Raw genomic sequence first — 72,089 nt, 5'->3', positions numbered from 1 at the left:
TTATGACGTTCGACTTATGACGAACTAAACTTATGACGTTTCTGAAATGACACCCTGATGTGACTTATGACTATTGGTTTCGACTTTACGATGCTTCATCCTGCAATGGAGTAGATGGAGGTTCCAAGTTACAATGTTTTGACTTACGACACAATTAGTTCCTGAAAATTGCATTGTAAGTCCATAACCAGAAGAAAGCTGTGCCAAGCCTGGGGGCTTTTGTTTATGGTGTAGACGGGAAGGAACTGGATGTTCTAATTTATCGGAAATTCTGCCATTTAGAATTTTGCATCTCAAAACAAAACATTTGTTTTTTAAATTTCCCATGAAACAAAATTACAAAGTTATTTTGGGTCATTGAAACACTTTGTTTCAATAACATTTAAATGTTTCATTCTGATTTTCACTTTTTAAAATTTTAATTAGCTATATATCTAAAACAGAATCAAAAGATTGAAACAGAATGTTTCATTTCAAACTTTCCAAAAAGGTTGTAAAAGATTACTCCATTCTTTTTCAAATTAAAGTTTATGAAGATCTGCACTGTTCCATGAAATGCTGGCTTTTGACAAATCGGCACTTTCTGACAGAAAAATGTTTTGTCTGAAAATATATACGACCAAGTCTAGTTTACAGGGGTTTGAGCAAACTTTCTCTTCAGGTGAGTTGGCAGATTATGAGTTAGTGGTTTGACTGAACTCATGGTGGACTTGAACTACAGTGCTGGAACTGAAAGCCCTTGATCGCTGGTCTCCCTGGATCTCTCGGATCCAGATTTGGTGAATGAAGCCTATTTTTATAATGGATCAGATCAACCCTTCAGAGCTGAATATCTGGACTGAAGAGGTTTGTATCTCATCCCCCAAATCTAGATTGGCCTGAAACTCAATGCAAACCTTATTTGAAACCACCATTTTTGGTCCAAAAGAACTGAGCTTTTCCTAGTTTCCAATCAAAACAATAAAATTGGCTCCATTTGATTTGGATTCCAGCTTTGTTTAAGGTCTCTAAAAATGGGACTGAATTTCTCCTGGTTTGGGGTTCTGATGCCAAAGTTTAACACAACTAAACAGGCTGTGATTGCACAGTGTTGTGCTCCTTCCACTTCCATCAAAGGATGGCATTGAAGGCATTTGATACCTCTTGGGAGATGCTCTGCTCAGCACCTTGCAGGATTGAACCCATAGTGACTTCATATCAGCATCTTACCATTGAGGCATTGTAAATAGTTACAAAGAAACCCAATGCTCTTAGGGAGAAAGATGTTTTCACTTAGAAAAGATGGGATTTTGCAAATAAGCTATTTTAATTAGTTTGAGATATTTTTGTTTGTGGAAAGTAAAGATTCCAGGATCATTTCTTCGCTATTTACATGGAGCGGGGCGAGGGGATGGAAACCTGCATTCACAAAGTGGGTGGTTACAAGGAGGGAGGACTTGTCAACAAGAGCATTGCTTCGGGGAATGAAAGGAAGGAAGTGGAAAAAGGTGTAACTAAAATGTGACCTGGCTGGAGGACTGAGGCACAAGGAGAAACCACTGCAGGGCTGGGGCAGCCATCAGCTGAGGGGGCAAGAGAGGAAAGAGCCTGCTATCCCCAAGCCCAGCTGTGAGGGGAGCACTCCAGCAGAAAGTCAACCCTTCTACACCTCCATTTCCTACTGTTGTCCTTCCATGAGCTGTAGTGGGAATCACAGTCACTGGTTGGAGGTTCTCGAAAGGATTGGAAGTATATCTGAACTAAATAGAACCTCTTTGTTCTGGTAAATATCATTAGAGCACTTTTTCTTGAGATTTTTCTACTTGTTTTAGGTGGTGGGGCTGGAAACAGCATGAAAAAGGCTGTTATGTGGCATTTTAGTTTTCCCATCCTCAGAATGAGCATAAAATACTTAAACATTTTCAGCCCCCTGGAAAAGGATTAATTTTGGTTTCAGTTCCAGTTTGAGGTGAAGTAAGATCCAGCCTAAGCCTTTGCCTCAACCAGCTCATCTATCTGTAGTGACTCTGGGCCACATTCTGGCCTCAGTGGCTCTCAGTGCTACTAAAGTCCAAGGAGAATGTGGAGAAGTTGCTATAATGGTACTTATGTGGAATAACTGCAGTGATAGTGTCACAGAACTACCTGCACTGCTAATTGTGAGGGATGCTATAAGCCTAGTATAAAAAGGCAAGCCCCCTATTTAAAATCTAGAGACCAAGTTCTCATCTGACTTGACGTTTAAATCCGAGCAGAACTTGAATCTAGATTTTTACTAAAAAAGCTGATATTGCTGAACATAAAAACCTAGGTAGGTGGTGGTGGGGAGTAGGGGGGACAAGCTGAATCTGAAGGAGAGATAGCAAAACGATTAGGGTGCACTTCCATAGCTTAGATGAAACCCAACGAAACTTAAAGGATATGCAATATTGCCCCTCATACCGTCAGTAGTCAAGGGTATAGTATGGTTCTCCCATAACTGATATTGATGTGGTTTTCACTTTTAATGTTCTGGAGAGTTCAAGGGAGAGGTAACTTGAGGACTCTTGGCTGGACTTGTATCTGAGCTGTGCATACAGCTACACCTGAAAAGCCATCACTAAGCATGAAATCTGGGGGTGGAAATTGGATCTGCCTTCCCACCGCCTGTACAGAGAGGTTCTCTTCCAAGGGAGGAACTATGGAATGGCCTCTACATAGTGGATATGTTCCACATCTCTTGGCATGTACACACCCTGACCCATCCCTATGTACCATATCTCCTGTAGAATACTCCCACCATTGGCAAGCATGACCTATGTGAGGAGCCTTTCATGGGAGACTGATAAATTTTGGACGTGCATCAAATCTGTTTCTTCAGCTCTCATGTGGGCAGTGTTGGCATGGAGCTGACTAAATGAATTTAATGCCCAGATCTAGAATTTGCACCTGTGTATGTAATGAACAATGTGGGACCTTGTGCTCTGATTCACAAATGGGTTTGATGTACGTCTGAGTCCTGAGCTTTCACCGTTCCATTAAATTGAATTAATATCTTGTAAAGCAGATAAACCCTTTTGTTTTGGGGCATCGCTGGGGTGAGGTAGAAATGTCTAAGGGTGGGAAGGTTATTCCATTACTGAACACAGTACTTTTTTATGCAATGTCTGGTGCTGGCTGCTGCTGGAAAGAGCACCCTACACTGAAGAGACCAATGGACTGACCCCGTATGGCATTTTCTATTAAGTCTAAGTGTGCAGTGTTTGTGAAGGCTGGTGGTTAGTTCAGAATAAAGTTTATCAACTGGTCAGCAGCTTTTAATATTTTATGCAGATTGATTGACAGAATGGAGCTAGCCATTTGGCTGAATGCTGCGACATCCATCACCTGCCGATTTCTCAGACTCTGATTTTGATTGCTATTGCACTCAAAACTCAGCTCTCAGACAGTTTCCTCTCGTCCTTCTAACTGAGATCTGCCTGTGGACATTCTCAACTGGTCTTTGAGCCTCAGACTGAACCAAGGCAATGCATCAGCAGCCCTGGGAAAGTCGGATCATTTATCATTACGTCTCCTCATGATGTTGCATTAATTAGTTCTAGTCTGCGGGTGCAGGGGGGTGAAGTGAAAGACTTTTATCAGTGATAATTGGCATGGTTTACCAGTAACTTAAAACTGAAGGAAGGGCAGGAGTAATTAATTAAACAGATCAGACTTTCTTATAGAGTCCTTTCCCTGTTAAATGGAAAATGCTAATGGAAACTTAAGAATGTTTACTTTCACACGAATGCTTAAGAGTAACTTATCCACAGTGGGGCCTATAATCATTATTGCAAGTTATTCAGAAGTGCTATGGCAAAAAAACCCCAATCATCATAAAGGATGCAAAAACACTCCATGAAGCATACTGTGTTTGTTTGGCGGAATATAGCATAACTTGCTGATGCTGGAAGTGTGGCACTGTATACGTTTATGATGGAGAAGTCTTAGTGATGCAAGACTGCAGAGAATTACTATTCATATATTTGTATTACCGTACAGCCTGGAGGCTGCAGCTGAGGTCAGGGCCACCTTTGTTCTAGGCACTGTACAGACACATAGCTCACAATCTAAATAGAGAATATAGACAAAATAAGGAATATAATTCCCACATTACAGAGCCACAGAGAGATTAAATAACTTTCCTGAGGTCACAACACAGTAAAGAGTACTACGCACCGTAGGCTTGCCCCTGACGCATGTTGTTTGTGCTGCTGTGAGCGTAGAGAAGTGTACCTTATGAGAGCAGTGAGCTGGTAGTTAATGTAAGCATTTGCTACCACCCTCTGATGTTAAATCTTTGCTTAGAGGTGCAAGGAGCCTGCTGGGTTTTTTTGGGGGTGGGGTCTATCATCCAGTCTGCAGGGCAGCAAAGCGGGAATTAGTGAATTTGTGTGTTTGCACTCCACCTCAAATGAATGGTGAAAAAAGTCTTGCACCGCTGGCTCACTGAGCACGCTCATTCATGGTAGGGGACAGCGACAGGCCCTAGACCCATCATCTGTGTTTTTATTTCACTATACTTTAAATATCCCATCTATACTCCTGGGTACATTTAAAAGGAAAAAGCCATGTAATGTCAAAAGCTAAAGCCATCCCTAACCCACCCAAACTGAGGGCTCCCTCCTGTGAAGTCTTCAGCACCTCCTGCAAGATAAGGGGGCACATGTAAAATTCACCTTGAGGAAACATGTCCCACCAAAAGACTAGCTTTATCCATAGACTCTCAGAGCCCTTTTGTGTAATTCAGCAATTCTAAAGTCAGAAAGGACCCCTCTGACCTCCTGCATAACTTAGGCCATACAATTTCACTCTGATAACCACTGTTCTTTCCTCCTACACAGTGCCAAGCCCAGTAGCTTATAGCTGATCCAGACAATATTTTTTCAAGTGAGATGGGGCCCTTTCGAAAGTTTTCAAGGGATGGAGAATCAAACAAATCCAATAAGTTGTTCTAGTGGCTAACTGCCTTCATTGTTAAGAATATATCTCTTGTTTCTGCTTTGAATTTTTCTGACTTCCACTTCCAGCCACTGAATATTGTTATGCCTTTGTTTGCTGAATGAAAGAGCTCGCTAAGGTCAGATATATTTTCTGTTCCAACAGAAGTATGGTCCAGGACTACAGCTTCTTAACTTTCTTTTTGATTAAACTAAATAGATCAAGCTCCTTGAGTTGCTCACTATAAGGCTGGTTTCCAGACCTCTAATCATTCTTCTAGCTCTTTTCTGAACCTTTCCAATCTTCAGCATCTTTTTGCACACAGCATCCAGTAACGGTCTTACTAATCCCTCTATAGACACAATACCACCTCCTGACCCTTGCTCATTATTGCCTTGTGCAGACATCTAAGGACTAAATTAGATCACCTTTCTCCATCTGCAGTTCAACCCTCTCTAGGGCGGTAGATTTCAAAATTTGATTCCCCTTGAATGTTACTGGAGTGCAGGGGTGGGGCGGCGGAAAATAGCAGAAAGGGACCGGGGTAAAAAATGAACGAAGAAAAGGTGGGGAAAAGGGGAGAGTAATTCTAATTTGGTGGTGGGGGGATACAGTATATTGAATATAGTATAATAAAGGGGACAAGTTTAGACACCCTGCCCCAAGTAGAATACACAGCCCTGGCACCCAGGCTCCCTATAGGGGGTGTTGGGCACTGAGGAATTGAATTAATCAAAGCCAGCACAATGAGTGGGGATCTGCTTAAGCTAGTCAGTAGGAAATTCTGAGGAGAGGGGTGAGGTCGAAACCCCATCTCTCCAAGGGAGTTTCATACCTAAAGGGAGGCACCCCTTTTTGGTATTCATAGCTGTGAATCCTCTCCTGAAGTCAGTCACATGGGATGAAGTGGGAATTTTTAAAAAATATTTTTATGAAGTCTATGTGTGCCTCAGTTTCCTGTATACTTTTCATGGCTACCCTGTATGTGGGGGTGGAAGGGCAGGCTGAGAGACATAGGGGTGTGTGCATGCTAGCTGAGTGGACTGAACAGGTCGTTTTAAAAAGGAGCGGTCAAGGATTTTCCATATCAGTGGAAAATCCAAGAAGACAATGGAAAGCCCAGTCACCAAGACATTGCTACCTAGTGTCATCAGTTGTTGTCTGCGTGTGTGTTCTTGTTTTGTGCTGTCCGAGCTCTGTGCAGATTGCTGACACATCAGACCTTGATGGAAGAGCCCCAAAAGACCACACACTCAGTTCTGTAGCGAAGGCACTTGGCCAGGTTTATTCTCAACGAAGCGCGTAATAGCACCTGGCAGACTCTATGGGGACACTAAGACATGTATGCCCATTACAGTGGACTCAACTCAGTGAATGGTGGGACTTTCCATTGCCTCCGTGGCCAGATAAAGACACACACCCTGTTTTATACACTGATACAAAGAAGTTCCGTATTGCCCCTCTGATGCGTTTAGTTACCACCCTCTACCTTGTACCTGTTGGTTCAATCAAAACATCTCTATCCTTCACCCTGTCGTCCTGACCTTATCTTTAAGAGGGGTCAGTGTGTCCTTGTGTTATCTTAGAATATCAGGGTTGGAAGGGACCTCAGGAGGTCATCTAGTCCAACTCCCTGCTCAAAGCAGGACCAATCCCCAGCTAAATCATCCCAGCCAGGGCTTTGTCAAGCCTGACCTTAAAAACGTCTAAGGAAGGAGATTCCACCACCTCCCTAGGTAATGCATTCCAGTGTTTCACCACCCTCGTCATGAAAAAGTTTTTCCTAATATCCAACCTGAACCTCCCCCACTGCAACTTGAGACCATTACTCCTTGTCCTGTCCTCTTCCACCACTGAGAATAGTCTAGAAACATCCTCTCTGGAACTACCTCTTAGTTAGTTGAAAGCAGCTATCAAATCCCCCCTTATTCTTCTCTTCTGCAGACTAAACAATCCCAGTTCCCTCAGCCTCTCCTCATAACTCATGTGTTCCAGACCCCTAATCATTTTTGTTGCCCTTTGCTGGACTCTCTCCAATTTATCCACATCCTTCTTGTAGTGTGGGGCCCAAAACTGGACACAGTACTCCAGATGAGGCCTCACCAATGTCGAATAGAGGGGAACGATCACGTCCCTCGATCTGCTCGCTATGCCCCTACTTATACATCCCAAAATGCCATTGGCCTTCTTGGCAACAAGGGCACACTGCTGACTCATATCCAGCTTCTCGTCCACTGTCACCCCAGGTCCTTTTCCGCAGAACTGCTGCCTAGCCATTCGGTCCCTAGTCTGTAGCTGTGCATTGGGTTCTTCCGTCCTAAGTGCAGGACCCTGCACTTATCCTTATTGAACCTCATCAGATTTCTTTTGGCCCAATCCTCCAATTTGTCTAGGTCCCTCTGTATCCTATCCCTGCCCTCCAGCATATCTGCCACTCCTCCCAGTTTAGTATCATCCGCAAATTTGCTGAGAATGCAATCCACACCATCCTCCAGATCATTTATGAAGATATTGAACAAAACCGGCCCCAGGACCGACCCCTGGGGCACTCCACTTGACACCGGCTGCCAACTAGACATGGAGCCATTGATCACTACCCATTGAGCCCGACAATCTGGCCAACTTTCTACCCACCTTATAGTGCATTCATCCAGCCCATACTTCCTTAACTTGCTGACAAGAATACTGTGGGAGACCGTGTCAAAAGCTTTGCTAAAGTCAAGAAACAATACATCCACTGCTTTCCCTTCATCCACAGAACCAGTAATCTCATCATAGAAGGCGATTAGATTAGTCAGGCATGACCTTCCCTTGGTGAATCCATGCTGACTGTTCCTGATCACTTTCCTCTCATGTAAGTGCTTCAGGATTGATTCTTTGAGGACCTGCTCCATGATTTTTCCGGGGACTGAAGTGAGGCTGACTGGCCTGTAGTTCCCACGATCATCCTTCTTCCCTTTTTTAAAGATGGGCACTACATTAGCCTTTTTCCAGTCATCCGGGACTTCCCCCGTTCGCCATGAGTTTTCAAAGATAATGGCCAATGGCTCTGCAATCACAGCCGCCAGTTCCTTTAGCACTCTCGGATGCAACTCATCTGGCCCCATGGACTTGTGCACGTCCAGTTTTTCTAAATAGTCCCTAACCACCTCTTTCTCCACAGAGGGCTGGCCATCTCTTCCCCATGTTGTGATGCCCAGCACAGCAGTCTGGGAGCTGACTTTGTTTGTGAAGACAGAGGCAAAAAAAGCATTGAGTACATTAGCTTTTTCCACATCCTCTGTCACTAGGTTGCCTCCCTCATTCAGTAAGGGGCCCTAGATTAGATTAGATTTCCTTTTGTTTAATGGCTGGTAAAATAGCTGTGCTGAATGGAATGTATATTCCTGGCTGGTTTTTTTTTGTCTTTTTGTAACTTAAGGTTTTGCCTAGAGGGATTCTCTATGTTTTGAATCTGATTACCCTGTAAGGTATTTACCATCCTTATTTTACAGAGGTGATTCTTTTATCTTTTCTTTAATTAAAATTCTTCTTTTAAGAACCTGATTGCTTTTTCATTGTTCTTAAGATCCAAGGATTTGGGTCTATGTTCACCTATGCAAATTGGTGAGGATTTTTATCACGCCTTCCCCAGGAAACGGGGTGTAGGGCTTGGGGGGATATTTTGGGGGAAGACATCTCCAAGTGGGCTATTTCCCTGTTCTTTGTTTAACATGCTTGGTGGTGGCAGTATAGGGTTCAAGGACAAGGCAAAGTTTGTACCTTGAGGAAGTTTTTAACCTAAGTTGGTCAAAATAAGCTTAGGGGGGGTCTTTCATGCAGGTCCCCACATCTGTACCCTAGAGTTCAGAGTGGGGAAGGAACCTTGACAAGTCCCATGCTGGGACACCCAATAGCACAGTGCTTAGTCTGCTCTCCTGGGAGATAGCAAACATGGGTAAAAATCCCTACTCTGCCCTGGGGAGAATGGGGATGAGAACCGGGGTCTCCTGCGTCTTGGGTGAGTGCTCGAACCACTGGGTTATAGGGTATAAATAATGATGAGTTCTCCTCCTCCAGTGGCTGTGTTTTGTGCGGGGCCTGACCCAGTAGGCATGCTCTGACAACTCATGCTGGATTGGGCCCAAAGGTGAGGTAGATGGGAGGTGGTGGAGTCTCAAAGGGAACTTGCCAGGGCTTGTGTGTGAGCAAGGAGCTGGGAGCTGGCCCTGGAGAGCCTTTGCACAGGCCACTAGTGGAGACTGAGGTGCCTAAGGAAACTTAGACACTTTCAGGGGTGGGTGGCAGCTGAGCAGGGGTTATGAGGAGCTAACGTTGGATGTAGGCACCTAAAGGCTTTTAAAAAGAACCTGACTGAAAACCCCAAATGCACTGCATACTTTTGACTCCCGCAAGCGACGTGAGTTGAGGAGAAATCCATGAGCAGATTCCTAGACTTGTCAATAAAACCTATTGGTTTCTCCCTCAGAGTGGATCCTGAATCTTTGTGCCCAACATATATACACTTGCTTCTATATGGCCCCTTTTGTTTCATCTTTGCTCAGTTGAGTCGGTTACCCTCTTCCAAGAACTGCAGAAATGCTCATACCAATAGCATGGTCCAGACTCGGGACTTATTTAAATGATCTTACTGTGCAACCTACACTGTTTTCTTTCTGACACCCACGGTGTTGCTCAGTAGGTTGCTGCTTGTTGATGGACCCGTCTTCGGTAAGTATTAATCTATTTTTAATTGTGGTGTCTGAAGAGATTCAATGCCTGCCAGTGATTTTTGAGACTTAAATGTTAATGTTAAAAAAACATGATTCATATGAAACAGGAAAGGTTTCAAGGCATCTCCGCATTCCTGGCTCTCTGCCCAGTACTAATTCCTATCTATTAAAAACAAATAGGGGGAAAAAACTTTAATTCTAATTTACTCATAAAATAAAGGACTTTTCAAGTCAGGTTTGGCACAATTTTCTCATCTTGTTAATGTGATATTTTTAATGTCAACATCTTTATGATTTTACAAGAAGAGTATCCCAAAAGCTTAGAAATATTTTTTTTTTCCCATGGGTGCTGCAAGATGTTAGGGACCCAATCCTACAAAGTTCAAAGTGTTGGTAAGGTGCTATGTGCCTCTTGCCAAATCATTAGAAGCTGTGAATGCTCTGAACCACTCATGAGACGTAAAGCACCTGGCAGGAACAGACATGATAGCCCTGGGCCTGCGAACAGACACATTATAGAAATGAAGTGTGTGCATAAATCTGTGTAGGATTATTACTGCTTATATTATAGGGTCCCTTGCAAGTCACAAGATCAGAGTCCCATTGCAGTAGGCACCATGAAAATGCATAGTAAGAACCAAACCTTCCCCCAGAGAGCTTTCAGTTATAGCTGGTTGGGAAATTGTTTTTTGGTCCTTTAGAAAATTTTCAAAGAAAACATAGCCTTCGTTTTTATAGCAATTATTCTTCAAAGGGCTTTTGAGTCTGAACTTAAAGAAAAGAGAAATTTCAGCCCAAACCCCAGTTTTTCTATTTAAGAGATTAAATGTTTACTAGAAATCAGATACTTCCCACGAAAATGTCTGTTTTGATGAAAGCCACTTTTGACCAAGCAAACTCTTTCCACCAGCTCTCCTCTCAGTTTACGTAAACACACTGACAAAGGGCAGGGAAAGTAACAGAGCTGAAGTGATTTGCCCAAGTCCCCTGGTGGTACAGCTAAGAATAAAGAAGTTTTCTTCCAGTTCCCCATTTAACAATGTCTCCAATGGACCCTAATGCCTCCCAGGGGAGTGATGGGGGCCTGACAGTTTTGTGTTTCCATGGTAAGGATTTAGGCTTTTAATTCACAGAAGAATTATTTAGCAAATTAGATTGGCACGCACAAGACACTGCAGGTCATTGCTGCGGCTGATTGATGGTCCTTCGTGGTAGTTATGGAAGACGGGGCTCAGGGAGAATAGGGCTGGGCGAAAGGGAGAAGGGCTTGAAACAGCGGGGGGGGGAGAGGGGATGGAAATAACTTTCGTGGTGGCGGTTTTTCTTCAACGTCCAAACCCTGTAGAGCTGTCAGATGGTTTTGGTTTCAGCTTCAAGGTAGCTTCTGTTTAATGTGTGCTGGATTTCCCAACCCTAATTCATAAAACAGAAGTGGTGTGTGTGATACGTCGATTCATAAAGGGCATTACTAGATCCCAGCAGAATTCTCAAGTCTCACGTGGGATGATGAAGGTCCCCAGAGAGTCGGTGCCATTTACACATTCACCATTACCTCACCATATTGCTTTCTATATTTAGGATATGTAGTGCCTAAAGGTGTCTGCATTACACTGGGAAAATGTCATTATAAAGGAAACAGTCACTTTCGGTATGACTATAAGCTCATGGACCATTTTTCTCCTTTGTTTAGTTATAACATGTATTGCCATCTTCCTATGTATGACGAAAAAGTGGGTAAAAAGCTCTATAATCACAGAATATCAGGGTTGGGAGGGACCTCATTTAGTCCAACCCCCAATTTTTGCCCTAGATCCCTAAATGGCCCCCTCAAGGATTGAGCTCACAACCCTGCATTTAGCAGGGCAATGCTCAAACCACTGAGCTATCCCTGCCCCACCAATCTATTGTCATTTCCCTGTGCCATCCAGTAACCTACCAATGTGACTTCAGAATCCTGAAATGGACAGTAAACTAAGGTTCTGAAATACCAGCTGACCTTGATAACGAAGGAGGTCAGTGCTGCTTGCATATTCTGTAACTGTGGGAAACAAAACCTATCAATACATTACCATGAATCTCAGTATTGTTGTGGATACTCTGATGAGAAGAGCCATAAAATTGAGGCCTGCATACATACTCTGCTTGGGAAAAAAGCAGATTATGTATGTGCACAAGTGCCATCTTTGGGTTTTTGATGATGTTTTTAATCTCAACGGCGTGTAGAAGTCAGCCAGGTCAAGGACCCATTGGATTAGGTGTTGTACAAACAGATAGCAAATGACAGTGTGTCCCCAGTGCCTGAAAGACAAGACAATGACATAAACTAGTGGGCAGGGAGAGAGGGTTATGTGGGAGACCAGGGTAACAGCAGCCTTCTATGTCCCTCCATTAGAATTCAATTCCAAGGATAAAGGATGAAGTGAGCTGTAGCTCACGAAAGCTTATGCTCAAATAAGTTGGTTAGTCTCTAAGGTGCCACAAGTACTCCTTTTCTTTTTGCGAATACAGACTAACACGGCTGTTACTCTGAAACAATTCCAAGGATGAATTTTGCCCTGTTATGCTCTATTAAATTCAGTGGAGTAATACCTGGGATGAATTTTACCTCCAAAATGTCAACAGGTAGGTGATCTACAAATAATAAGCATTGTGGGAAGGTGGAAATATAAAACATGATGATTGGTGATGCGTGGTCCCACTCCTGACTTAATTAAATTCAGTGGGAGGAGGAACCAGCCTATTACCTCTGTATTAGTAAAGTCAGAGCATCATCAACAATTCAGTTATGGTCCTTCTCTGCTCTGGTGTGCCATTTGACTTTACAATCATCTGTGCCCCATGGAAATTCCTTGACCCTCACCAGCAGAGGACACTACATTGAGAAAACCTCATTTGATATTGGTGTAGTCATATGGCTACATTAATACTAGAGATGGCAATAAATTATCCATCAACTTTGTTTTAATGGAAAGTGTCTATTTCAACTAAATAGCTGTTGCCATGAGGAATGTCTGCCTTCAGTTAATTTTTTCCCCAGCTTTACATAAAAGACTCCCAGGGGCAAAAACTCCTGTTGTTGACATTCCAAAACTTCAAACTGTTTTAGCTTGTCAGGTACCCATTTTTTAGTTGAAACCTTTCACCTGAAAATGAAATTCTTCATTTTTCAGTTGCCAAAGGGGAGAAAATGATTTTCAGCTTTTTGGAGATATTTGAAAACTTGAAAAATGTCAATGGCAGTAAATATTTGTTTGTTCATGAAATAATTTTTGTGTGTCCAGGACCTGGAGGGGTGGGTGTGGGGAGAGAAGGCATTCGAACTGACAGAGCATCACATTCACAATGCTAGTTGTTATGGAATGTGAGCAGATCTTCTCCAATAAAAACAATGGGCCGGATCCAGCCGTGGTGTAAACTGGTGCAACATGGAGTTATGATGATTTACACCGTCTGTGGAGCTGACACCATATGTGTTCTCCTTTTTTTGTTGATAAAAGTAGCAAATATGCAACTGCCTAATAGCATGTCGAGTCTGGCGATCCACCATCGAAATCCCTTGATGGAATGACATTGTTGTATCATATACTGGCTGTTATTGACCTTGGCTCATCACTAAGTAATTTGAAACATGGCGAAACGCTCCAGGAAATGGCTCTCTGCAGCACACTTCATCATAAAAGTATGTTTTCTCTCCCACTGGTTTCACCTCTTGCCATCTTCTGGTGACAATTCTTCACTTTGTTTAATTTCCTTGAAGATTTGTGAATATCTTCTCTTTTAGAGCCAATGCTTTTATTACAAACTCATGAAGTGCAGTCAATCCTGTTTACCTCAATCGCACTGGAAGGAACTCGGAGCTTTGCAAGAGAGGAGCTCTCTCTGACAAGCCATTTTTTGGTAATCCGTTTGCACGACTCTTGCTTTCCCATGGTGCTATTTTTAATGGCATTTTAAGTACCATTCTCTTTCCTATTATAGTAGTGTGAATTGAGCACCTTTAAAGAGATTATTAGTTTCCTTTTTTATAACATTCTGCAAAGATTTAGGGGAAGGACATTTTCATTTCATAGCATCGTGAGTCTGCTTTAGAAACTATTGTCCTCAACATGCAGTGTTTTCATTAGTGTTTCATGTTTAGAAAACCTTTAAAGAGCTTATCAGAGCCGTGGGAGATGAGCCGCTGTTCTTTCTGAAAATGGCAAGTGTGTGATGGAGCTCTCCTTGCACATACTGGGCCACAGTCCTCTCTAGGGAAACTCCACAATACAGCTGTCTTGGGTGTGAAGTAAGGGCCCAATCCTGCAAACCTTACTTGTATGAGCAGTCCCATTTGGGGGCAGCCAAAGAGAGGGGACCTGTTTAGATAAAGTCATTGTCATACACAGAATTGTGCCTCCTGTGAATCTGAGGATAATGGTGATGTCTCTTCCAGTTCTGCCTGCCATAGAAGTGAGGGATGAGAATCCAAAATTAGCTTGTGTTTTGCCCTGTGCATTAGTACACGTACCGGGGCTTCCACACCTTCTCTCGGATGGCTTGTTTGTATTACAGTGGTGTCTAGAGGCCTTGGCCAGAAAGGGGACGCATGGTGCTGGGCATAAAATAAAGGTAGTCCCTGCCACAACAAACTTGCAATCTAAGGCCCTGATCCTGACAGATTTTTGCACACTGTGGGCCAGATTCTTGGCTTGCATAAACTGTGTTAATGGAATACAACTGATTTACTCCACCTGAGAATCTGACCCAGTAGTAAACCTCAAAATCAGTGGTACAGTTGAATCCAGAAGTCTTTACAGAATTGGAGCCTAAGGTCCTGAATGTGATGGGGTGGCATGTAAGGGGTTAATAGAGCCCTGGGGAGGTTGTGCAGAAAGCAGCCAATAAGAGAGGGGCTGCGAGGAAGAGCCAGTCAGGGCCCAGCAAGCCCTTATAAAAGGAGCCGCAGGGCAGAGCAGGGTCAGTTGCTGCTGGAGCCCAGGGAGTAAGGACTGCATCCTTGCAGTGCTGAGAGAACTGTAAGTACCTTGGCTGGCTGCGGGGACTGAGCAGCTGAGGCCCGGAGAGAAGGCTGAAGAAGGAGCTGGGGTCATGGGAAAGTGGAAATAGAGCAGCTTTGACTGAGGTTAGAGAGGCGCAGCAGGAGGGTCCCTGGGTTGGGTCCCGGAGTAGTGGGTGGGTCTACCCACTGGGGAAGTAGCTGAACTGTTGGACAGAGATACCTCTGATGATGATTTAATTGGGGAATGGTCCTGCTTTGAGCAGGGGGTTGGACTAGATGATCTCCTGAGGTCCCTTCGAACCCTGATATTCTATGATTCTATGGCCTCTCCCCCTAGAAGGGGGAAATGCAGATGATGACCCGGGCTGAGTCAAGAGGAGGAGGATGCAGTTCTGGGAGCTGAGAGAGGAGCTGGGGTCACGAGTAGAGGCAGAGTGCTGGTGTGCAAACCATGGACGTGGTGCTGGCCTTGAGCTAATCCCCAGTATGACCAGGAGGAGATGCCAGGCTGGTGATGAGAGCTGCACAGCGTGACACTGAGCCTACAATAAACTTCACACTGCACAGGGTGGAGCTCATTGCAGGCTCAGAGTTGGAAGGACAAGATGTAACATAAGTATGAAATTAACAAGTGGGTGGATGGAGCTAAGACAGGGTAGCCATAATATGAGCGTGTTTTAGCATAGAACTATAGAAATGCAGGGCTGGAAAGGACCTTGAGAGATCATGTAGTCCAGCCCTCTGTGCTGAGGCAAGGCCAGGAATACTTAAACCATCCTGGACAGCTGTTGGTCCAGCCTGTTCTAAAAAAATCTCCAATGATGGGTATTCCTCCTTGGAAGTCTATTCCAGTCCTTAAATATCCTTATAGTTAGGGTTTTTTTCCTATTTAACATAAATCTCCCTTGCTACAGATTGTCTATTACTTCTTGTCCTACATTCAGTGAACAAGGAGAACATTGATCTGTGTCTTTATAACAGCCCTAACATTTGAAAAGTGTTATCTGCCCAGTTTTTTAACCTTTCCTCATAGGTTAGGTTTTCTAAACCTTTTATCATTTTTTGTTCTCCTCTGGATTCTCTCCAATTTCTCCACATCTTTCTTAAAATGTGGTACCCAAAACTGGACACAGGACTCCAGCTGAGGCATCACCAGTGCTGAGTAGAGCAGATAGCTAATGCCGGTGTCTTGTATACAACACTCTGGTTAACACACGCCACCCTTTTTTTGGAACTGCATCACACAGTTGGCTCATGTGTAGTCTGTGATCAGCTAGAACTCCCAGATCCTTTTCAGCAGTACTACTGTCTAGCCTGTTATTCCCCATCTTAAGTGTAGTGCTTTGAACTTGTCTTTACTGAATTTCATCTTGTTTGAAGAATTTGTATGAAATCAATTTATCATGGTCATTTTGAATTCTAATATTGACCTCCAAAGTGTTTATGACCTGTCCCAGCTTGGTGTCCTCCACAAACTTTATAAGCATCTTCTCCATTCCATTATCCACTTAGTTAATGAAAACTGTCTAGAACTGGACTCAGGAGTGACCCCTGCAGGACACCACTGGATATCGTCTCTGGTTTGACAGCAAACCATTAATAACTACTCTGAGTGCGGCCTTTCAACCACCTTATTGTAATTTAAGTCTATCTAGATGCCTCGAGGGATCCGCAACCTTTGCACCACGTAGGCAAGTCACCATGCAGTTCTCCCGGTCATCGCAAATCCAGCCATCTATGTTTCTAATGATTGAATTGCACATTACTAATACCTGTCTCTTCCTAACAACTGGCATTCCCTCCCCCGAGAGGTATTCTCAGTGTGAGAGGATACCACAACATCATCTGGAAGGAAGGTCCCAACTATGGGATTGTTTCCCTCTGCTCCAGTTGGATGTTCTCCTTCCCTGAGACTTTCATCCTCCTCAACCGCACAGAGGCTGTCAAACCGGGGGTGGGACCATTCTACTGTGTCCCGGAAAGTCTCATCTGTGTACACCTCTGTCTCCCTCAGCTCCTCCAGTTCAGCCAGCCTGGTCTCCAAAGCCCGTACACAGTCTTTGAGGGCCAGGAGCTCCTTGCTTCGAAGGCACACATACGCCACCTGCCCATAGGGCAGGTAATCAGACATGCTGCATTGGGTGCAATAAACTGGGTAGCCCCAACTCTGTTGCTGGACTTCTGCCTGCATTCTCTTTTTACTCCCGAAGCTTGTTCCTGTGTTTTTATCAGCGGGTGTTTTTGGCTTTAAGCTTAAAGACTTTTAAGGAGTTTTAAGTGTACGCAGACCCTCCACAACTCCCTAGCAAAACTCCCCTCTTAGCAGTTCCTGTCCCTCGCTCCTCTGGTCGCTTAGAAGTTGGCTTTTTAACGCCCTGGTCTTCCTGAGTCGACCTGCCCCCGGTTAAGGGTTGCTGGGTGCTGAAGGGCTTAGGGATCAAAGCCTTGTTAAGAAGCTCTCAGCCTTGCCTAGCAGGCTGCTTGGCTCAGCACACACACTGTCAGCACACAGTCCCCCAAACAAGCAGACCACAAGAAAACACAAGAGTGGCCACACTGGGTCAGACCAATGGTCCATCTAGCCCAGTATCCTGTCTTCCGACAGTGGCCAGGGCCAGGTGCCCCAGAGGGAATGAACAGAACAGGTCATCATCAAGTGATCCATCCCCTGTCACCCATTCCCAGCTTCTGGCAAACACAGGCTAGGACCGCCATCCCTGCCCATCCTGGCTAATAGCCATTGATGGACCTATCCTCCTTTTAACTTACCTAGCTCCCTTTTTTGAATCCTGTTAGTGTCTTTGCCTTCACAACATCCTCTGGCAAGCTTCTTACTCAAGCACTTGAGCTAATGCCTGCAATTCAGGAAGCTGGATAGCATGGTGAGCCCAGGGGAGGGGGAAATCCTATTTCTAAAACTTTAAATGGTCCAGAAAAATGCCATGTAAGTGCCTGCAAACTGACTGCCAGGATGTGTCCCCAGGGGAATATATGCCCGACACAAGCAAAGACTTGCAGAGATTGTCCTCTCAAGCGGAGTGACGTCCATAACAAGTGTTCTCTCTTCACAAAACAGGGAACAATGGATATTGTTCTCCTCATCTTTGTGCGTATGCAAATGATCAGCTAACTGCACACGGGCAGCCTTGGGCATAACTCATAAGAATCGAACATAGGCACCAACTCTGTGGGTGCTTAAGGGCTGGAGCACCCATGGGAGAGAGGAATTAGCAGGTGCTTAGCATCCATGGGCATCCAAGCTCCCATCCCTCCCCTCCAGCACCTCTGGCCCACCTCAGATCAACTGTTCTACAGCATGAAGGAAGCTCGGGCTGGGGGGGGGCAGAGTGGGGGTGGGCAGGGGCTTGGGGTCAGGGCCTGGGGCTGAGCAGGGGTTGAACACTCTTGGGGAGAGTTGGAAGCTGGTGCCTGTGGAATCCAAAGTACTGGGTTGAAATTCTAGCTCCTTTGAAAGGACTAGCAAAATTCCTGTTAACTCCCGTGCAGCCAGGACGACATCACTGCCATCTATCCAGGAACCTAAAGCAGCGACGCTCTTTCAGGGCCAGGTTCTCCCAATCTAGCTCATGTTGGGTGGTGTCTTACTGCTCAAGTAATCCCACAGACAGGGGGGATCCAACTGTAGAGGTATGGTATTGCCCACAATAATAAAAATGGCAGAATCTGGGCCTGCTATAGAAAAGAGAAATGACAAACACGTGAGCAAGTTCTTGACATATCAGCTGAGGGAGCATAAGAACCAAGCCAAACTGAATTCAAACATTTCTTTTTTAAAGTTTAAAAACGTTCAAGTAACTTTTTAAAAAAAATGACTTTGGCTTCAAACTTCTTGGTTTCTTCTTCTCGTGAATAAGGCTGCTATTGCTCTTTCTGGTCTAATTAAAACCATAATGACTGCAACCCTTGGAAGAGAGGCTGCCTCTATCATGTGACTTTTTTTTTTCAGCCCAATTTGTGGGTCAAAAAGGTGGATAAACATAAACCAAAATGTTGAAGTCTTGTGGGTTGTCAGTCAGTGGCTGGGGATGGTGACACCCGTTCTCCTAAGCTAGATCTTTACATTGTGATAATAAATGCACACTTTCCAGCTTCAGACTGATACATCCCAGCTCTGCAGCTCCCATTGGCTGGGAACCATGGCCAATGGGAGTCGTGGGGGTGGCACCTGTGGGCATGGGCAGCACGCACAGCACAGAGCTGCCTGGCCACACCTCTGCCTAGGGGCTAGACATGACGGCTGCTTCTGGGAGCAGCACGGAGCCAGGGTAGGCAGGGAGCCTGCCTTAGCCCCACTGTGCCACTGACTGGGAGCTGCCTGAGGTAAGCACCACCCAGCCGGAGCCCCCACCCTGAACCCCCTACCTAGCCTGGAGCCCCCTCCTGCACCCCAAACCCCTCATCCCCCGGCCTCATCCCAGAGCTCACACCCCCAACCAGAGCCCTAACCCCCTCCCACACCGCAACCTCCTGCCCCAGCCCAGAGCCCTCTGCTGCACCCTGAACCCTTCATTTCTGGCCTCACCCTAGAGCCCGCACCCCCAGCTGGAGCCCTCACCCCTTCCTGCGTCCCAGTTCCTGGCCCAGCCCAGGGATAGTGAGTCAGGGTGGGGGAGAGTGAGCGACTGAGGGAGGGGGGCTGGAGTGAGAAGAGGCGGGGCCTTGGGGGAAGGGGTAGGGCATGGGTGTTCGGTTTTGTGCAATTAGAAAGTTGGCAATTCTACCTGTTCTTATTACGAACCCCTTGTACAATCCTTCCCTGTCTTTGCTTTTCTTTGCATATTTTGCAATTCTCTTCCCTCTTCTGCAATAATGCATCCAGTTCTTATTGTGAAGGAGCTGTAAAGCAGGGGACTACAACTCCCATCAGTCCCTCCCAATTGCACTGGCCCTTTCCCAGGCCAGGGAAGGGAGAGGGTCCTGACCCATGATGTGGCTGGGCCCTGTCTGGTTGTGGGAGCCGATTGGCAGCAGGGAGCTGGAGAGAGACCCCAGAATTGTGGGGTCTGATACATGGTTTTCTAGGCCCCACCCCTTCCCATTTTGCTTTATTTAAACCGATGTTAGACATTTGGGGGAAAGGCCCTGAGCTTGGGGCCCTGGTATATTGCCCCCATTCCCCTCCCTGTCAGCCCTGAACCCCAGGACATGTGGATACAGCCTGTCATAAATATAAAGGGAAGGGTAAACCCCTTTAAAATCCTTCCTGGCCAGAGGAAAAATCCTCTCACCTGTAAAGGGTTAAGAAACTAAAGGTAACCTCGCTGGCACCTGACCAAAATGACCAATGAGGAGACAAGATACTTTCAAAAGCTGGGAGGAGGGAGAGAAACAAAGGGTCTGTGTGTCTGTCTATATGCTCGTTTCTGCCGGGGATAGACCAGGAATGGAGTCTTAGAACTTTTAGTAAGTAATCTAGCTAGGTACGTGTTAGATTATGATTTCTTTAAATGGCTGAGAAAGGAACTGTGCTGAATAGAATGACTATTTCTGTCTGTGTGTCTTTTTTGTAACTTAAGGTTTTGCCTAGAGGGATTCTCTATGTTTTGAATCTAATTATCCTGTAAGGTATCTACCATCCTGATTTTACAGAGGTGATTCCTTTACTTCTATTTCTATTAAAAGTCTTCTTGTAAGAAAACTGAATGCTTTTTCATTGTTCTCAGATCCAAGGGTTTGGGTCTGTGGTCACCTATGCAAATTGGTGAGGATTTTTACCAAACCTTCCCCAGGAAGTGGGGTGCAAGGGTTGGGAGGATTTTGGGGGGGAAAGACGTGTCCAAACTACGTTTCCCAGTAAACCCAAACAAGTTTTAACCTAAGCTGGTAAAAGTAAGCTTAGGAGGCTTTCATGCAGGTCCCCACATCTGTACCCTAGAGTTCAGAGTGGGGGAGGAACCTTGACATAGCCACATGTGGAACAGGCTGTGACTGCCAGACCGCTCAGCTGGAGGAAGGTCAGCGTAGGACTTAAGTGGGAGCAGCCATGGCTGGGCAGGGAACTGGGGCTGAGGGGCCCCAATGAGTGGCACTAACTGAGCCTAACAGTGAGAGATCTAACAGCAATATCTGTCCGAGAGGCTTGGCAGATATATGGCATGACTGGCATTAGGCAAGGTGCCAGACTTGCATTTCTGATTGTCACTGGATCTGTTGAATTTAGACATTTGACATCTCTGGCTTCTCTGTTCACCCTGTTTTGGGTTCTGACCCAACAATTGAGGCTATTGACGGGAGAGGCTCTGAGATGGCTGTGCTTCATCTCATTTCCTTGGAGTTACATGAAACTCCATGTTCCAAATCATAACTTAAAATAAACATCCTGCAAATCATGTTAATGGAATTAAGTCTTATCCCTGGTAAAGCAGAAAAATCTCTGTGTAAACTCATTTAGGCGTTGGCTCAGTCTAACTCAATGTGCATCTTTCCTTGGAATAAAAAACAGACTTTTTATGCATTGCTGGACATTACTCATTTTATTCAATCGATTGGGCCTAATTCTTTGCTTGTAAATTACCTATTCGAGTATAAAGGTGCGTAGAAGACTCTGATTTTAGCATCATTTTTAAATCCACTTTGTACTCACTTTGCAGTGGTGTAGGTGATTGCACAAGGTGCAGTGCAGTGGGGAATCAGGCCCATTGCTCACAGCGTTACTTTGAACGCCAAACAGTGTTTTGTGGTGCAGTATGGTAGCATGCCGTCTGAAAATCCTGCACACTCTCAGCTTAAATTGGATGTTTAACAGTAATGTGGCCACAGTGATTCCAACAGCCTGAGTTAGAAGCTTATGAACACTGGCGCTTTATATATAAAATTAGCTCTTAGTGCTTTGAGAGTGTTATCAGACAGCCAACTTTTCCCTGCTGAACAAAGACCATTCTGGATGGTTTCCTACTTCTGTGCAGCATACTGCACTTTGAGCTTTCTGAAGTGCAAGTTATATATGAGGATAGATCCTGAGCCCATATGGAGTAGTATTTTTAAAGCCAACCAACAATGAAATAACAAGTGAAACACATTCTTGCTGTTCTCCACACACTTTGTTTCTGTTGGCATTCTGTATACACTTTGGACCTGCCTCAGAACACACTAATGACAATGCTTTGCTGCCATGCCAATTCTTACCATCATGCTGGCAGTCTGAGTCTCACCGCTATGCAGAATTTGAACACAGCATGGATGGGGCAGGAAATGTATTGAACAGAGATGGTGAGGTGGATTAAATAGAGAGAGGATGTGAATGACAGGTGCTTTATACATTCAGCTTCCGAATTCAGACCTATTTGGTTAATTGGCATCCGGGGCAGGAGAAGATCTTGAGCAGCAGTTGTAATAAAATCTGTTTGTTCATTCTTTAGTGCGGTCTTCTGCCAGAGGAGTCAGTTAATTATCAGAGACAGGCCACAGGGGAGCATCTTTTATTCTTGATCTACTAGTGTTTGTCCAATTACATAAATCTCCTTGTTGTATAGCTCCTGTCAGCCGTGTTAAACAAGAGGCAAATAAGGAGCATAGGTAAGCATGGCTATTCAGCCTGGATATGCAAATGAAAATAGATTACAGCTCTCACCAACACTTACGTTTTCAAAGGTGTTGTGGCTGTGTTCATCCCAGGTGTCCTGAAGAAGAGTTCAAAAGCTTGTCTCTTTCACTAACAAAAGTTCATTTAAAAAAAAAGTTACCTCACCCACCTGGTCACTGACGAAATATTGGTGAGCATGTGATCGTCTGCTCACAACTGGCCATGTTCAGAATCATGGAATCAGAAGATTAGGGTTGGAAGGGACCTCAGGAGGTCATCTAGTCCAACCCCCTGCTCAAAGCAGGACCAATCCACAACTAAATCATCCCAGCCAGGACTTTGTCAAGCCTGACTTTAAAAATATCTAAGGAAGGAGATTCCACCACCTCTCTCGGTAATGCATTCCCGTGCTTCACCACCCTCCTAGTGAAATAGTTTTTCTTAATATCCAACCTAGACCTCCCCCACTGCAACTTGAGACCATTGCTCCTTATTCTGTCAAAGCCAATGGAATTTAACTACTTTCAGTAAGAGAACGCACGTTGCAGCCAAAGGTAATGCACAGCTTTCACAGCTCCATGCCAAGTTTGTTTTAACGTTCATGGAGCTCAGATATCAAGAGCTCACAAAAGGAACATACAAAAACAAGTGACAGATTTGGACGCGAATGGCCCATGGCCTATAGCCATGGAAGAATTATAGACCGTGACTGTCCGTATTTATGTACCTGGATCTCTTAATTACCTGGGTGTGCAGATGCGCCATGGTTTTCAGAAAATTACGCTGATATAGTTTATGAGCAAAACATCTAGATCTGTTTATTATGCCATCTGTGAGTATTTAACGTACAAAATCCCTGTCAATGTAGTTGGTATTTAAAAGCATTCCCTACAGAGAAACAAAGCAGGGTTACAAAACAGTGCATGTGCATGATGTTAAAAGTGCCTGCAGTAAGTATTAAAATACTGTCCGACACAACCTATTTGTCTGAAACAGGGTCAAGTGGCCCCTAAATTTTCCCAGGATGGTCAATAGCTTCCAGTATAAAAAAAGCCCCTGTTGACCTACTATCCATAAGTGGAGACCAAGGATGAGGGATTTCAATGGATTTAGTGAATGCTCCAAGCTTTGAAAGCACAGACTATATTATGACGATCGTGAGGTCTCATATGTGTTGCTTTTACACTAAGTCTTGGTATATCAAAGAGTAGCTCCTTTCTCCACCAGTTTATCAGCGGGGATTTTGAAACATTACCACTCCATTATTGGCATGCAGTATTATATTGTGGCAAAACAGGCAGATGTGCAACTCAAAGGTTTATGTTCATTCATCATGGCTGAGAGGCAAGCAACTTACCAGCAGAAAGCAATGACAATTACTGCTGACCCACACTGCTCCGTAATAACTGGAGTTTATCTAGTACTTGGATGAGAATAATGCATGCCTGCAATCTTAACTGCAAACACCAGCACCTTTTGTATTCAACAGGGGAGGGTTACTTATACTGAAGTCCACCGGGTTTCCATTTGTGTTGTAAGACATAGAAAGTAACCCACAGCTTGAAGCTTTGGCTCTGGTCAAGTGTGGTTGGGACTAAGCAAGGCAGAAGATCTGAGTCTGATAATCTGACCACAGACCTAATATTATTGCTCCTCCACCCAGCAGGGCCTTGAAGATCAATTTCTTGTTGAAGGAGATATCAGTGCATGGAGTCTGGTATATTCTTAGGGCAGTTTGTTTTCTTTGCACTTACACCAGTCCTGGAGCTGCGGTGGTCACAAACAGCAGGGAGGTAATCCCTTCTTTCAGAACTCTCAGCCCAAACACCAGTGTTCAGCCCTCAGGGAGCAACTGTGCCCTAAGAATTGTCCTTAATTAGACAAGGTCTCTAATTATAGCATTCTACCTTAATGTCAAACTTCCTTGCTTTTTGGCCCAGCTGTCCCCAAGAACTACATGAAAAATCCAACAACACAGTGTTTCTTCCAAGACTAAAAACTTGCTCACATGCTAGTGACCATATGGTGACCCTTGTCAATAATAGTGTTTATATTAATTAACAGTAGTAATAAGGCAGCATCCAGACACCAACTGGGATCAGACCCCATTGTGCTAGGTGCTGTACAAGCCTATACGAAGACATGGTGTCTGCCCCAAAGAGCTTAGAAACTGTAAATAAAAGCAGACTAGGAGAAGTATTCTGTCACTCACTTTTTCTCCCAACAAGGAATTAATCCACTGCCTTTCCAGACTATTAGGAAATCATGATGTCATTCAATAGGACCCACAACAGACCTGTCCCACTCTTCAGGAATGCAGGGAGGGACAAGAAACAGATTCTGGCCCACCAGGGAGATTAAAGAGAATGTATGATAACCATAAGAGAGATGTGTATACAAAATGTAATGGAAAAAATGTGGTCACATGGATGTTAAAGAGCTGGGGATTGTAGAGATGTCTAGTGGGTAGGTCAGTGAACTGGGAGCTAGGAAGCCTGGGTTCTCTTTCCACTCTAGCACTGACTTGCTCTGTCCTTGCGCACACCATCTCCCTGTGCCTTTGCTTCCTCTCCCAACCTTTCTATTTAGACATAAGTTCTTTGGGAGCAGAGACTCTCTCTTATGATGTGTATAGACGGTGCCTAGCAAAATAGGGACTCAAGCTCAGGTATCACTGATATAAATAATAGTCATCAATGTGCTGTCCTCTGCATAGCTATCGTTGGTGTGCTATGATCGTTCTCTCTGGATAGTATCCCTCTGCCCATTGGCTGGCTCTTCCATGATCCTTTTATCTTTTCTTATTGCACTTTTTGACTTCCTTATTTTGCCAAAATTCATCCCATCTCCTCTTTACTGGTACCAATACCTTTCTCCCATTCCCTTCTGCTGGGCCTGGTGCTTCCCTCCATAGTGACAATCAGTGTCTTGGATTCATAAGATACTCATCGCTGCTGTTAAATTCTCCCCAATTTCAAATAAAGCGGAATTGCCCCCTCCTGACACTGAACATTTAATCTGTTGTACATAATTGTAAGAGCTACTTTAGGCATATCATCTTTCAAGCTCTGAGCAAAACACTTCAATGGCTAGTGGTTAAAGAACATTTGGTTGATTAAATTACATATTTGTAACTCTTTTTTTTGAAAAAGAAATAGTAATTTTTTAAGACTGTATATTTGTAACAAGTGCCTGCAGCCAATTATCTCAGAGTAGTTTCTTCCAAATTATCAGGGCACAGTTATACAACAGAGCCACCTCACTCAGTAAAAAGTTGATGGGTAGTTTTAAGGTCAGGATGTTGTCTAATATCTGCTGCAGTAATGGCAGGCCAGAGAGGGTTCTAAAGAGTTATAGAAAATTGCTTGGATAACTCTTGTTAGTTTAACAGCTTGGAATATTCTCTACTTCTAAGTCCTGAAACCTCTGCAGAACATGGGTCAGGGAAGAGATACAATATTTTCCATATTTCTTATGTATTTCTGATATATAAATGGGAAGCACTGAAAGGCAAGTTTCTGAACCAAACCCCAGTGAAGTCAATGGGAATTGTTTTTCCTATAGACTTAAATGGGCTTTGACTCAGGCCCTATATTAGCAGAGATGAGACCGGGTTAACAGTGGGAGAATCTTAAGAGACTAGGAGTTTGGCTTTGGCTTAGGTAAACTTCCTAAAATGTTTATCTGACTCATTTAGTAGTTTCTCGGCTTTTCAGCGGAGGTAGAATCACATTTGATTCAGAGCCCAGGAAAAAACTAGTGCGATTTAGATTTTGTCTGTGTGCATGGGGCCCATATTATCATAATATTATAATATCTGAGCACATCACAAACTTAATACATTTATCCTCACAATGCAACGTAAGGTATGAAAATAGCAATACCCCCACATTTTCTATGGAGAAACTTGAGTTGAGAGACCTGCCCAAGGCCACCCTGGAAGTCTGGCCCAGCCAGGAAATGATCCCATATTTCATCAAGCCTTCCCCTCTGCCCAGCTAATAAATGAATACATGCTGGAATTAAAGAATCTTTTTGTATTAAATGTTTTTGCTGACAATCTCCTGTTCTCCAGACCATCAGTCCTGCTATAAAGATACACAGGAGAAGTCATCTACATAACCTGCTTGTGCAGGGTCATGGAGATGGTATTTATCTCTTAGTGTTGATATTGAGTTCCTGACCCAAAGAACTTACAATATCTTGTATACTGAGTGTGTGGACCTTGCCTAGCACAACACAGCCCTGATCTTGGCTGAGGTCTCTAGTGCAATACCAACAATAATTAGTATGCCCCGAGGCCACATTCATAAACACTTTCAAAGTCCTGTACCTGCCTTGCAAAGATTATAGCCCAGGAAAAGCCAAATCAGCTGCAATATTAATACTCATTAAGAGCCTGATCCACAGCCCATTAGTAATGGGAGATTTTCTATTTGCATAATGAGCTTTAGATCAAGTTCTAAACACTGAGCTATAACCAGGTATTATCACAAGCTAGTGCAAGTCTTCCTAGTTTAATCTCACAATAACTTCATTTTACTTCATAGAATAAAATGATTGTTCTGATATTTGCAAAGTCGCATTAGAAATTTCATGATAAATCAACACATACTGCCTGGAGCTGCAGAGAATTTCCTGCCTTCAGGCCATTTCAACTAATGAGTGGGGGAGAGCACTCAGGGCATAAAAACATCTGAGTAAACCCTGTGCTCGCTATCAGTGTGTCTCAAACACACAGCTGAGATAAACTGATTGTCTCTCAAATAGCCATGTGAATTTTTGCTAATAGTTTTTATTAAACGGTGAAGTGTGATTTAGGATTTTGTGATCTTGGAATTATAGATACGCTCTAGGCATTATTTTTGGAAAGTTTTCTTCGCCTGTATTGTCCAGAAGGTCAGACTAGAGGATCACAACGGTCCTTTCTGGTCTTGTAAACTATGCCAAGGTTTCATTGGCTTGTTCCCTTTCCAGAATATTGAGTCTCACTGGACCCAATGTCCAGGCAATACCACTCCATCAGTGGCAGGTAGGGAACTCGGGCCTGCTCACTGCTCCAGGTTCTATCCCAGAGACCCTACAACACGCTGCCAATGTCTATTTAGACCCCAACCTTGCTGCTCACTCCCTGGGCTTCTTCCTACAGGCTATGTGGGGCCCACACTACAAGAAAGATATGGAAAAATTGGAAAGAGTCCAGCGGAGGGCAACAAAAATGATTAGGGGACTGGAGCGCATGACTTATGAGGAGAGGCTGAGGGAACTGGGGATGTTTAGTCTTCAGAAGAGAAGAATGAGGGGGGATTTGATAGCTGCTTTCAACTACCTGAAAGTGGGTTCCAAAGAGGATGGTTCTAGACTGTTCTCAGTGGTAGCAGATGACAGAACAAGGAGTAATGGTCTCAAGTTGCAGTGGGGGAGGTTTAGGTTGGATATTAGGAAAAACTTTTTCACGACGAGGGTGGTGAAACACTGGAATGCGTTACCTAGGGAGGTGGTGGAATCTCCTTCCCTAGAAGTTTTTAAGGTCCGGCTTGACAAAGCCCTGGCTAGGATGATTTAGTTGGGGATTGGTCCAGCTTTGAGCAGGGGGTTGGACTAGGTGACCTCCTGAGGTCCCTTCCAACCCTGATATTCTATGATTCCTTCCCTGAGGCCCAGGGTCCTACTCATTTCCTGGTTCCCTCTCTAGTCCACAGAGGGTGGCTGCAGACTTCTTCACTGCAGGCCTTTCTGTTTCCAGGTTCCTGGCTTTATAATAGCCCAGCCTACACCTGCTCAGGTGAGCTTCATCCTCCAATCAGGGGTTGTTCCTCCAGCCTAATCCTCTAAGGTGTGGTGTAATCACTCTAATTGGCCCTTTCAGAGCTTCCTTAACCTTTTCTTGGTTGGGGTGGGGTGAACACTCCATCATAGGCTTGTACAACCTACCCTAATATGAATAATATCCAGGGAAAATATATTCCTTTCAATCTCACTTCATCTCCTGTTGATCTTGAGCAGCTCCCTTCGTGTCTGCCATAACACTTCTCGGTCCAATCAGTACAGCAAAGACACATGGCATCCTCTAAGACCGACTGTTAATCTCACTAGGGGAGAGTTCTCAGGCCATAAAACTTGTCTCCCACATGATGGAATCACGACATCACCTAAATGTCAGTTTTAACAGTTACACAATTTTTTAATTAAAAAAATGAAAGTTATATCAGTGTGCAGGCAGCACTGCATCCCTTGCTACATGAAATAGTGCCTTTTCTAATTGAACAGTTCCTGGGCTGGCTTGGCGAGAGCAACGTTATATTCTGAAGACTCTGTCATTTTCAAAAGTGTGTCAAGGACAACTGCTCTGCATTCAGAATCAGGCACAGCAAAAGGAGCTAAGAGGGGAAAGTCACTTGTTCTTTTTAGTTCCACATTTCAGATGTGCACTGGGAATGGCCCACTGTTATCTCACTGGATCCTCAATGCTCTCCACTGGAAGGGTGGGTGGGGGGTTGCTCAAACTTTTTCTTATGGAAAGGTGAAAAGTAGAAATGGATCAAAACCAACATGTTGCATCTCTATTACGTTGAGTTGTTGGGAGAGGGGCTTGGGTGGGACGGGGTGGCAAGATTTGAATCAGTGGATCCAGACGCATGCCTGAAGTTTGTTTTGTAGATTGGAGCCAAAACTGGAAGGTGCCCGTTTTCCAGTTCCATCTTGTAGTGACCAAAATTTCTAAAGCATTTGTTTTTGTGAGATGTTTTTTTCTGGAGTTGTTGGTAGTGCTGTAGCCAGGTTGGCCCCAGGATATGAGAGAGACAAGGTGAGTGAGGTAATAGCTTTTACTGGACAAACGTCTATTGATGGAACGTACAAGCTTTCAAGCTGCACAGAGCTCTTCGTCAGGCCTGGGGAAGGAAGCAGAGTATCTGAGCCAAATATAAATTGGGACAGATTGTTAAGCGGAAGGAGTAACGCTGCAGGAGGATGGAGAAGATGGTCATATCGATGCCTTCAGGCCTTAATCTATAAATTTGTTTCCCATTTTGATTGTAAATCTTATTTCATCTTTATTTTACTACTTGTCCTCCCTTCCCTACCCACTCAAGTATGTCTGTCATCTTCATTTTTTCTGAGATTGTCGGATGTGGATTGTAAGCTTCTCCAGGCGGGGATCATATTTGTTTCCCCTTAGAGCTCCATATGAAATTTGGTGCTTTAGAAATACTTATCACTGATAATATTAGTGGCTATTTGTACCAAGATGCACTGGCAAGGGCAAATGCCCTGGTACAGTGTTTCTCAACCCAGGGTACGCATTCCCCTGGGGGTATGCAGAGGTCTTCCAGGGGGTATTCATCTTACCTACATCAGTGGTTTTCAACCTGAAGGCTGCAGCCCTCCGGTGTGCGTGTGTCACAGGACAGGTTTAGGAGGGGCCACAAGTGCAGAGTTGGCATTAGGGGAGACAAGCAGGGCAATTGCCCAGGGCCCCTAACCACAGAAGATGCTGTGAAGCTAAATTACGTGCCACCCGGCACTCGGGCTTCAGAGGAGGCTCACAAGTGAAAAACAGGCTCGGTATCACACTAAAATTAATTGGAACATAAATATTGTATTTACACGTATTTTATAATGGTAAAAATTAAGAAATTTCTCAATAATACTCTAGTGTGCTGTGACACTTTTGTTTGTATTTTTATGTCTGTTTGTATAAGCAAGCAGTTTTTAAGTGAGATGAAACTTGTTGTGTGCTAGACAAATCAGACTCCTGAAAGGGGTACAGTAATCTGGAAAGGTTGAGAACCACTGACCTATCATATATCTAATTAAAAAACCCCATATGCTATAATATTAAATATGGTCTGAAGGACTCCATCAAAGCATGTGGACACAGCAGATATGCAGACATTACCACAGAATATAAAATGTCTCCTCTATATCCGTGACCATAGAGAAGAATAAATTATTTGGAATTCCACTACTTTGTCACCAGTTCAGCAAAGTACATAAGCATGAACCTAATTCTGAGCACTGTAGTGTTAACTTTTTAAGCACTTGAGTAGTTGCATTGAAATTACACACGTTCCTATACACCTTGCTGAACTGAGGCGATAATCTAACGTTACATGGAGTCCAGATTTGAAGTAACTGAAAGATGGGGCAGAAATACCGACTTTTACAAACAGAGTTTTGAATTCCAACTATGAAGAGGTTAATAGGTAGCTGCTGTTTCATGATATACAAGTTGTATCCAGTGAAGCTGTGTGGGATTCAGATTTCTGGTTCAAAATCCTCGGTATTCAGGAATTATGGCTTTACTCAGCAACTTAAAAAAATAAGTTTACAAATCAAACCACATGTCCAAATCACGCTCAATATTCCCCCAAATCTCGATATAATATCATATATAGAATAGGACTTTGTTACTTTGCCACTTTCCTTTTCAGAGTGAAATGGTGAAGACTATGGGAATGTTTTAAACATGTAGACTTAGCAGGTAGACTGTTTTGAATTCTTTTTCATTTTCTGCCCTGTGTGATGTGTTTATATAATTGCCTGCCAGGTCAAGCAGAACGACCTTTCAGAGGGAACAGCCGGGAATAAAGATGATGCATGTCACTTAAGAATCCGTTCCCATTTTTAAATATCACGCTGTAGTGAAAGGGGAGATGTAGGGGATCCAATGCTGTCAGGTACCATCTGCACAAGAAATTGGTATAAATCCAGTGAGCATACACATTCATAGCCAGTCCTTGAATAAGAAATCCCAACTCCCCTTGAAAACTGTTCACATGAATCTGCATAGCCAAGGATTAGTAAACAAAGTTAATATTCATTTTCTGGTACATTGTGTGTCTCTCTTTGCCGCACTTGAGTTAACCTGACAGTGTCTCTGACAAAAAGACAGATTTTTCCTCCTCCTTTTCACTGAATAAATGGCACTGAAAGCCAGTGGAGCTTGATTACTTTGAGCCCCTGTATGTACATGTCACGTTCTGCTCTCCAGTAGAAGCGAAAGTGCTAAGTCTGTCAGATATTTCTCCCATGAGGTCAAAGTGGGATGCTGGCTAAAACTCAGCCTCTCCCTAGAATAAGAGTAGGATAATAATTCGATAAGGTTGACTCCCCCCACCCCATTATGATGGAATGGAATTTTTTTAAACACAGATATTTTGTGAGCTTTCTACACATGTTGGCTGGACCTGAAATTTTTGCTTTAGGCAAACTGCTAAGAGGATAGAGAAGGCAACATCTGTGACAGCCATTCTAACCAGATGGGTTCTGGTCAGGGTGCTCCTTCTCCAAGTTCTTCATCCAGTTTTGCATGAGGTAGTGTTTTTTAATTCTCCATGTTTCCTGGGCCTGTGTCAGTGTCACTAGAGGATTCTTCCCTCCAAGTAAACCCTTGTCGTCAGTACTCATGGGGAATTTCAGCATTTTGATTTTTTTCACTGTATTTTCCAAGGACTCAATTGGCTTCAGTGGGACAGTCACATGAGGAAGTACTACCAATGTGAGTGAGGATGGCAAAATCTAGCCCTAAGCAAATAGCATGTGCTGGATTACTAGAAGTATTTCCTTTCTGCATTAGTGCAGGTGCAAATTCGTTAGGGCGGGGGGAGGGGCTGACCTGGCTGCAGTTCACCGTTACGTCAGCTGCAAAAGAGAACACACTGCAGGGGCCTCCAGATTTACTAAAACCCTTTTTGGTATCTCAGCACTGTCTGATGATAGATCGATGGTCTAGATCAACATGTGCAGGTGGATGGGAGGGCTTAAAAAGCACAGTATGGTTTGTGCATCCAGTGGTGGTGATCCTGTGGAAATGAGTCGTGTGTCGTTTAACATTTATATTGAGGTAATGCACAGAGGGCAACCAATGAGTCTTTGTTCCTTGTTTCAGTCAGTTCAGTGCAGGTTTATATGAGACCAAATTACTGACTGGAATGACTCCCCTTGCTGCTTTAGTGTTACATCAGCAGAGATTTTGGCCCATGAAATGTAAATTACCAATAGTTCTCTGAGTGGTGAAAGCTGATGTTCTTTAATTGAATAATTCAGGAGAGGAACATTCTGGCATCTTCCGCCGCATGATCTAAAATTCCATCAAATAACATTTTAAAATCTGTGCATGCTGAGGACCTGTATCTGACACAGTGGTCCTGGGAATTATATTTATTATATTGTGTAATGTGAATTCTGTAGTTAATCAGGAACCAGGGCTAATGGACCATAATTCCGAGTCAAAGGACCATTGTAGATTTTGTAAATCTGCCTAATGCATAAATTAATCTTCCTTTCCAAATAGGAATGATGTCAAATCAATACCCTTGTTTTTTGTCTAGCATTGTGAAGACCAAAAGTGTCATATCTGCATTCTTTCTCATTGTAGATCTCTGAAATAACTTTATCAGGGCTCTGTCCCTCAACTAGAGCTGGTGGGAAATTTTCCCATAAAAGACTCTCATCTGGTTTGACTAATTTCTGTAGAGTTGCAGACAAGGCTGTGTCGGAACCCAATAAGGCTGCTGGGAGCACCAGGATTTCCTGGGCCCATGACTATCGGTCCACTCCCACCATGACAAGGCTTCCAGGTTCCCTACATGGGGCCAGGCTCCTGGAAATCCTTATACAGGCTTCCATGGTCTGTGGCTCTGGGCAGTCCCACCATGTGGATTGCCCCAGGGCTGGGGACTGAGGCCCTGCAGACTCAAGGGGAGTGCTGAAACTGACAAGAATCATATCAGTTTTAGTCTGCTGCTGCTGAGGTCCCAGAAAGCACATTGGATTTCAGAAACACCATGTTCAGTGTTTCTGAAACAATTTAGTTTTTTGAATTTCTAGTTCACAGGAAATTTTTTAAATATTTGGCTTCATTCCTGTCAAGGTTCCTTCCCCACTCCGAACGCTAGGGTACAGATGTGGGGACCTGCATGAAAAACCTCCTAAGCTTATCTTTACCAGCTTAGGTCAAAACTACCCCAAGGTACAAAATATTCCACCCTTTGTCCTTGGATTGGCCGCTACCACCACCAAACAAATACTGGTTACTGGGGAAGAGCTCCTTGGAAATGTCTTTCCCCCCAAAATACTTCCCAAAACCTTGCACCCCACTTCCTGGACAAGGTTTGGTAAAAAGCCTCACCAATTTGCCTAGGTGACTACAGACCCAAACCCTTGGATCTGAGAACAATGAAAAAGCATTCAGTTTTCTTACAAGAAGACTTTTAATAGAAATAAAAGTAAAGAATATCCCGCCCCACCCCAGAGCCCACACCCCCAGCTGGAGCCCTCACAACCCCCCCCCCCACCTCAATCCCCTGCCCCAGCCCACAGCCCCGCTCCTGCACCCTGAACCCCTCACTTCTGGCCCCAACACAGACCCATACCCCCAACCAAGAACCTGTATCCCCTTCCAACCTCCTGCCTCAACAGAGCCCCCTTCCACACTCTGACCCCCTCATCCCTGGCCCCACCACAGAGCCTGCACCCCCAGCTGGACCCCTGACCCCCTCCTGCACCCCAACCCCCTGCCCCAGCCTGGTAAAAGTGAGCGAGGGTGGAGGAGAGCAAGTGATGGAGGGAGAGGGGATGGAATGAGCAGAGGCAGGGCTTCAGAGAAGGGCTGGTTTGGTTTTCTGCAATCAGAAAGTTGGCAACCCTAATGCTAACTGAGGTTTCTGATTTGTGGGTACTATGAGGAGATCCTCTGGAGAGAAATGGTTTGAAGAATGTGGAAGAGCTCTTAAAATGGCTGTTTCCAGCCAAGGCAACTTCCATCAAGACCGCATTCCTACTGGTACTGGGGGTTGGTTATTTTTCAGGGAATGCTCTATTTCCATGCCAGTTTCTCAACTGTTTCAAAGACTTTAGCAGCATAAAGCTACGTCATGCATTCCGTAGGTTTAGTGCTACCTTCTATACATACTGGAAATGGTCATGTATTGATTTATAGCCCGACCTTGGATTCCCCGTTCTTGAAGTCTTTTTCCGAATGTTCACTGTGTTACGATAGTAGAAAAGAACTATTGATTCTTATGTCCTGTTCTAAATACCCACATGAATATAAGAGAGATGCAAATGAAGAACAGTGCTTGCTCATCAACTCATAAGAATGCCAGGGCCTGATCCAAAAATCTATTGGAATTCACAGAAACATTTCCATTCACTTTAATTGGGCTTTGGATCAGGTCTACAGTGAGCCCTGATAATGTGGCAGGCACTTGGGACAGAGTTCTTAATGTGGGACATTAGTCATGGAACTCCTTGATAGAAAGATTCAGTCATGGCCCTGGCTGTGGTCAGAGCAAGGTGCATAAATCCCCCCTTTCCCATAAATCCTTTCCCCAGGAATAAGCCAATGTAAAAAGAAATAGATGCTGGACAACATGATCTTGTACACCTCTGTAGCCCAGAAGAACTGAGAAAAAACACATTTTGTTCTTTGAATCTTTTGTTTCTCCGCACTTAGATGCCTGAGAGAGACATATGGAGGCTGATGCGATCAGGAAAATAGCACACATGTCACTAATTTGCTCAAGTTCGTCTGTGTATTGTTACACTTTCTCCCAGCCCGTGGTACAACATGCTGTTTTCAATATTGACCATGGCAGTCAGTCTTCCCAGTGTTGTCTTATTTCCCATAAGTTGAGCCAGTGTGCATAACAGGTTCGCATTAGAAGTTGTCCTCTAGGACAATCTCATGTTCATAACCCGAGTCTCAGGAAAGAGAAAGTATCTGTGAACCCTAAAAAAACACATTCAAATGGAAGGTAAGCTCAGAAGTGCTCAGTTATAAATGCTTAGGAACAGTCCTTTTAACAGTTTGCTACTTTCCAGCCCCTGGGGGACTAACTTGAAGGGGAAAGGAGTCCAGGAGAGCTGGCTGTATTTCAAGGAATCCCTGTTGAGGTTACAGGGACAAACCATCCCAATGAGTCAAAAGAATAGTAAATATGGCAGGCGACCAGCTTGGCTTAATGGTGAAATCCTAGCGGATCTTAAACATAAAAAAGAAGCTTACAAGAAGTGGAAGGTTGGACATATGACCAGGGAAGAGTATAAAAATATTGCTCGGGCATGTAGGAATGAAATCAGGAGGGCCAAATCGCACCTGGAGCCGCAGCTAGCGAGAGATGTCAAGAGTAACAAGAAGGGTTTTTTCAGGTATGTTGGCAACAAGAAGAAAGCCAAGGAAAGTGTGGGCCCCTTACTGAATGAGGGAGGCAACCTAGTGACAGAGGATGTGGAAAAAGCTAAGGTACTCAATGCTTTTTTTGCCTCTGTCTTCACGAACAAGGTCAGCTCCCAGACTGCTGCGCTGGGCATCACAAAATGGGGAAGAGATGGCCAGCCCTCTGTGGAGATAGAGGTGGTTAGGGACTATTTAGAAAAGCTGGACGTGCACAAGTCCATGGGGCCGGACGAGTTGCATCCGAGAGTGCTGAAGGAATTGGCGGCTGTGATTGCAGAGCCATTGGCCATTATCTTTGAAAACTCGTGGCGAACCGGGGAAGTCCCGGATGACTGGAAAAAGGCTAATGTAGTGCCAATCTTTAAAAAAGGGAAGAAGGAGGATCCTGGGAACTACAGGCCAGTCAGCCTCACCTCAGTCCCTGGAAAAATCATGGAGCAGGTCCTCAAAGGATCAATCCTGATGCACTTGCATGAGAGGAAAGTGATCAGGAACAGCCAGCATGGATTCACCAAGGGAAGGTCATGCCTGACTAATCTAATCGCCTTTTATGATGGGATTACTGGTTCTGTGGATGAAGGGAAAGCAGTGGATGTATTGTTTCTTGACTTTAGCAAAGCTTTTGACACTTTCTCCCACAGTATTCTTGTCAGCAAGTTAAGGAAGTATGGGCTGGATGAATGCACTATAAGGTGGGTAGAAAGCTGGCTAGATTGTCGGGCTCAACGGGTAGTGATCAATGGCTCCATGTCTAGTTGGCAGCCGGTATCAAGTGGAGTGCCCCAAGGGTCGGTCCTGGGGCCGGTTTTGTTCAATATCTTCATAAATGATCTGGAGGATGGTGTGGATTGCACTCTCAGCAAATTTGCGGATGATACTAAACTGGGAGGAGTGGTAGATACGCTGGAGGGGAGGGATAGGATACAGAAGGACCTAGACAAATTGGAGGATTGGGCCAAAAGAAATCTGAGGTTCAATAAGGATAAGTGCAGGGTCCTGCACTTAGGATGGAAGAATCCAATGCACCGCTACAGACTGGGGACCGAGTGGCTAGGCAGCAGTTGTGCAGAAAAGGACCTAGGGGTGACAGTGGACGAGAAGCTGGATATGAGTCAGCAGTGTGCCCTTGTTGCCAAGAAGGCCAATGGCATTTTGGGATGTATAAGTAGGGGCATAGCGAGCAGATCGAGGGACGTGATCGTCCCCCTCTATTCGACATTGGTGAGGCCTCATCTGGAGTACTGTGTCCAGTTTTGGGCCCCACACTACAAGAAGGATGTGGATAAATTGGAGAGAGTCCAGCGAAGGGCAACAAAAATGATTAGGGGTCTGGAACACATGACTTATGAGGAGAGGGTGAGGGGCTGGGATTGTTTAGCCTGCAGAAGAGAAGAATGAGGGGGGATTTGATAGCTGCTTTCAACTACCTGAAAGGGGGTTCCAAAGAGGATGGCTCTAGACTGTTCTCAATGGTAGCAGATGACAGAACGAGGAGTAATGGTCTCAAGTTGCAGTGGGGGAGGTTTAGATTGGATATTAGGAAAAACTTTTTCACTAAGAGGGTGGTGAAACACTGGAATGCGTTACCTAGGGAGGTGGTAGAATCTCCTTCCTTAGAGGTTTTTAAGGTCAGGCTTGACAAAGCCCTGGCTGGGATGATTTAACTGGGAATTGGTCCTGCTTCGAGCAGGGGGTTGGACTAGATGACCTTCAGGGGTCCCTTCCAACCCTGATATTCTATGATTCTATGATAGGAAGAACTATGTATCCTGCCCTCACTTAAACATGCACAGTCCCGCTGAAGTCAATACTCACTGTGCTTCTCTGCTCTCCCATGAAGTCTGTGAAACTGCCCAGGTGGACGTGAGGGCAGAATTTGTGTATTGAGCCAAAGTTTATACAAATCAATGGAGAGCCTCCCACTGATTTATGTGACTTTTTGGATCAGGCCCTTGATTTTCATGGTCTGTCTTCACTAGACTATTATGCCTTGAGTTAATTGCCTGCCAGCTAACTTGAGGTAGTCAACACAATTGTGAAGGCTAGTGGAACACCCAACATGGTCTGGGTACAGAGCAAGTGTTTGTAATCTGAATTAAATAAGGATTGTCCACGGTAGGCTATGCAGACATTGTAACTACCTCTTATTAATTGGCAATCAGTGAATTTGAGGTACAAAAATCTAATTAAGACAAGTTCTTAGAGTTTGCAAATGACTTCCTGTACTTTCTGCATACACATTGTAAGGAGAGTGATCACTTTAGATAAGCTGTTACCAGCAAGAGAGTAGGGTCCGGGGAGAGAAAACCTTTTGTAGTGATAAACACCCATTTTTTCATGGTTTGTGTGTATAAAAACATCTTCTGTATTTTCCACAGTATGCATCCGATGAAGTGAGCTGGAACTCACGAAAGCTTATGATCAAATAAATTGGTTAGTCTTTAAGGTGCCATGAGTACTCCTTTTCTTTTCACTGCTCTGTTTTCCCAAACCTTTTGGCTGCTTTTTAGCCCTCTTTACCCTGTCTCTACTTTCCCCAACGTTTTCCTGCTGTCTGCTGCCCATGGACCCTCATTTTCTTTTCCAATTCTAGTGGGAGAAATCAATAAAATAAACATTAAGACACCTAAAAACTGACATTAAAAATACAGTGTGCCTTCCCTCCAGCAAGGGAAAGGTGAAGCACAACAGTGGCCATTAGAGGGGACCAAAGTATAGTATAGATGGAGAAAACGGCATGGCCTATGTACTGTAGCTAATCAGTTTCTACAGAAGGGCTCTCAGAGCAGCAAAGGCCAGTGCTGTGAGATGCTGAGCCCAACCACGGTACTAAATAAGCCCCAGATTACAATCCCTCGTAGGCAAGCTCTCGTGGGATTTAGATTAGTAAAAATGCCATGCTGTCTGCAGCACATGGCTCTCTTCAAAACAGAGTTTGCATTGTGAGAATATGTTGCCCTTACGCTGGCTCAGAGCCAGCAGGGCACTTCAGCACGTGATTAGCTTGAAGTCAGTGAGATTATTCATGTGCTTACAGGTAAGCATGTGCTGAACTTCATTGTCAGAGCAGGTCCGTAAGGCATAAGTGTAATTGCTAGTGGATGTCAAGGGTTTCTGGTTATGGTGCAAATACCAAGCCAAGTCACATCAGGGTCTCAAAGGTCTTTACATGGCTAAAATATATTTAGCCACTGTTCTGTGCTCCAGATGGGGCATTGGGAAGGACTGTGCCCCAGAAGGCAAGTGGTCCTGGTGCACAGAGGGACTATACATGCTGCATCATCTCTTCTGGGTGGTTCAGATTTCTCCATCTTCCTTTCTCCGGCATACCCAGCCATTACCCCCCCCCCCACTCCCGCAAACCACTTTTAGGGTAAATTGCACAGGGACTGAGATGGTCTTGTGATACAGACAATTAAATAATTGTACTCTTTGGTACATGTATGCATTGAAAGGAGAATAATAACAAACAGCATGCACAATGGAGTGAATAGAATATAGATGGAAAGAGAAAAAATATCACATTTATAGAAATGTAGTCTGGTGTTTCCATTTGTTTTGCCCCAAAATATTTTACATGGGCAGTTTTAACTCCATACAATCTCTAGTTTTTGCAGAAAGTAGCAATTTTAGGCCAAAAATGGGATAAAACTTACTAAAACCCTGCCAACTGTGGGATTGCACCTTTGATAAAGCAAGGCTTCACTGATATGACAACAGGCAGGTAAGCTAACTCTATGCATACCAATTTTCAGGTGCTCATGCTTGACTACAGGAGCATGCCGTACACAGGCACTGACTTCACGGCACTTTGTCTGGAAAGGTGCAAAACTTTGAATGGCAGTAAAATTCTAAAGGGACTAGAGAAGGATAACTGCTGTTTGAACTGGTATAAAAGGGGATGGGAAAGCAGTAAAATAACTGAGGAATTTGTTTACACAGAGGATAGCTAATATCTGGAAAGCATTGAGGAGCAAGAGCAGTAATGAGTGTACGTCACTGTCAAAAAGAGTTAGACAACAGCTCAGTAGAAAAAAATTGGGGCTGAAAAAATAGTTCACTGATGCAGAGGTGTGCAGTGAACCACCTGCCTGTTTTAGGGTTATCGCCACCAGGTGTTACGTTCTCTTTTGAGATGGGCTGCTGGCTGAAGTTAGAAAAGCATGAGAGGACACACGAGGATGCATAGGGCTGGAAGTCAGAAGCGCTGGGTTCTCTGACACTGAATCTCTGTGTGAGCTTAGGCAAGTCACCTAACTCTTTACATCTAACTGTGCTCCTCTCTAAAATGGGGATACTGGGTCCTTTTGGAAGTTCTTTCAGATCTCTGGATATAAGGCAGTATATGAGATAGTGAAGCCCTAACCCAAACATTTCCTTCCCCCCCTCCCAATAATTTGTATGTCTCTGTTAGCCCTGCAATGTGGTAGTCAGCACCCATGCCTACAGGGACACCATTCCCTGCTCTGAAGGACTCACAGTCAGTGATGATGAGAAATGCACAGGGTTGGGGAGAGGGATAAAATAGACAATCTATATTTTCCCCACCCAATAACTATCTGCTGTCCCCACCTTGGCTGGTGTCTTGCAGGCATCATAGCAGAGATGGGGCCTGAGGGGCGCTGTGCAGGAGGAGCCCGATCAGCTCAGAGACGGCACCTCACATGCAAAGCGAGGCGCGAAAGAAAGTACAGAGACGGGCGTGGGATTAACGAGCACCAGGGGATAGAAGCTGGGAGGGCTGGCGGAAGCAAAGGATGAGGGTGGGGATGTGATGGCACACCAGAGCTGCCTGTAGGTTCACCACTCGCCAAAGGGCACAGTCCTAGACTCTGCATAGATCCAATGTTGTGTTGGGAGCTGGAGTACAGGAGAGGCCAATACAAGGGGGTTGCTAACCAGGAGGCTTTCTGGAGGGCATTAGTATGTGGCAGAGCTTGGAGTGGACCTGCTTGCCCTGCCTGTGTCTCCTGCTAGGATCTATGTCAATCCCATTCTCTGTAAAATAAACAACCCCCCCACTCCTCCCCACTGAGCCTGAGGAGAGGGACATTCCCCGGCTCCAGGGCACGTGGTCACCTCATTTGTCAATAAACCATCTAGGGGCACTCTACCATACCAGGCAAGATGTGAGTGTGGTGGATAAGACACGGGGTTTGCAGGGATCTGGCAGGAGTCAGTCATTGTCTGGAGGGGGAGAGAGGGAAGGAGACTTGAGAGACTGTTTCACAGACCTCGTCTAAAGAAGCAATGTGACGGCCAGGCCTCTCTGTAAACTTAAGCTGGGAAAAATGTGAAAAGGAAAAACTTTCCCACAATGTGCAGCTCTGCTGAGGAAATGGAAATCTACGCAAGTGGGGCACAAACTTTTAGAAAAATAAAAACACTAAAGGGTTAATGTGTGCAATTTCTCTATTAAAATGATGTCCATTTAAGACCACCATTACTTTCCTAATGGGAATTTAATGAGGAAAACATATTAGAGTATAACTAATTTTTTTCATGTGACTGTAATGGGCTTTGTGCAGACATTTAGAGCGGGCATCATTAGTAAAAGAAAAAAGTACATCAATTAGAATCGAACCCTAAGGCTGCTGAAAAGTCAGGATCTAATTGTCAACACTTAAAATATTTCCAGCAAATCAATCTTTTTACGCAAAGTACAATAGCTTCCCATGTGCAGCAGTATTTCAGCACATGCCTGTAGTTTCACATGAAACAAGGCAAGGGCACTGTCAAGGTTCCTCCCCCACTCTGAACTCTAGGGTACAGATGTGGGGACTTGCATGAAAACCTCCTAAGCTTATCTTTACCAGCTTAGGTTAAAACTTCCCCAAGGTACAAATTAATTTTACCCTTTGCCCTTGGAATTTCCACTGCCACCACCAAACTTTATTGGGTTTACTGGGAAACATGGTTTGGACATGTCTTTCCCTCCAAAATCTTCCCAACCCTTGCACCCCACTTCCTGGGGAAGGTTTGGTAAAAATCCTAACCAATTTGCATAGGTGACCACAGACCCAAACCCTTGGATCTGAGAACAATGAAAAAGCATTCAGTTTTCTTACAAGAAGACTTTTAATAAAAATAGAAGTAAATAGAAATAAAGAAATCCCCCCTGTAAAATCAGGATGGTAGATATCTTACAGGTAATTAGATTCAAAAACATAGAGAACCCCTCTAAGCAAAACCTTAAGTTACAAAAAAGATACACAGACAGAAATAGTTATTCTATTCAGCACAATTCTTTTCTCAGCCATTTAAAGAAATCATAATCTAACACATACCTAGCTAGATTACTTACTAAAAGTTCTAAGACTCCATTCCTGTTCTGTCCCCGGCAAAAGCAGCATACAGACAGACACAGACCCTTTGTTCCTCTCCCTCCTCCTAGCTTTTGAAAGTATCTTGTCTCCTCATTGTCACCTTTAGCTTCTTAACCCTTTACAGGTGAGAGGATTTTTCCTCTGGCCAGGAGGGATTTTAAAGGGGTTTACCCTTCCCTTTATATTTATGACAGGCACAAACAATGCATAACCGATAGTGTGTATCATACTTCTTAGGTTTGAAAACTGCATCACTGTGAGACGGGCTGATGGAGAGATGATGGGGACCAAACTGGTTTAAGGTTCATAAAATCAAACAGTTTTTCTTCTTTTATTATTAGTCAACCTGGGTTTGTACTTTCACCACATCTTAGGTACCACCAAAATCTATGACTTTAAGAGGCTATCACACATTGGAGCCTACTCATACTGTCTGCTTCCCTTCTATGAGAAGTAGCAACTTCCAGGCTACTATTTCAGGTCTTTTATACAGCAGAAATATCCATGCTGCCTCAGTGTGTGTCCACTGCATACATTGCGCCTGTAGGAATAGATCTTTCCATTAAGTTCGGTGGGAGTCAGATGAGGCCCTAAATTAGCCACAGGCTAGCTAGCTGGCCTGATGGCAACTATTGTGGAGTCGCTGAATGGACCTGAAGCAGAGCTCTCTTCATTGAGAAGAAGCCACTGTGTTCAGATCCCATGGAGATGAGTGGGTTATAAAATCCTAAGCACACCAGGAACTGCTCAAACTTGAACATGAACACCAGAAAGCAAAACCAAGAAGGCATACATTTCATCGTGACATAGGAAAAGGTCCTCCCCTCTTGTGTGAAAGACGCACAGGGTAGTGAGTAGCACTGTCATTTTACAGTGTGACATACTATACGTTGTGAGGGACATCAGAGTATATTCCTTCTTGCATCTGTTCTGGACCTCTCATTTTCCCCTGAAAACCCCCCATCTGACGCTTTCGTCCAGCAACAAGGATGAGGTATATGAAGAGCAAACCTAACAGTGCTCTCAGCTTATTCTATGAAGATTTCAACCTGAACTTCTATAGAGCAATGTATAATCACTAAATATTTTCAGAGTCTCAGGAAGGAAGGGTGTTAGTGACTGTATATTCTGTGCTGTCATGTGGGAAGGAAAGAGGTTGGATGGATTCGCTGGTTAAACGCACCTACCGGCTATTCTATTCTGGCACAGAAGGTTAGCACCAAAACATTTGACCAAGCAAAGTTCTGCTGGACGTGTCAGCTCGTGTTTTAAGTATATTTGGCCTTTAGGGTATCATTTTGATTTTCAAATGCTTTCATTTTAAAAAGCTTAAGTAATGTACAATTCTTCACATTTTAAAAAATATATTCCTCTTCATTCTGAAGCGATTTGAAGGATATACCACCATGGTTGCTGGAAATAACTGCCATACATAATCCATGTTTTCAGTATTGCTGATATAAATACATTTATAATATATCATTTCTGCTCAAATCGTTAAAGTGCAAAATTTCCTCCTCACAGCAATCAGAACTATTTTCAAATCTCCAGTGGTACACAAATTAAACATACCCAATAGTACATAATTCATTTCGTAGCAAAACTTTACACAAATTTAACATGTACAATGTTTTTATCTCCCTAATAAAATACTTAAGTTGTAAATTATTTACATTAGTTTTGTTGCTCTGATGCATGAATCCAGCATTCAAAACTGCTAGACAGTTACCATGATAGTCTGATTTCTAGCAGCAGTAATTCCCCCCAGTAATTATCAATACACAGCTATCCAAACGGAGCCACACAGTAAGGGGAGGCAGACATCTCTGGTTTTCAGGCGTTGTGAATCATTTTTCCACACCAGCTAGCAGTAAACAAATGTTAACTATTTTATCACATGAATAATATGTCTTAGTATTGGTCATCTGGTATTAATTTCTTATGTTGCTGTCATTAAGTGTTTTATATTTCTTCACATAAAAAGAATTTTAATAACATTACAAACATTTCTATTAAATATACAAATGTAACATATATAAATATACATATATAAACATTACTGAATGTAGGATACTATTCTATTATCTTGTTCTTTAGTACCTTAATTCTGCAAACTATCCCCTAAGAACGGCCTTACTGGGTCAGACCACTGATCCATCTAGCCCAGTACCTGTCTTCTGACAGTTGCCAGCACCCAGCTTCTGGAAGTCAGACTCTTAGGGATACCCAGAGCATAGGGTTGCATCCCTGACATCATGGCTAATGGCTATTGGTGGACCTGTCCTCCAGAAACTTATCAAATTCTTTTTTTTTTTAACCTGGTTATACTTTTAGCCTTCACAATGTATCCCGGCAAGGAGTTCCACAGGTTGATTGTGCATTGTGTGAAGCAGTACTTCCTTTTGTTTGTTTTAAACCTGCTGCCTATTAATTTCATTCAGTGACCCCTGGTTCATGTGTTACATCTTATTCACTTTCTCCACACCAGTCATGATTTTATAGCCCTCTCTCATATTCCGCCCCCCCCCACCTTAGTTGTCTCTTTTCCAAGCTGAAAATTCCCAGTCTTTTTAATCTCTCCCCATATGGAAACTGTTCCTTACTTGTCATAAACATACAGCTAGGGGTAGCATAAAATCCTTCCTTTACCTGTAAAGGGTTAAGAAACTCAGGTAACCTGGTTGGCACCTGACCAAAGGGACCAATGAGAGGAGAAGATACTTTCAAAATCTGTGGGGGCAGGGATTTGCTTTTGTTCTCTTTGTTGTTCGCTCTAGGGTCAGCGAGGAACCAGGACAGGGAAAATACATCTCCCTAAGCCATATCTGAACTAAGCATCTAATCTTACAGAAATAGTAAGTAATAGCAAGGAAATGTGTTAGATTATCTTTTGTTTCAGCTTGTGAATTTTCCCTGTGCTAAGAGGGAGGTTTATCCCTGTTTTTATAACCTTAAAGTTTTGCCTAGAGGGGAAACCCTCTGTGTTTTGAATCTGATTGCCCTATGAGATTATTTTCCATCCTAATTTTACAGCGGGGTTTCTTTTACTTTTCTTTTTAATAAAGTTCTGTTTTCTTTAAGAATCTGATTGGGTTTTGTAGTGTCCCTAAAAACCCAAGGTTGGTCTGTGCTCATCTTGTTTATTCTCAAGCCTCCCCAGGAAAGGGGGTGTAGGGCTTGGAGGGTGATATTAGGGGGGAGATAGGGTTCCAAGTGGCCCTCCCTAAATGTTTGTTTGAATCACTTGCTGGTGGCAGCATTTACCTAATCCAAAGTACAAGGGAGAATTTGTGCCTTGGGGAGTTTTTACACTAAGCTGGTAAAAATAAGCTTGGGGGGTCTTTCATGCGGGTCCCCACATCTGTACCCTAAAGTTCAGAGTGGGGAGGGAACCCTGACACCCCTAATCATTTTTGTTGCCCTTTGCTGTACATCTCCCAATTCTAATATGTCTTTTTCAAGATGGGGTGACCAGAAGTGCAGGCCATATTCAGCACAGCACTTAGCTGCATGCTCAAGTATTCCAATCCGATGAAGTGAGCTGTAGCTCACGAAAGCTTATGCTCAAATAAATTGGTTAGTCTCTAAGGTGCCACAAGTACTCCTTTTCTTTTTGCCAATACAGACTAACACGGCTGTTACTCTGAAATGGGATGACTGACATTCTTGAAATTATGCATTCGCTTCATGCTCCTTGCATGGATTAGTATTTAAACTCATATTGCAGATACCCAGTGTTGGGATCTCCCTTACCTACTGGTAATGGAAAGGATGTATAACAAAGGGGCTCCATCTTCTTGTGTGGGTGGGGGGGATTGCTGCACAGTATCTGGGAGGGAGGAGCATGTGTGGCACTGAAGTTTGACCTCCTGGCATAACGCAGGCCAGGGAACTTCTCTCAATAAATTGTGCATCCATTCCGTATCTTCCTGATTGCATGTGTTAGCAAGACTTCTGGTTTATTTGTAGAACTTGTAAGAGTTGGTGGCTATTGTCCTTGCTTTCCCCTCCAGGAGCTCTGTCTCTTCCTAGCTACCTGTGCTTGCTGCCACACTTTGCCACTACCAGGAATTGTCCCCATGTAACATGAAAGCTATCCACCACCACCATGGAAAGCATTAAACCATAAGGTTTCCAGCCTCCTGCATGGCGAAAAATCTAATTCCAAGTCTACTGTAAGTTTATTGTCCCAGACTGAGGTGTCAGTAGAGGAAATATGACTGGGTTTCTAGGGGCGGGGCACGCTGAGATTGCTCAAATCAGGGCAAACTGCAAAGAATGGGTCAGACAATTTGGAAGTTATTTCTAATGCTTAGATTCACCAATCCAGCAACAAAACAGCTTCTACAAAACCTTGCTGGTTATCCAGAAGCCAAAAACACAGTTCCCTTAAAACAATCCATCCTTGGGCTCTCACCCAGACAGCCAAATCAAACATGATGAGGATTACTGAAAATCTTGTTCATCTATAAAAAGTTCTACAAATCCCAAAGGATTGGACACATTACCCATCAGGTCAATGAATATTTCAGATCTTACCCAGATACACGCTTGCAGCCAATTCTTATTAACTAAACTAAAATTTATTAAAAAGGAAAAGAGCGAGAACATAGGTTAAAAGATCATTATACATACAGGTATGAATAGAGTTCATGGGTCAGTTTCATAGCAGAGATGGTGAGATTTACAGTTGCAAAAAGTTCTTTCAAAATAAGTTCCTTAGGTTATAGTCCAATGTCCAATATCCGGGTGACCCAGACTGGAGCTGGGACCTCAATCTTGTGACTCAAACTTCCCCTGATGAAGCTTAAGCAGATCTGAGATAACAGGATCAGGGCTCAAGAGTTCTTTTTATAGTTCTCTAGCAGCCTCTCGACAGCAGGCATTTCTTGTGCGAAGCATTGTGTCTTTCAAGTAGAGCCTCCTGTTTTCTATGTACCATCAGTAATTAGCTGCATGGATTAGCATAAGGCAACGGCCCATCTCCTGCCATTTACAGGTAGTTTCCTACAAACTTCAAAGAGATATCAAGGCAATGATTTTGTTATACCAAGCTTCATCAAAATGTTAATATTCCCTTTTGATCTTTGAATCAATAGAAATAGTGACAGACAGAAACTGTCTGGTTACATTGTTAACCTCTAACAAGCTATAGGTAAACGTAGATTACTACAGTCACTATCTTCTTCCAATTCTTTAACAATACAAGTCTACATTTCAAAGCTCCAGTCTATCTAACATGGCTTTGCTAACTATTTATAAGGAATAGCCCTAATTTCCATTTATATACTTCTCTAACATGTCTTTAGAGGTAGAATTTGGGTCATTTAGCCTGCAAGTTGCTTAAGCCTTTCTGGCTCAGTGTCGCAGGAGGTTTTAGAACACATTGATCAATTAAACAGTAATAAGTCATCAGGACCAGATGGGATTCACCCAAGAGTTCTTATTGAACTCAAATATGAAATTGCAGAACTACTAATTGTGGTAGGTAACCTATCACTTACATCAGCTGCTGTACCAGATGGCTGATGGATTGCAAGTGTAACATTAATTTTTTAAAAAGTCTCCAGAGGTGGTCCTGGCAATTTACAGGCCAGTAAGCCTAACTTCAGTACCAGACAAATTGGTTGAAACTACAGTAAAGAACAGAATTAGCAGATATATAGATAAACAGGCTAAGTTGGGGAAAGAGTCAACATGGCTTTTGTAAAGAGAAATCATGCCTCCCCAATCTATTAGAATTCTTTTAGGTGGTGGGTGTCAACAAATGTATGGACAAGGGTGATTCACTGCATATAGTGTAGCTGGACTTTCAGAAAGCCTTTGACAAAGTCCCTCACCAAAGGCTCTTAAGCAAAGTAAGTTGTCATGGGATAAGAGGGAAGGTCCTTTCATGGATTGGTAACTGGTTAAAAGAGAAAACAAAGGGTAAGAATAAATAGTAAGTTTTCACAATGGAGAGAGATGACAATTATACGTACAGAATGATGGGGTCTAAATTAGCAGTTACCACTCAAGAAAGAGATCTTGAAGTCATTCTGGATAGTTCTCTGAAAACATCCATTCAGTCTGTGCCAGTCAAAAAAGCTAAGAGAATCATAGAATCATAGAATATCAGGGTTGGAAGAGACCTCAGGAGGTCATCTAGTCCAACCCCCTGCTCAAAGCAGGATCAATCCCCAACTAAATCATCCCAGCCAGAGCTTTGTTAAGCCTGACCTTAAAAACCTCTAAAGAAGGAGATTCCACCACCTCCCTAGGTAACACATTCCAGTGTTTCACCACTCTCCTAGTGAAAAAGTTTTTTCCTAATATCCAACCTAAACCTCCCCCACTGCAACTTGAGACCATTACTCCTCGTTCTGTCATCTGCTAACACTGAGAACAGTCTAGATTCGTCCTCTTTGGACCCCCCCTTTCAGGTAGTTGAAAGCAGCTATCAAATCCCACCTCATTCTTCTCTTCTGCAGACTAAACAATCCCAGTTCCTTCAGCCTCTCCTCATAAGTCGTGTTCCAGTCCCCTAATCATTTTTGTTACCCTCCGCTGGACGTTTTCCAATTTTTTCCACATCCTTCTTGTAGTGTGGGGCCCAAAACTGGACACAGTACTCCAGATGAGGCCTCACCAATGTTGAATATAGGGGAACAATCACGTCCCTCAATCGGCTGGTAATGCCCCTACTTACACATCCCCAAATGCCGTTGGCCTTCTTGGCAACTGTTGACTCATAACCAGCTTCTCGTCCACTGTAACCCCTAGGTCCTTTTCTGCAGAACTGTTGCCCAGCCATTCGGTCCCTAGTCTGTAGCGGTGCATGGGATTCTCCTGTCCTAAGTGCAGGACTCTGCACGTGTCCTTGTTGAACCTCATCAGATTTCTTTTGGCCCAAACCACTAATTTGTCTAGGTCCCTCTGTATCCTATCCCTATCCTCCAGCGTATCTACCTCTCCTCCCAGTTTAGTGTCATCTGCAAACTTGCTGAAGGTGCAATCCGCACCATCCTCCAGATCATTAATGAAGATATTGAACAAAACCAGCCAGAGGACCGACCCTTGTGGCACTCCGCTTGATACTGGCTGCCAACTAGACATGGAGCCATTGATCACTACCCGGTGAGCCCGACAATCTAGCCAACTTTCCACCCACCTTATAGTGCATTCATCCAGCCCATACTTCCTTAACTTGATGACAAGAATACTGTGGGACACCGTGTCAAAAGCTTTGCTAAAGTCAAGGAATAATACGTCCACTGCTTTCCCCTCATCCACAGAGCCAGTTATCTCATCATAGAAGGCAATCAGGTTGGTCAGACATGACTTGCCCTTTGTGAATCCATGCTGACTGTTCCTGATCACTTTCCTCTCCTCTAAGTGCTTCAGAATTGATTCTTTGAGGACCTGTTCCATGATTTTTCCAGGGACTGAGGTGAGGCTGACTGGCCTGTAGTTTCCTGGATCCTCCTTCTTCCCTTTTTTAAAGATGGGCACTGCATTTGCCTTTTTCCAGTCATCCAGGACCTTCCCCAATCACCATGAGTTTTCAAAGATAATGGCCAATGGCTCTGCAATCACATCTGCCAACTCCTTTAGCACTCTCGGATGCAGCGCATCCGGCCCCATGGACTTGTGCTCATCCAGATTTTATAAATAGTCCCTAACCACTTCTTTCTCCACAGAGGGCTGGTCACCTCCTCCCCATGCTGTGCTGCCCCGTGCAGTAGTCTGGGAGCTGACCCTATTAATGAAGACAGAGGTGAAAAAAGCATTGAGTACATTAGCTTTTTCCACATCCTCTGTCACTAGGTTGCCTCCCCCTTTCAGTGAGGGGCCCACACTTTCCTTGACTTTCTTCTTTTTGCTAACATTCCTGAAGAAACCCTTCTTGTTACTCTTAACATTCCTTGCTAGCTGCAACTCCAAGTGCGATTTGGCTTTCCTCATTTCACTCCTGCATGCCCGAGCAATATCTTTATACTCTTCCCTGGTCATTTGTCCAAGCTTCCACTTCTTGTAAGCTTCTTTTTTGTGTTTAAGATCAGCAAGGATTTCACTGTTAAGCCAAGCTGGTTGCCTGCCATATTTACTATTCTTTCTACACATCAGGATGGTTTGTCCCTGTAACCTCAATAAGTATTCTTTAAAATACAGCCAGCTCTCCTAGACTCCTTTCCCCCTCATGTTATTCTCCCAGGGAATCCTGCCCATCAGTTCCCTGAGGTTGTCAAAGTCTGCTTTTCTGAAGTCCAGGGTCCGTATTCTGCTGCTCTCCTTTCTTCCTTGTGTCAGGATCCTGAACTGGCTGGGATGATTTAGCTGGGGACTGGTCCTGCTTTGAGCAGGGGGTTGGACTAGATGACCTCCTGAGGTCCCTTCCAACCCTGATGTTCTATGAACTCGACCATCTCATGGTCACTGCCTCCCAGGTTCCCATCCACTTTTGCTTCCCCTACTAATTCTTCCCAGTTTGTGAGCAGCAGGTCAAGAAGAGCTCTGCCCCTAGTTGGTTCCTCCAGCACTTGCACCAGGAAATTGTACCAGGAATGTTAGGAACTATTAGGAATGGGAAAGATAATAAGACAGAAAATATCATAATGCCACCATATAAATCCGTGGTGCCCCCACCTTGAATACTGTGTGTAGCTGTGCTCACTCCATCTGAAAAAAAAGATACATTAGAATTGGAAAAGGTACAGAGTAATGCAGCAAAAAATGATGGGGGGGGGGGGGGATGGAACAGCTTCCAGATGAGGAGAGATTAAAAACCCTGGGACTGTTCAGCTTGGAAAAGAGACACCTTAGGGTGGGGGTATGATCGAGGTCTATCAAATCATGACTGGGGTGGAGACAGTGAATAAGGGAGGGTTATTTATTCCTCCTCATAACAGAAGAAGCAGGGGTCACCCAATGAAATGAGTATGTGTGGGGAGATCTTGGTGGATCAGCAAATTGCCTGGACCACTACTGATCGTTGGAATATCAGCTGTTATGCTTATTGCCAAAACAGCCAAGTCAGTAGCCTTTAGTGGGCCTGTGTAGCAGCCTTACTATAGCTCAACCAGAAGGGGAGGGGCGATTGAGCAACCACAAGAAGGGAGCCTTTCCCTGCATCCTTTCTGATAAGATCTCTGCTGAAATTGCAGAGGAATGTGTGTTTAGAAAACAGTCGACTTCTCTATATTTGCCCTCTGGGTTGTTTTTGTGAGGACCCTCAACCATGCAGACTTTGCAAAAACACATCTGTCTAATAAACAGTCAGAGGAAACCTCTTGCTTAACCTTTGAAATTGCTTACTTAACCTTTTTTTTTGATTGATGTGTCATTGTTGTGCTAACACAATAAATAAGGGGGGAGAAGTTTGGGCTAGTTGGATCACTCTGTGGACACATCTTGGCAGATGAAAGACTGGTCATCAGAAGACTGCTGCTGTACCACTCATGATCCACACCAGTTTTTGGTAATTAGTGAATGTTGGGGGAGTTTTACTAACCGGTTGCGGGTGTGTAAGTGCTCTAGACTAAATAAAGTGTAGCTTTCAGGTGAGAGCACTCTTCTATTGTATTGCCTGTGTCAACGATCTATCGGTCGGACAGCCATGTCCCCATTGGTTTATTTCCTGCCTCTGCCTCACCAAGAGTAAAAGTTACCAAGACCTTTGGGTTCAGAAATCCCTGGGTAACAAATAGGCCGCAGGTTTAAAAGAAACATAAGGACTTACTTCTTCACACAACACATAGTCAGTCTTTGGAACTCGTTACCATGGGATGTTGTGAAGGCCAAAAGTACAACTGGATTCCTGGAGGATAGGTCCATCAGTGGCTATTAGCCAAGATTGTCAGGGATGTAACCCCATGATCTGGGTGTCTCTAAGCCTCTGACTGCTGGAAGCTGGGAGTGGACAACGGGATGGATCATTTGATAATTGCCCTGTTTTATTCATTCTCTCTGAAGCCTCTGGCACTGGCCACTGTGTGAAGACTGGATACTGGGCTTGATGGACCATTGGCCTGACCCAGTCTGGCCATTCTTATCTTCTTGGATTTAGATGTCTGCTAAATAGCCAGTGCATTGGGATGACCTTTTGGTTTTATTGTCTGCTAAAAAGAGAGAGGCTTGGAATAATCCCCCAAATAACCTTTGTTTCCATTTCTGCATCTGGTGCTGGCAGCTCCGTTTTCATAATTCATAATCTTCTCTCATGTTTCAGTAAATAATTTAGTAAGTTGCAAGGGTACCGCCAAATAAAAACAAAACAAAAAAACCCCGAACCAACCAAACATAAAACAAAGCTCAATGCACAGTGGCATTCAGCCCTTGAACACCAAGCATGCATGAATAATGCACACACATAAACATGTTTAATTTACAGAGTCAGATGCACTTTCATTAAGGTTTTGCCTCCACTCACAGAGACTCACCAGTGTTCAGTATCTGGGCACAAAAGGTGCATTGGGTGTGTCAGTATTCTCCTTGGGGCTGGAGAACACTCTGAAATAACAAAGAGGATCTGCTGAATTTCGGACAAAGAAGAGTTTGAGGAGTTCTACCCTGCAGGTCAACAGCAGAAAAATACAGGTTAGGTGAAAAGGAAAATAACAAACATTGAAAAGCTGCTTCCAACACACTGTTGGCCTCAGAATAAAAGAGAAAATGCTGTGCTCAGATCTCCATTGTTTCTCTGCTCTCCCATAGGCTTCTGCAGAGCATTGCAGTGTGTGTGTATCTTTAGGCATGTGAGTAGTGACTTCAGTGAGACTACTCATGGGCAAAGTTTCCCATGTTCTTTAGTAATGTGCTTGTTTGGAACCGATCTTCACAGAATTTCCATTACCGTCGGTTGAAGTTGCAGAAGAATACCGGCAACTGAAATCCATCATGCAAAACTGATGGAATTTATCAGTAAAATATGATATCAGAAAATTGACTCCTGCATGTAAAATATGTCAGACACAGAATACATGGTGGTCTGATGTGATCAAAAGACTTCATTGGCACGAGGTCAGGAGGACAGCCTTACTCCTCAGTGCTGGAATACTTCACATCTCTCTTTTTGCTCTGTGCAGCACCCAGTGCGTAATGACTGAGCACCAAGTAACTACAGAATTAAATACATATTGAAAGTTACAGTCCTGTGCCCTGCTAGCAAGGTGATTTACCCCGTATTTGGCTAACTGCTTATGACGCCAGCGGCAGTTCATTTGGGGTCAGACGTATTCTACTGCATAGTCCTTATTTGACTTCCACGGTAGTTGCTGTTACTCAGCAGGGTCTGATCTGATCCAAAGCCCACTGCAATCTGGATTTGGGAATAAATATTCTGAGCTAAAACTTTGGATCTAGGGGGGTTGATCCTGCCCCACTGAAGTCAGGATCAGGATTAGACTCCATATGAACAGTCACTGGTCTCATTAAGTTCTAAATAATAGCTGAACAAATACTGTGTTCTCCTCAGTAGCATGCTGCATTACTTTCACCTTCTCAATGTTCAGTAGTATAATTAGGTGGGATGCATAATGAAATGGGGGTGTGTAGGAGGAGAAGCAGGGCTTGTGGGGTGCTATAGATTCGTTCCCTCCACACCTGATTGTCCGCTTAGGTACCTGCCCCCCACCAGCCCCTAGACCCACACCCTCCAAATTTGGGAGAGCGGCGCTGCAATCTGCATGTGGGGTTGCAGTGCTACTTAGATTTTGCCTGGCTACCCGTCCATCATGTCAGAGGGGCAGCTGGAGCCCATGGTTACAGTGCCCACCACTCAGTTTTAGCCCAGCCAAGAAGTGGGGGGCCATGGCCCAGGTGCACTGCCCCTCTTCCCCCGCCTTGCAGCCTATGAGAAGAAGCAACAAGGACATTAAAGAGAAAGAGTGGCTTAGGTATTGGCCTGAGACCCAGAAAGATCTGCCTGCTGTTTCCTGCTCTGTAGAATCTCCCATTGATTCCAGAGGGCGTGGGATCAGGCCTGTCCATCCATTATAAGGCAATGCTAGGCGTTCCATGCAGTAGGTAAGTTGCAGAGAGGCAAACAGGCATGATAGACACCGAGACTATGGTGCTCTTCACGCAGCTGCACAAGAGAAGAAACTTCTTAATAGGTTCAGTAGGTAAAGCAGCATGGCTGAGGAAGTTTTTACATGATTTTGTAGTTAATAAAAGCAATTTCTGACCTCCCTATTTCTGAACAGGCGGCTGTGAGCTTTGGAAAGCAAGTACAATTTTACAAGTACAAGTGTAACTTCCATGGTCCTCTTGGTCACTTCAATCTCCTGGTTTCCCATGGCCCGGATTTCACCTTAGATCTTTTTTAAAAACACCATCCTGTATTTTTAAAGAGAGTACCTGATGAACTGGAGCAAAAAGCACTGAAGCGACACTGTTGGTCTGTTTAGGAGCCAGATCCATAGCTAATGTAGCTCATTCTAGCTTAATTGTTTTGAAGGGAGCTGCACCAATTTATACTAGCGCACAGGATTTAAATTCAGCCCCAGTGTGTCCCCCCCCCATCCCTGTGGGGGCCAGGTGCACCCTGTCACAGGCCACTTGTTCAATAACATGCTAAGCAACAGGAATAAAGGTGTCAGAATCTGGCGCTGAGTATTTGGTCTGTTAAAAATTAAGTTACAGTCTCACCGTTGAGTGGCAAAATAATTCATTTACTCCTCTGTTTTTTCTGCCTGTGGGACTGAGAAGCATTTCCTCCACTAAGGACTGCAGATATGCCACTGTGTGCTCCCCTGCAGAACTGTGTACATCACTATGACATTCCCAGGTGCTCACCAGACCAGTGAGGGGCTGTGTCACCCCTGCCCTGCAACCTGGGGTGCCTCACAATGCTTTGCTACTGTAGCTCCCAGCCTAGCCCCTCACAAAAAGCCAAACAGCATGCAGGTCAGGCCCTGAGTGTCTGTGTATCGCTGCAGCCTTCGTCCAGCACACTCCACTCACGCTCTGGTTTCCACCAGCCTTGGCTACCACTTTCAGGGTGACCCCATAGCCCCCAAACCCTGAATTTTCCCCACACATGGGTTCTGCACTGTCCCACCCACTCCTGGACAGTTCAGATATTTTAGGGACTTGCTCCTCTAAGGAGATCAGTATACAACATTTTCCTGCTTTAAATGGAATTATCCAAACAATTCACAGCACTGGATTAGTTTTTCTTAGAGAATAAAATATGTTTATTTAACTTCAAAGAGAGAGATTTAAAGTGAGTACAAGAATAAGGCGTTAAAGTCAGAAATGGTTACAAGAGAAATAGAGATAAAATGCTTCCTAGCTCTAAATCTTAACAAACTAGACTTGGTTCAAGGTGAAATCCCCCACCACAGGTTTCAAGTAACATAGCTGACCAAATTCTCAGGCCAGGATCTGCTCCCAAAATCCAGAGGCTGCACTTTTACCAATCATTGTGTCTTCTTAGGTGAAAGGGAAATGGGAGGGAGAGTTAACTTGAGGTGTTTTACCCCCTCACTTTTATAGTCCAGTCACCCTTTGAAGTGCATTTTCCTGAGAATTAACCCTAGATAAAGTCTATTTCCACTGTGACGATAGAGACAAGAGGTCTGATGGTGAAAGAGGTTCCATGCTGTTGTTTGCTAAGATGCAAATTTGTTTGTTCCTTCCCCCTTTACTTGCCAAAGAAAGGCCACTTGATAGGTCACCTCTTGTAGTATAAGGTCATTTGTGAGTTAGTTACTTGTGCTAAGGCTTTAGGCCTTAGGCCTCAATTAGTTTGGCTAAGCTACTATCTTATGAGCTAGAGACCTGTAGGCTTTTGCATTACTGGCTTAATACCTATTGCTTACCAGTATGCCTATATGACTGGCTACAAATTAACTGGGTACGTAACTTTTAAGCAAGTATATTTATACCTAAGGTAAAAACATTACAGAGAAAATATTAAACAATTAAAAGAACCTGTATGCATGCTAATAAGTTCACCAGAATCACCTTGACTCCAGAAAGGGGTCTGGCCTGTGAGCAGTGCTTCACACCCCATCGAAGGGTTTCTCTGTGGTCACAAATTTATAATAGCTATTAACTCAGAACAAGCCCCACCATAAATCTGAGAGTCACTCCTTTATCCAGTTCTGTGTCTTTGATCTGCACAGATCATGAATAGGTCTTAAGACAGACAGTGGGTTTCTCCTCAAGGCGTAGCTTCAAAAGGATGGGTTTGGAGGTGGGCAATTTGCATTCCCGTCCTCCCAGGTATTTTCTAGGAAGCCCTATAACACTTGCATTTTTAATATAATAAACTCCTAAGATACACATACATAATTCAATAAGTTTTGTTCAGGGAACAGACATATACATCACACAGGCTACCTCAATGTTTGCTCCCTATGTTTATAGTTGTCTGAAGGATGACAGTTCCATTTTATGTCTGTTTTCAAAGTTTTCAAAATTGTTTTCATTCCACATTGGAATGAAAAAAGAAAACCTTTCTAACGTCATGAAACAGATTATGTTGAAATGTCCATTTTTGGAGCATAAACCTTAGCATTTGCAACTTGAGGGTTGATTGGTTGGTTTGTTTCTCTCTCTCTCTCTCTCTCTCTCTCTCTCGCTCATATATCATAAATGACCAAAGAGCCCTAGACCTCAAAAAGCTTTATGACAAAAACATTGTTGAAATGGACACATCTCCGCAATATGCCAACCATTTTCGTTTGCTGAAACAGGATATTGAGAAAAATTTCATTTAGTTGAAAATGTTCCAACTGGCTGTACCTTCGAGTAGCATTGAATGTGAGCAGCAAATTGGCATTCATGGGATCTTTGGACTTGCACTGTAAGTCTGAACTGAATTTGCCATTGAAAATAAAGAAATAGATTAAAACACCCGCCAAACAAACAACCCAACCTCGTAGAGTCCCAAATCTGATTTTTGCCAAAGAAACATTAGGCTGGAGTTTCTTCCAAGCAGGGATTTGCTAATGAAGGTGCTTTTTATTATACCTTGCTAGATTAAGAATTGTTCACGAATGCAAACAAACCCTATTTATTTTGTGACATTATAGTCATGAGTTGAACAAAGAGAAAGCAGAAAATGCCAGAGAACGGCATAGTGAACAGTGAAGAAGAACCTGCAGCTTTACTGGAACTGACTATTGATTCTAATACATCTTGCTCCCCCATCTCCAGGCAATAGGGTCATTGGGATTTCCATCTTGCGGCTGGGGCTCTTATGAGAAGTTTTAAATCTAAAGACAGATTCATGGTGATAAAATGAGACCCTGATCTACAGTCAAATCCATGGTCAGGGACCCACATCCACAAAGAGCCCCACCAAAGTCAACACTTAACAGATCACTGAGCATGGATTGCTTCATGCTGTTGCTTCAAGGAGGCCCCACCTCTTACTTTTGTGAGCTTTCTTAAGACGTTCCCCTGCCTTTAAAACATGTGGCTGACGTTGCCTGAATGCTGAGCATGCCTTGGTTGGCTGAATAGCGCGATCCTTTGCAAGCAGGACATATCTGTGCAATTTGGCATGTAAATTCTTTCCAACACTCTCTTTGGTCTGTCTTGAGCACTGGACTCATGGCATGCATAGAAGCATGACACAGTGTGCTCTCATGAGCTTTCTGGCCCACCTTTGAGCACAGAGGTTCAGATAAGTAGCCAAGGTTCTGGATTCTTGCCCAAACAGAATTGTCTGTGATTCGCCCATAAATAATGCTATCTATTTGATACCTGTGAAGATTATTGGTGGCACCAAAGGGTGTCAATAACCAAATTATAGGATCTAAAATCAAAGGAAAAAATCCCAGACCCCTTGAAGTCAATGGAAAAACTCCCATTGCCTTCAGTGGCAGACAGGATTTCAAACAAAATATTTAAGGGCAGAGTTCTTGTCATTTGTTAAACTCAATTACCAAGGAATTTGTGGAATGCTGAAGCGCAGGGGTGACATGTGATGTCTGTCTGTATCAGGTCACCCAGAATCATGTCAGCTATGAAGGCACCAAAACCAATGCAGCTTACTAAAGGAACAAGTGTCTTCACCAGAAAAAATATTTCTAGATTTAAAAAAAAAAAAAAGTTCATGACCTAATTTTGATCCCTACATGGAAAGAGCATGCCTCTCTTGAACACAGGCTACCAGATCACCCCTGAGTTACTGGAGGTCATGGTTCTACTGAAATATTTTAAAATAGCTCTGTTTTCACCATAATAAAATTGTGAACACTTGGAATATGTCTACACTGTATCATGGAGCAATCCTCCCAGCCCAGGTTTGCAGACTCTCACTAGTGCACTAAAAATAGCTGTGTAGACCTTTCTTTGACATTGTGGCTTTCAAGCCCCCCCACCCACTGCCCCCGGAGGTTTGGATGCCTGGCCTCCAGGCTGAGCCGCAATGTCAGACAGGAATAAGATGTACATTTTTTACAGTGAGAATAATTACCCTTTGGAACAACTTACTGTGGGTCGTGATGGATTCTCCATCATGGCCAATTTTAAATCATGATTGATTTAAATTTATTTCTAAAGATATGCTTTAGTTTAAAAGGAGTTATTTTGGTGACATTTTATGGCCTGTTATACAGGAGGTCAGACTAGATGATCATAATGGCCCCTTTTGGCCTTGGAATATTCATCTGGTTTTAGCGTGAGTCTGTGGACCTGGGTGGGGAGGGTCACTCACAGATACAGTGTAGACATACCCCTAGTGTCTTAGTTCATCATGTGAACAATCTTGGCATTTGTCCCTGTAAAGGTCTGGCATGCTTGGACTGCGCACACCTCTACTCACGGAGTCCCTGGGTGGGCTGAAGCACTGCTTAACACAGCCTTTCGTTCACTCTTTGGTCACTCCCCAGGCTGTCCCAGGTGTAGGCTCCAGCCTGTCCTTTAAAGGGGTTGTGCACTTTTTCGCAGTCCCCTTGCCCCTTTTCCATTTTGTTTTTGCAGCAGAACTATGATCTTCTAAGAGAGCGAAGACGCAGCCTTATACTGGCTCCTATTTCAGGAGATGTTGGAGAAGGCAGGGCAGGCACCCAGCATGAAGTCCTAGCTCTGCAGCACCATTCATCACGGCCTTAAGAGCATCCGTTGCCTGGCCATTCCGCTTTCACGTATCTATGGACTAGCTAAACCAGAGGTTGTGCTTTTGATTGTTGTTTTAACTCTTCTTCTTAAGCACAAAAGGGAATTTATAAGGACATAACGTACATCAAATCCTCTTCAACTGGCTGCCTCTGAGCTAGAGGCAATTGTACTATACCTTGGCTACAAACGTTGATCTCATTTTTCAAAACTGCCCTGCAGGATTTCATGGTGGCATTAATTCATGGTGGTTGCAGTGCTTTATCCTTTCATCAGTTAATGGTCCCAGGTTCCCCCTGGCTCCTCAACATGCGAACATTTATTTTTATTCAACTACCGTTTTTAAAAATGCACCCCACTGTGTCCAGGAGTGCTCCTGGAATGATAAACTGCCGTCCAGCCTGCTCCTCATTTTAAAAATGTACCAGGGTTTGAAGACCCATCGTGTTCCCGCATAAGGGGTCTGGGCAGAAAATGCATTGTCTGCACCCAATGCTGGCAAATGGGTGTGCAGTATAAATCATTGGCTTTTGCACTTCAATCGTATCAAAATGGTTTCTCGATTCTTAATTGAAAGCAGCTTTGCTATTTTTACCTGTGACTTTCAGCAGGCTGGCTCCCTTCGTGTGGAATATCCCAGGTTTGACGCCTCATCAGGATGATGTGTCACGGCCAGTTACATCTGCACATTGCATTAAGCTGCCTAATGTGATGTGCAGGTGTGATCAGGCATGGCATATCGACCTGACGTTCTGGCAGAGTCAGAGGGGCTCTGGGAAGTTAGCTTGCCAGAAAATGCAGCGAGATGAAATTTTCACTGAAGTTGCTTACACGGATTGCAGGAGAAGGAAACTTTAGTTAATAATTATTACCAGGAAAAAGAGGAATGCTGGGTTTGATTGGGAAATGGCTACGCCGGGAGCTTCAGGAATAAGTGTAACATCCAAATCCAGCCAGAACCATCATCCCCCACCCCCAGTTCCTGCCAACAAATCCCACGAAGCCAAAGTAAAATGGAACAAAACACTAGCTAGTTAATGCTTTATGGGCTGACTGTTTTTTCTTCATGATCAGAGGTTTTATTAGTTTCACAAACATAAAAAACAGGCATGAATCAGAGCACATGTGAGAAATGCTTGTAATAGTCAGGGATGGTAACTCTATGGAATAGGAGCATATACAATCCCACAATGCTGCTGGAGAAGAGCAGATTAGAGGGAGGTGCTAATGAGCAGTAACATAAAGAGGAGAGTACAACTCAGGCTAACCCCAGTGTCTCCAAAGGAGCCAAGAGGCGACATACAAATCTTCATTTGTAGGTATGAAGGTCACACAGTTTAGTTACCAGAAGAGCATCCTAAAGAGGGTATCCACTCTTGCTATTAAAATGTGTGGAACTATTGACCCCTGGGCTAGGCTGTGGCAGGTAGCTACAGCTGTGAGCAGGGCAATAGTTCTGGTGCTTACCACTAATAACTTTGATTAACAGATTCCTGAGATGTCCACATTACAGCAACATGTGGGGAATTTGGGAGTGCCCCTTGTACTCTCACCTCAGCTCTCCCATAGGGGGCAATTTGGCGAAGTACCATGTTCCAGTGAATAGGGCACATGACTCAGGAGACCCACATTCTGTTCCCGGTTCTGCCACTAACCTAGTGAGTGAGCTTCAGCTACTGAGACCCCTTTCTCCCCTCTCCCTCCTTTGCCTGCCTGCTCTATTTAGATTGTCGACTCTTCAGGTAGGGACTTTCTATCCCCAGGGGTTAGTACAGGGCCTAGCACAAAGGGGTCCTGATCCTGGGTGGGGCTTCTAAGGACCATTGTAGTATAAATAAAAAGTAGTAATCTGGTCAGGTATAGGGGAGCCAGGAATTACAGGGGGCCCCATACTGACAAGAGCAAAACTTCCAGTGGGGATCGCATTGAGCCCCTTGCCCCCTGATAACATTTCCAGTTGGAATTAGCTCTGCACCAGGCTTCCTTTCTGCGGGCCCTGCACTCACATGTATCACTTAATCTGGGATGATGGAGGTCAAGCTCATTGACTGAATAACTTGGGGCTTGATTTTCAGATGGGTAGTTGCGATATCTGCCCTTATGTTCAGACACTCCCAGAGACGTGCCAGCAGGTCTCTAATTGGCGTATGCATGTGGCTTAATAGGCACCTACCAGCTAAGTGCAGCCACAGATCAGAGTTGGGCATAGGCTGACAGAGGCATGCCAAAAGTGGGCACTGTTTGAAAATTACTCCCTAGGTTTTGCCATTGACTATTCCTGCAAATAAGCGTGCAGAAACAGCTCATTTTCAATGAATATGGGGAATAATTCACAGAAAGTGAATTTTGAAGGCTTGCACATTTGTGTACACACTGGAAACCTGGTTCTTAATGGTATCCAGGCAAGGAACAGAAACATACCGTCAGTGAGGCTCTGCCCGGGTGCAAGAATCTGCCGCCTTGGACCTGGTGGCAAGATTGAGACTATAGATAGGAAGAGACATTTTAACTCAATTTTATGTGTTGTGATTGTCATACTGTCTGGAGTGGTTCATGACCGTAAGTGCCAACCTCAGAGCCGACTACCAAAGAGCAAGACAGACACTCCAAGCTGGTGGCATGTTCCATCATTAGATTTTACCAACTCAGTAACAAATGGGAACTCCTGGATCATTGAAAGTGTCTTACCCTGGAGTCAGACAGTCCCTTAGGCTCTCCAGTCTATCTTGCCATCCAAGCAAGCTGGACTTAGTGAAAAATAACCACTTCACCAAAGATCACAAAATAGTCCAGTTGCTTCCAGTCCCAAGAAACCAGTCACTTACCCCAGATCAATTCGTACCTTAGATTTCACACCAAAGACAACTCTGGTAGCCAATCTGATAGTAAACTAACTAAGGATTTGTTAACTAGGAAAAAGAAATTAGAGTGTTATTTACAAGTTAAAGCAGGTAACGTATAAGCACAGATCAGTTACAGTCTGTTGTTCCAAAAGGTGACAAAGATGTAGTCATCTGTCCACTGAATGTATTTGAGGGCTAACCCAGGCCAAGCAGGACAGGGATCTGTTTGCTTATCTTTAGGAGTCTTTGTCCCTCAAAGTCCAGAGAGCATAAAAGAGAGAACCCTTTCTTCTTGTGAGCATCTTTATATGCCCTTTCCCCAGAGTTCAAACTGATGGGATGTGGGCTCCTACATATAACTTCTTAATGGGTGCCTGGGGCAATCTATAAAGGTTTTGTCTTACAGTAGCCAATGAAGTCTTGATAGTCCTTCCTGATGGATGGGGGAACTGCTCTTCCTGCCTAGGTTCACAAGTTCAGAGCAAGCACTTTTATAGTTATAAAGCCAAACTTACATATTACCTTACAGCCCAGATACAGACATTACTAGTAAGATTTATGCATGCAGCAACTTCCAAGCATTTGACAGAGTCTAAACATCCAACACATTCTTACAAGTCTAACGCCGATCTACAACAATACTAACCGACAGGTGAGCTGCTCTGGTTTCCAGCTATGAATTTGCAGTGCTCAGCTGATGCCTACAGACTTGATAAAAGCTGGTACCTGGTTTGCCAGTGCTATGCATTTAATCAACCTCCCCTAAACTTATAAAAACATGTTTTTTTATATTTTTATAGAAAATTTCATATTCCTCTAGATCTAATAAAGATCAACATAAATGCCAGCGCTTCTTAAAGAAAGGGTTTATATCCTGATATTCTCAAATTACTTTCTGTGCCATCTGAGAACTGCGCAAAACATGTCTATAAAATTTAAATGTCAGGGCTTTACTCCAATCCAGCAAATACCAAAAGGCATCCTCCTCGGAAATCATTAAATCACTGCTCGTTTTCAGAGCCAGCCACACCTTCATATAGTCCCTTCTCCGTTTCAGCTATGATACCATTAGAGCAAACAGCTGTACCTCCCTTATGTTTTTTCATTACATGTCACAGGCTGTCACTGCCACTTACAAACTTACAGTGCATGGAACAGACTGAAAAAGTTCAGTTCAGGGTCAAGTTTCCTGAAATAGCATGAAAATGTGCAAGGCTGGAAAGGAAAGAGCTAATATTTGTTCCAAGGGTGATAAAACTTCACAGTATGTTGTGACTGGTGCATCAGTCATCTGTAACATTCCCTGATTAAAGGAAGAGGCTGTCATTTGGGTAAGAGAAAACTGGACCAAACCGAGAATGACACATCTGCACATTGAGGATATTGGGCTTGAATTACTGATTTTTCTGCTTCACTGGCATGTTCAATAATTTGCAATTAGTCTGCACAGGTTGAAACCCCAGCAGTTACTCAAATGTGCAGTGGAATTAGGCAGTGAACAGTGAGTTTTGAGAGGTGTGGGATGTCAGAGGTCTCACTGAAGTTGCGTGAATCAGGGATTATTTGGTTCACTTGCAATTCTGAAAAAGTGGGGCTAGGCAGGGGGAGGATTTGTTTGGGTTATTTTGATTTGAGCATTTTTTAAAAAAATAAAATGAAAGGAAATTTCTAAACAAAGTCATTTCAAATCAAAGAACTGAAACACTTTGTGTTTTCTGGAAATTCTCTTTGGGTTTTTTCTTTCCCAACCAAAACAAATTGGCAAAACAGACATTCATTCACAAGTGTTTCGATGTTGCAAATCCGAATTTTTTGCTTGGAAAAAAGTTTCAGTTGAAAAATTTCACTCAACTCTAATGTCCATATCATATATTTCTTTCAAAATCTAAGTAGAACAGAATGAAGATGCACTGTAAAACGCACTTGGGAAGTTTTGTAGATTAAGCTCTATTGGACCCTGAGGGCCACAATTTACAGATGTCCCTGGTTTGGATGAGGAGCATTTTGTTCGGCTCAAACTACTCCCATGGAAGATTTTTGTGCCTTGTGGAGAATGAACATTTTTACTTTCGTGGTTGTCTCCCCTTTCTAAGACTTTTGGCCTGTTACAGATTTTTTTCTGATGACTTTGGGAAGATTTTCCACTTAGCAATATGGCAGACATAACACTGCTTCTTCCGCGTGGCCAAGAAAAACTAGAACGTTACCAAGGCTTGACATTGTTCCTCACACACACATTCTCTCACTCTGTGCACTTTATACACACTGTAGATAATGACCTCCAATTGGGGGAAGGCTAGCATGCTTGGAATCCAGTCAATATAGGAAGGTATCAACAGCTGGTTTTGTTAGCCTAAAAGGTAAGAGGCTCCAGGCCACTACAGAAAAGCAAAATCTTTGTAAGAGATGCATTATGGCCACAGAAATAGAACTAGGACCATAATCATCTTTTTTAGAGACGCTTAGAGACTGAAAGCTTGATCCTGCTCAGTACTGAGCACCTTTTCCTCCAGCTGAATCCAGGTGGGTGAAAAGTTGGTTGGCAGCTCTTAGGAGATGCTCACCCCTACTTGTGAGATCAGGCACTTTGCAAGGAAAGAAGAGATCCTCTAGTTTCTTCTATACGTAGTCAAGTGATGGCAGATCAGTAGTTAAGTTGTCTCTATGTGTGTTTCTCCAATCCCTGCCCTACTTCACAAGGCAGGGATAGGAAAACATTACACAGCTCGAATGATCTGTGATGTATGAAAAAGTTCTGATGTCCTGTGCAGTGCACATCCTAAAGAACAGGGATTGCAACATTTCTCAGCAGTGACGTGGCTAATTGGATTCTCCACTATAATTTGGACGTATATAAAGCATTCTCCTCTCTAAATAACCACTGCAGATCAAAAGCCATGGACATTTCTAAATCTGGACAATCTGTAGACATCTGCAGTACAGATGCAAATATTGCAGCCTCTCATGATCAAATTCAGCGTGAAGGCAAATCAAGAAGGGAGTCTTTTAGCTGGATTTAAATAAGTATGTACCTGTAATAGATGACTGTTTGGTCAAGAGTGAATTCTGTACACTGGGAGCAGAAAGTCTGGTCTTGGAAAGTGAAAAATCTAGTATGGGGTTGTGTCAATGTGAAGGTGGAACAATGGTTACCTCAGGCTCCCAGACCTCCAGTGAGTCAGGCAAATACAAGAGGGGGCTTTGCCAGAAGAACCAACTCTGATAAACATTGCAGAGAACAAGCAACCAGTGGCTTTTTTAACACAATAATGGGAGTTTCTTAACATAGCCTAAGTAGCTTCCGATAGCATTTCAAACGGCTGGCAGTCAGCACAGGGTCTGCTTCAAGGCAGCGACGTTGCAGCCTGGTAAGCTCAGAGCAGGGCTGTGCAGGGGCCTCACATCCCGGAAGGGAGCTTGAGAAGGATTGTGGCTACATTAGGCCCCAGCAATCTCCCTGCAATTGGTCTCTCCCCATGTGGTGCAACCCTCCCACACCTTGGTCACCACAGCTGCCCTCGAGGGCAGGGAAGGACTATCCTTAAGCGCTCTTTTCTGCTGCTGCGTGCCCAGGAATGGGGGAGAGGAGACCTCCATATCCTGTGGCCAGGCTGCAGAGCAGTGGCAATGTCTCAGACACCCCGACCCTGGACAGGCTTAGTGGGAGCTGAGTTTGGAGCCCCGTGGGATTCCATCTGTTTTCAACCTGCACTGAAACTAGACGCGATTTCCAAAGTGGAAGCTCCCTAGGACAAACTTTTCTTTGTGGATTTTTGTACCATCTGCTACATTGTAACAATTTTTAATGTGGACTCATTCATCCCTAGGTATGTTTTCCTAAGGATCTCCTGAACACACACACAGAGAGAGAGAGAGAGAGAGACATGAAAGAATTCCCTGCACCAGATATTGATCCCATGTAAAAATTGTGGCTTTAGAACAGAACTGGGAGCTCACCGAGTTCAAGTCCTCTTCTCAAGTTCGGGACAGTTGTATGTGTTTTTAAGTTCTCTGCACAGGTATCTGGGCAAAATGCATCATTATTTGGACAGCACTGGCTTCCATGTAGGGTTTAAAATACAATTTCCTTTGATAAAACAGTGTTTAGAAACCTTGGATGTAGGTGAATAAATGTTTTCCTGAATCTCCAAAATTCAGCAACGTTCTTGTGGTTTCACAGAGCCTGAAACAGTACTGTTTCCTCCTTTTGCTAAAAAATCCCAATGCGGTCTACAATACAGGCCTCACTGCATCTAGCAGACTTCCTTGCTACTGAGCATAAATTTATGAATCAGAGGTCATTTTAGAACTGGTCACTTCTTTTATATTAATAGGAATGAGGCCAAGGAAGAAGCAAATTGCCACTAAATGGTGGTGATAAAGCCAGCTAATTGGCCTCTTAAATTCCGTGGGACACATTTGTCCTTGATATGAGTGGACTTGGAAATATAGAGGCAAGACCTTTGTGAAATCTAACAGGGTGTGTCGGATGGCTGTATGAAATTATCCTATATTAGACTCTTCTGGGAACTGGACTTCTTGGATCATCCATTCAGCTCAATAACTCAAAGGTGACAAGCTGCCTGGCAAGTATAGGAATAAAGAGGACAATGGCCAGATTTCTAAATGTATTTAGGCACCTAAGATGCAGATAGGCACTTCTGAAAATCCCTCTAGGGATTTGGGCCTAACTCCTATCGATTTCAATACGAGTTAGGTGTTTTTGAAAATCCCATTCGCCGCTTGTCTAGGCACCTAATTACCTTTTAAAAAGTAGGCCCAAGTAACTCTTACTTGTGTCAGCATAAAATGACTGATAAGCATAATTAATTAATGTAACTGATCAAAGAAAGGGGGAAGAGTGTTGCTGCATATACCTAATGAGGGACCTTGTCTGGGAGAATGTGGCATATGGACAGGAAATCTGAGTGGTGGTAATTTTAGGGCTGGACATCATTAGACATCTTTAGCAGTATGGACAAGAGGGATCTAAGTCTATGTGGAGTCCATCAAAAACCAAGGGTCCAAGGATCACTGCATACGCATATATTGTGTGCGCAAGCATTTGGCCATGCTAAAGTAAAAACCTCCTTGCATAATGACAGGTTTCAGAGTAACAGCCGTGTTAGTCTGTATTTGCAAAAAGAAAAGGAGTACTTGTGGCACCTTAGAGACTAACCAATTTATTTGAGCATGAGCTTTCGTGAGCTACAGCTCACTTCATCGGATGCATACCGTGGAAACCGCAGCAGACTTTATATACACACAGAGATCATGAAACAATACCTCCTCCTACCCCACTGTCCTGCTGGTAATAGCTTATCTAAAGTGATCATCAAGTTGGGCCATTTCCAGCACAAATCCAGGTTTTCTCACCCTCCACCCCCCCGCCCCACAAACTCATTCTCCTGCTGGTAATAGCTCATCCAAAGTGACAACTCTCTACACAATGTGCATGATAATCAAGGTGGGCCATTTCCTGCACAAATCCACAAATTCCTCCATACACACTACAGAGCCAGAGCTATATCGACTCTCCAAATCCATGACTTGCCTTGTGCATAATCCCAGTTGGGAAGAGTGTACTCATAAACCTGAAAGTATACATTGCAGGTCAGTTCTCTGAAACATATCAATGTCTCTAGTTTTTGTCACTTTAGAAACAGGTGCTCCATTCTTCTCCCAAATTCTGATATATCAAAGAAGGCCTTAATTTTTAAATGATATTACAATGCTTATTGAGAAGGAAACCAAACATCTCTTCCAACATCACTGTCCTCTTATGACACTTACAACTTTTTGAGTTAACAGCAAGCACTAAAACAGATGACTGATTTTATCATCCTTAACATCTTGTTGACAACTGTAGGCTTCTGCCAAATATACTTTCCGTGTTCTGAGTCTCTCGGCTACAAGAGATGCCTTTAAAAAATTTACAACTTCATGTTTCAAAGATACAGATTTCCAGAAGCTGAAGACTAAAAACTTGACTTGCTCTCCTCCCACTCAGAATTGCAAATATGTTTTTTTTTATTTTAATTTCTTTATTTAAGGGTTTGATTTACAGCCTAGTTAAATAACTGTTTCATATAACTTGATCAGACTAATTGTTTAGCATGAGATATTTTGAGTAGACTTTTAAATTAATCTTGTGGTAGTTGGTTTTGCAAAAGATGGAGAGAATATTTCTGCTGTAGGTACAGTATTGCACTGGTGAATGATTCACTGGTTTAAAGGATAGGCAAGAGCAAACAATATCACAGTAGCATTAGAAGATCTAAATACTTGGCTACCCAAATACACATACCATTTAAATACAAAATAACTTATTGCCTATGATCAATATTACTTGCTTGCCTCAAATTGCTCTTCTTTGAACTGCATTCAGAAACTTTGGCTACTACAGATTGTATTAGTGCAGTAGTGTTGTAGGCATGGAACATATCTATTCTGCTCCCTGTACGGCGCTGGGTTCCAGTTCATGTCTGCATTGCAAGTCCAGGAGCAGCTTTTGACCTATCGAGGCTTTTACAGTGTGAGTCCTTGCATCTATGGAGACAGTCTCACTCCGCATACTCTTATCCAATAGTTGAGCTCAGCTGAGGAATTCAATCTAACAGCTGCTAGAACTAAATAGGAAAGAGTTGGTGTTAGGGTGGTTTCCGCGAAGGGCACCTGTCTCTGGAATTTTCTTCGCCCTCCTTTGAGCCAACAGAGCCCAAGGTCATAGGACTTTTAAGCCATGTTGTATGTTGTAGGTGTTGACTCCACCTTTTCCTGAAGAGGTGAGGTAAGCTTGGGGGGCTGTTTTTCTTTCTGTGAGGAAAGCGTCCAGGTCTCTTTTTTTGGCCAACCTAGATGTGTGTCTTTTTAAATACTTTGTGATGTGAAATCTAGAAATTATGATACTATGGGAGCATAAACTACAGTGGAATAGTAACAGGTTTCAGAGTAGCAGCCATGTTAGTCTGTATTCACAAAAAGAAAAGGAGTACTTGTGGCACCTTAGAGACTAACCAATTTATTTGAGCATAAGCTTTCGTGAGCTACAGCTCACTTCATCGAATAATAGAACGTAGGGCTGGAAGGGACCTCAAGAGGTCATCTAATCCATCCCCCTGCACTTAGGCAGGACCAAGTAAACCAAAACCATCCCTGACAGGTGTTTTTCTAACCTGTTCTTGAAAACCACCAGTGATGGGACTCCACAACCTCTGCTGGCAATCTCTTCCATTACTTACCATACATAGATTCATGATATATAGGTCATGGATTCATAGAACTTAAGGCCAGATGGGATCGTTATGATTGTCCAGCCTGACTTCCAGCATAGCACAGGTTATAGATTTCACCTAGTGTTCCATGTGCCGTGCTCAGCATAATTGAATTGGAGCATATTTTTTCGAAAGATGTCCAATCTTGATTTAAAGAGCCCACATAACGGAGGATTTAAAACGTCCCTTAGTAATCTGCTCATTTCAGTCAGGAGTATCGGAAGGAATAATATCAGAGTATGGGTCCATATCCCGATGATCTAAAAACATGTTTTGAATTCTCAGCTGAGTCCCTCTCAAGGTGTCACAGCTTCACCATTGCAATGATACATGAACAAACTGAAGATCCCTGCACCTTCAGAGACTGCATTTACAAAACCTCTTCCATTTTGAAAATATCTACCAGTTTGAGAGCCAGTCCTGATCATTAAAATGGAGAAAACCGCCAGAACCAGTGATATCTCTTGAAGAGAAGAAACTTACTAAGTAAGGCCATGGCCAGTCTATTATTTGTTAGCATGGTGAAAAAACAAGCCTATTCCTGATCATTCTGGGAAAACGTGTTTCTTGGGGATTTTTGTTTCTTGGATTTTCTCAAAATCTGTTCTTAATGCTCCGGACTGTTAATTTTAAAAACATACTTGATAACTAATGTCATGATATGAGGCCTGATTTTCTGAAGCGTTTAGCTCCCATTTAGATACAAAGATAAATTGCATGTTGGGTGCTGAACCCATTTGAAAATTTGGCCCTGGTTGTAGGTCCTCAACACTTGGAAATCTGGCCTGTGGTGTGGGTTGTGAGGCTACTATTGTTATCTGGGGTAGTCAACAAGTGGCCAGAGACTTGTCTTAGCTGCCCTTGTTGTGGCTTATTACTTAATACAGTTAAATCAATGCATGCTACATGTTCACAAATAAATGCTGGCTTTTCTCAGATCTGAGGAATTGTTAGAATCTTGTTAACGTCTGTTTCAAAAGCCTCGTCCACATTAGGATTAATTGGTTAATAACCTTGATGTGCTACAGGAGCCAAATGAAATTGTTCCATTATTCTCCAGACTGAGGGGCTAAAATCCTTATTTATCTGGAGAGACAGAGTTTTTGATGAGATTACAAATTTGGTTGAAAAAGGTAATAGTATTGATGTAGTTGACTTCTGTAAGTTGTTTGACCTGGTACCTCACAACATTCTGTATAAAACCTAGAACAGTATAAAATCCACGTGGCACACAGTAAATGGATTAAAGGTTGACTAACTATCAGTTCTCAAAATGTAACTGTAAATGGGGAATCATCAAACTGTTTCTAGTGGGGATTGGCTCTTGTCCCTACGCTATTTAATATTTTTATCAGTGACTTGGAAGAAAACACAAATTCATCACTGATAAAATTGCAGACAACACAAAGACTGGGGGAGTGGTAAATAATGAAGAGGACAAGACACTGACACAGAGCAATCTGGATTGCCTGGTAAACTGGGTGCAAGCAAACACTACACATATTAATAAGGCTAACTATTAACATATACATTGAGGAACAAAGAATGTCAGCCAAACTTACAGAATGGGGAATTTTATCCTGGGTAGCAGTGACTCTGAAAAAGATATAGAGGTATAGCCCATAAGGCCAATTTGCTAGCTTGCTATATTGCATAATATGTTTTCTTTTGGTTTGATTCATATTATTTTGATATCATATCATATTATTAGTGAATCATAGTATTTTCTTGGGTTTTGTTTATGTGGAATTCCAGTTTATGGAATTCATAAGAGTTATTCATGGTTATTCATAATAGTTGGCTATAAAGCAAGTAAACTACGGGCCTGTATCCTGTATGATTAGCTAGAGCAAGTTAGTATAAGTGTTTGTAACTTTGCCATAGATAAATGGCCTACTGGTCGCCCCCCTTAACTTTGGGGAACTGAATGGGGACCTGAAGAAAGAACTGAATCAATTTACCTTAAGTCTGGAGCAGACCGGTAGCCGCAGGGAACACCGCAGAACATGGAAGTCATGAGTTAGGTCACAGGTAACGGTTTCAGGAATTAGATAATCAATACTAATACATATGAGTATATGTATTAATATGTTAACCTATACAGTAAGTGTACCCAAAGATAGATTTGGGCATGGTAGGTTGCACCTAGATTCTGGCAGTGGGCTGTATCGGGACCCTATAAGAGGGCAAACAACCATGCAAAGTGTTCGCTTTTTCCTATCTTCTATCAAGATGTCAGCTCATCTTTGCAACACAGCTTAGCTACCCAACACTCAAACCTATCCCTACCAACTTGGGAAGCCTGGATCATCAGGTCCTCAGGCGTGCCAGAAATGAGGCTGGTCTTCTGTTTCCTACTACCAGGTCTTCAGGGAAGGGTGGGAGTATGCTCGCTTAAGTAGTCTTTTAGAATAGAAATGTTACCACTAGGGGTCATAGAATTGTATTATTTCTTTGTGAGAGGCTAGAATCCTTATTTATCTGGAGAGACAGAGTTTTTGATTATTATTATTTTGGTTATTTCAATATTTCATGCTTTTCTAAATGATCTGCTCTAGGCATTATTTTGGGGAAATTCTATGTCCTGTGTTATACAGGAAATCAGACTAGATGGTCACAATGGTCCCTTTTGGCTTTGGAATCTATGACTTCCACTTCTGTGTTACACCTTGGTGGTGAAAGCTTACATCTGGAGTGGTGTAATATGTCTAATATCAAAGGACATAACATTCTGGTGTTCAGAACAAACTCAAGATCTAATTTTGAATGTTTTCTTTTTTCATGACTTCTGGAACTTTGACCTCTGGATCCTTAGTAGTGTGTTAACTACCTCAAATGGGTGCATAGCAAATCCCTAACATGTTCCACTGAGCTGAGGGGGTTGCATGGTCCATAAAAATCATGCAGTAATCTCAGACCTTTGCAATGGGACGAGCCAACTGCTTCAATGCTGCTGAACTTTCTAGGGATATCCCACCTCCAGGGATGCGTTTCATTCCCAAGGGGGTGGGGGAGGGATAGCTCAGTGGTTTGAGCATTGGCCTGCTAAACCCAGGGTTGTGAGTTCAATCCTTGAGGGGGCCATTTGGGATCTGGGGCAAAACTTGGGGATTGGTCCTGCTTTGAGCAGGGGGTTGGACTAGATGACCTCCTGAGGTCCCTTCCAACCCTGATAGTCTATGATTCTGTGACGTTCTTATACTGCACTGTAATGAATGG

Source organism: Eretmochelys imbricata, chromosome 6, assembly GCF_965152235.1.
Source record: "Eretmochelys imbricata isolate rEreImb1 chromosome 6, rEreImb1.hap1, whole genome shotgun sequence".
Taxonomy (NCBI): domain Eukaryota; kingdom Metazoa; phylum Chordata; order Testudines; family Cheloniidae; genus Eretmochelys; species Eretmochelys imbricata.
The sequence above is the reverse complement of the archived record's forward strand: the minus strand, read 5'-3'. Positions refer to the sequence as shown.